Raw genomic sequence first — 59,922 nt, 5'->3', positions numbered from 1 at the left:
CACTTATCTATGATACTGTAAACACTACATGCATCTGATGGAAAAAATAACAGTGCGACATGATTACAGAAATGAAAAGATTGTTGTTCATTGTTCAATGTTCTGCCTGAAGTATTGCTCTACAAAAGTTGATACTTTTCTAGTCAGGCATTAGAAAAAACCTGATAATAATAATTACGATACATGATAATTATAAATTATTTTATCATCTCAAGTTTCCTGGTAATTTATTATACAAATTAACACAATCTCTACATCAGGGGTCGCTTTTACTAAAAAAGTTACAATATTACAGTGTTCTCATTTCCTTGTTAATGTTGTTTGATTAATAGCCTTAATATGACATAGTCTACAAGACAATTCAGTTACATGTACACTTCAAGTCCAACATTTTGATGTAAATACACTTTTTGTCCCACTGCTTACGTTCACTTTAGACCAAACCGACTGCGTTTACATTCATGCCTCACCAAGACGGGCATTGGCAGAATTATAGAATGTATTTGATTATTTAGGCGTGAACCCGCAATACCACTCAAACATTAGCCGCCTGCATGGACATAAAAAGTTAATCTTTTATATTTTATCTAATCAACCAACCAGTGGTTGTCTGGCTATCCCAATCGATCCAATGAACACCCCTGGTTTAGATGTAGAACATAGGCCAAGTATAGAAAATTACTCAAAAGTTTATCATCGATATTCAGGACATCTCTCGCTCTATCTCTGTTTTTTGTTTTATTAGATAAACTTCAAGATTGTTTTATCACACAGCCCTACTGATACCATTGGATTAATCTCTCACAGCAACCATATCATATCAGTGATAGAGTTAAATTACAGGCTACATTATAGACACACTCAAGTAATTAGAAATATGAAATTTACCTTGATATGTTTATTCAAATTAGAGATAGGATTAATGCTGATATCTGGCTTGAGCAAGTTAAACTCACATGACACAGTCATGCAATTGGCCTTTTTCACTGCGGAAAAACCCTGCGGCCGTGATGTTCAAGTGTTGAAATGTGCTTGAGGCTTCCTCCACATTTGGCGCTTCAAGTTTTTGTGTAATTTGATGGGATCATGTTGATAGATAAAAATAAAATCATGACAGGGAAGTAGTGAACACAGATGGTAAATAGCGCAGTAAAAGTAGTTACAGCACTTAAAATGAACTCAAGTAAAAGTAAACAATTTTTAAACGACTTAAAAGTACAATTCCTTTGAAAAACTACTTAATTACAGTAACGTGAGTATTTGTAATTCGTGTGGACATGCCTACAAGCCCTCAGTCCAGTCTCTCTCAGCCTATTGCGGACAGTCTGAGCACTGATGGAGGGATTGTGCGTTCCTGGTGTATTTTGGGCAGTCCTGTACCTGTCCTGCAGGTGTGATTTTCGAATGTACAGATCCTGTGCAGGTGTTGTTACATGTGGTCTGCCACTGCAAGGAAGATCAGCTGTCCTTCATGTCTCCCTGTAACGCTGTCTTAGGCGTCTCACAGTACAGACATTGCAATTTATTGTGGCCACATCTGCAGTCCTCATGCCTCCCTGCAGCATGCCTAAGGCACGTTCACACAGATGAGCAGGGACCCTGAGCCTATTTCTTTTGGTGTTTTTCAGAGTCAGTAGAAAGGTCTCTTTTTATAACTGTGACCTTAATTGCCTACTGTCTGTAAACTGTAAGTGTCTCAACGACTGTTCCACAGTTGCATGTTCATTCATTGTTTATAGTTCATTGAGCAAGCTTGGAAAACATTGTTAAAACCCTTTACAAAAGATCTGTAAATTTATTTGGATTTTTACAAAATCATCTTTAAATTACTGTGTCCTGAAAGAGAGATGTTTCTTTTTACTGAGTTATATATATATATATATATATATATATATATATTTTTTTCCTTTGTATCTTGGTCAGTTATTGTATTATTTTAAATATGCATAAAAAAAAAAGATGTTGACCTAATTCAGAAAAATAATAAAATGATTCTAAATAAAAGCCTGTATAGCCTGTATTTACAAAAATTGCATACATTTATATTATATACACACACACACACACACACACACACACACACACACACAACATTAAAACCACCTGCCAAATATTGTGTAGGTCACAGTTACAGAAATACCCAATTTTCCCCCATTCTGATGGATGATGTGAACATTAACTGAAGCTCCTGACCCGTATCTGCATCATTTTATGCACTTCACTGCTGCCACGATTGGCTGATTAGATAATTGCATTGATGGTTGTTGGTGCCAGACAGGCTGGTTTGAGTATTTCAGTAATTGTTGATCTCCTCAGATTTTCACGCACAACAGTCTCTAGGATTTACTCTGAATGGTGCCAAAACAAAAAACATCCAGTGAGTGGCAGTTCTGTGGACAGAAATGTTTTGTTGATGAGAGAGGTCAACAGAAAATGGCCAGACTGGTTCAAACTGACAAAGTCTAAGATAACTCCGATAACCGCTCTGTACAATTGTGGTGAGAAGAATATCATCTCAAAATGCTATTCTGAGTTGCGGGTTGGTGCCGTTTTGGCGGCACTACACAATATTTGGCAGGTAGTTTTAATGTTGTGGCTGATCGGTGTGTATATATATATATATATATATATATATACACACACACACACACACACACACACACACACACACACTCACCTAAAGGATTATTAGGAACACCATACTAATACTGTGTTTGACCCCCTTTCGCCTTCAGATCTGCCTTAATTCTACATGGCATTGATTCAACAAGGTGCCGAAAGCATTCTTTAGAAATGTTGGCCCATATTGATAGGATAGCATCTTGCAGTTGATGGAGATTTGTGGGATGCACATCCAGGGCACGAAGCTCCTGTTCCACCACATCCCAAAGATGCTCTATTGGGTTGAGATCTGGTGACTGTGGGGGCCATTTTAGTACAGTGAACTCATTGTCATGTTCAAGAAACCAATTTGAAATGATTCAAGCTTTGTGACATGGTGCATTATCCTGCTGGAAGTAGCCATCAGAGGATGGGTACATGGTGGCCATAAAGGGATGGACATGGTCAGAAACAATGCTCAGGTAGGCCGTGGCATTTAAACGATGCCCAATTGGCACTAAGGGGCCTAAAGTGTGCCAAGTAAACATCCCCACACCATTACACCACCACCACCAGCCTGCACAGTGGTAACAAGGCATGATGGATCCATGTTCTCATTCTGTTTACGTCAAATTCTGACTCTACCATCTGAATGTCTCAACAGAAATCGAGACTCATCAGACCAGGCAACATTTTTCCAGTCTTCAACTGTCCAATTTTGGTGAGCTCTTGCAAATTGTAGCCTCTTTTTCCTATTTGTAGTGGAGATGAGTGGTACCCGGTGGGGTCTTCTGCTGTTGTAGCCCATCCGCCTCAAGGTTGTGCATGTTGTGGCTTCACAAATGCTTTGCTGCATACCTCGGTTGTAACGAGTGGTTATTTCAGGCAAAGTTGCTCTTCTATCAGCTTGAATCAGTCGGCCCATTCTCCTCTGACCTCTAGCATCAACAAGGCATTTTCAGCCCACAGGACTGCCGCGATACTGGATGTTTTTCCCTTGTCACACCATTCTTTGTAAACCCTAGAAATGGTTGTGTGTGAAAATCCCAGTAACTGAGCAGATTGTGAAATACTCAGACCGCCCGCCTGGCACCAACAACCATGCCACGCTCAAAATTGCTTAAATCACCTTTCTTTCCCATTCTGACATTCAGTTTGGAGTTCAGGAGATTGTCTTGACCAGGACCACACCCCTAAATGCATTGAAGCAACTGCCATGTGATTGGTTGATTAGATAATTGCATTAATGAGAAATTGAACAGGTGTTCCTAATAATCCTTTAGGTGAGTGTGTATATATATATATATATATATATATATATATATATATATATATATATATATATATATATATATATATATATATATACTGATCCACAAATTATACATTCATACAACTAAAACAAAGATGATAGAATATCACTTATCCAAATTTATTTGCAAATTTAGAAAACATACAAATTATGTCACAGCTTCAGGTCTTCAGGCACGAGTCAGTCTGTCACAACCAATTTATGAACAAATACGCTTCCCCTCTGTAATGTCATGTTACAGTGTGCGATAAAATATGTCTTAACTCATGAACACCTTCTTTAAACCAAGATGAGTATAAACATAAAACATTATTGGAGTCAAGTACATTCTGCTCATTCACAAAGCCAAACGTGTAAATACGAACTGTGTAACCTGGTTCATGTTGTACGGAAGTATCCACCATGATCTGTTCACATCTGAAAAATCCTTTAATTTCCTCTAGCGCCATTTCCACATTTAAGACTGAGAAGCATGACAGGAGAGTTTACTCAAATTAACCTGGCCAATGTTTTGATCTTTTTCTACATAAATATTCATGTCTTTCAGTTCTTTGACACATACAAATGTACATCAAGAAATAATCAATGAGGAGTAATATACTTTTTTAAATCTAGGCAAAAACATAAAAGGTTAGCTTTTACATAAATGTTAGTATCCACATGCTAAAATCTGCCACAAGATGTTTTGTTCCCTAGTTTTACTTTCAACATCTCAGTCTGACCTATAAAGGGCAAGTAAAATGCCACTCCATTCTGCTTTGCTACCAAGTCTGTTTAATACTTCTGAGGCCAGACTCAAAAGATAAACATAGGTTCTGGAGTACAAGAAGAAGAAATGTTGAAAAGACAGGGAAGGAAAAAAAAAATCCAATTAGCAAACAGGATTGCTTTGACAAATCTCTTTCAAAATCTTGGTTTATGGTATTCAAAAAAGCTCCTCTAGACATTAGTCTAGAATGCTGACATCATGATGAGGAAAAAAATCAGTGTTCAGTTGCTTCTGAACAAAGCTGATATGCCCAATGGTTCCTAATCACCCTAACTCATCATTGGCTTGATATTTTAGTCCTCAGATGTCCCTTGTGTTCTCTGAGAAGCACGAATCAAAGAGAACAAGCAGCGATGCTACATTGATTGGCAGAGTCAAGCCGTTTTCTTCTCTCAATCTCTCACACACATCATGATGAAGTGGCAGGACTAGGCTGATGTCACAGTGACTGAGGTTTGGACAGTCCTCCTATGTGATCTTCAGAGTGCTACCATAGGTTTGCTGTACCACTACCTGCACATTGTCAAGGATGAAGTCAAAGGCCATGCTCCATACAGACTCCGTTGACTGCTGCATAAGTCTGAGATTAACAGTTAAAATAATGAATATGGGGGGATTAATTATACAACCCAAATGACAAGTAATACTTTATAATAATGGGAGCTGGGAGAAATGTTAATAAAGGAGCAAAGACAGAAAAATACCTCTTCATGTATTTGATGACAAAGTAGAGTTTCTCCAAGTCTTTATCTTCCACAAGTTCAGTGCAGTACTTCACCACCTGTAGAATGTCCTCTTCCATTGGATCTGAGAGGATGCATCACCACACAGTTAAACCAGGTACAAATACATACATTTGATAAAGAAAGCAGGCTACCTCTTTAGCCTCATATGGTATGCAAACTGTCGTTCTGGCCCACCTGAGATTGTGGTGACCCATTCACAAAGCAGAGTTCTGAGGTCACTGAACTCAAAAGCTCCAGCTAAGGTCGGGACTGGACGGGAATTAAATTTGGATGTCTCTGGGACATCTGTGCTCAGGGAGGATGGGCAACATATATTTTCTGTCTACACATGAGGGGAAAATAATTCAGATAAATATCAGACCACAATTATTAAATGATTAAATACCAAACCTTGAAAACAGAGTTGATTTGAAATGAAATGGCTTACTTTGAGTGGCAGAGGAAGAAATTTGGAGGGGCTAGACTTGGAAGGGTTGTTTCCAGAAAATCTTTTTTTTAGGGGACTGGGCCCCTTTTTGGATGGACTAGCATTTCTCCTCTTGTAGCGCTGTTTGATTTTCCCCACAGCAGGCTGCTTTAGTTGAGGAAATTGTTTTTTTTGTTCCCCTAAAGAAAGAAAGATAAAAAGCTTTTAGAGACAGTTTTTTTTCTGGCAACACACTATGGTTGATTACTAATTTTTACTGACCTAAACCACCTTGAGCTTCAGCATTTCTTTTGTGTCTGTAAGCTGAACATAGCTCTTCCTGTAGTTCTTTGGGAAGCGCTGCAAACACATCTGGATCAACCTGCACAATGTTCAAGCAAAAACGCATGGATGTCTGAACTCATGTCACATCATGCATCACCATTTCACCAAGTTTACCTGCTTATGTGGAGATTTTAACAGAATGTACCTGGGAGAAGTCTGGTAGTTCCAGCACAATGCCAGTTGTACATGCTTGTCCAGGTTGATTTGGGAGCTGTAGTACAAGGGTGCCAGGTGGTGGACCTGAAGGTGGAAAAGAGGAGGTTCTAGATGGGGCTGAGAGATAAAATGAGGTACTGGGACGCTCCTCTCTGTGGGTCCAGGATTGCTCCACCTGTTTCCTAAGCTCTGCAGGTAAAGCTTCAAACACAGAATGATCCACCTGAAATGAGGGGATACAAGGGCTAATATTTCACTTTGTAAGTGGGATAATTAATTAGGAATGGATAGTGATGGAAAGGCTGTCTTTCTGTAGTTTGAGACACATTTTTTTATTCTGTTTAGAAAAAAATGGACTAGTCAAGTACAATAAACGGATTCAGTCATATTTTGCATAGTTGGTGTTAAGTCACTGAATGTTGTCATCACCCCCCTTAATTATGATAAAAAAAATAAAAATAAATAAGGGCTTACACAAACCAATAGGGATGTCCCAATTAAATCTTTTGGAGACCGAGTACGCGTACCAGCACTCGCCGATACGTTACATTTTTGTAATGTTGTCATTTTGTCGTTGTTGTGGTGTTGATTCACATTGTTTCTAGATTATTGTGCTCAGATGCATTTTAAATAATTGCAAAAAGCTTCATTAGCCAAAAAACATTTATCACAAAAAAACAAATTTAACTGTTTTTTGGCCCTGGCACAAAATGACTGGCTAACATCATTTCACAGCACCTGGGAATGAGTGAGCGAGTATTAGTCAGGTCAAATCACTATCATTCTGATTGGATTATAACAGCAGGCTGATTTCTATAAAAGGAGGGAAGTTCTTCCAATCATTGTGTTCTTGTTAGCAATGGTTACCTCTAAAGAAATATGTGCAGCCATCATCGAAATGGCCTTACATGCAAGGAAATTGCTGCAAATAATATTGCACCTGAAAGAACCATTTACCAGATCATCAAGAACTTCAAGGAGAGACGTTTGACTGCAGTGAAGAAGGCTTCAGGATGTCCCAGAGTGTCCAGCAAGTGCCAGAACCGTCTCCTCCTGAGGATACAGCAACACCTGCTGCTCTCTCTAACAACTTCTTCTCACACACCCCTCGACATACTGGTAGGGGTGGGGGAACAGGTTTGCTCATTCATAATAACTGGACTTTTTCACCACATGCTTCACTATGTAACAATACATCTTTTGAATTCCATGCCATTACTACAATGCAACCCACAAAATTACATGTTGTTGTCATCTATCGCCCCCCAGGTCAGCTGACAAGCTTTCTTGAGGAATTGGATGTCCTGCTGTCCTCCTTGCCAGAGGATGGCAGGCCACTTGTGGTTCTTGGTGATTTCAACATACACCAGGACAAACCCCAGGCCATTGAACTGAATACTCTTCTGGCCTCATTTGACTTGGAAAGACTACACACCACAGCAACTCACAGGTCGGGCAACCAGCTGGACCTCATTTTTACACGTAACTGTACCACCTCTAATATTCTTGTTACACCTTTACATGTTTCTGATCACTACTTTGTTCAATTCAACATGATTCTCCCATCCATTGTAAAACCGACCCCACCTTTGGTTTCCTTTCGCCGTAACCTCCGTTCCCTCTCACCCTCTCGCCTTTCCACTGATGTCTCTGCCTCTCTTCCCACAATAAATGTATTTTCCATGCTTGATGTGAACACAGCCACAGACACACTTAGCTCTACTTTAACAACCTGTCTAGACAACATCTGTCCTCTCTCCTCTAGACCAGCACGGACTACACCACCCAGCCCCTGGCTGTCTGGCGTCCTTCGTGAACATCGGACTGATCTCAGGGCAGCTGAGAGGAGATGGCGGAAATCTAAAGATCCAGCTGATCTAGGTAAATATCAGCTTCTGCTCGCAACTTTTTCAAATAACGTTAAAACTGCAAAAACTTCATATTACCAGACCAAGATCAACAGCACCACAGACACTCGTAGCTTGTTTAGAACATTTAACACACTTCTCTGCCCTCCCCTCCACCACCTGACACATCACTGACAGCAGATATATTACGCCACATTTTTTACTGATAAGGTTACAGCCATCAGCAATACATTCACAGCACCACACCCTGTCAAACACCTGGCTCCTGTATGCAACCCTTCTTTCCCTATGTTCTCTCCTTTAACTGACACTGAGGTCTCTAAACTCCTCCTCTCCAACCACACCACAACCTGTTCCCTTGACCCCATTCCATCACACCTTCTCCAGGCCATCTCTCCGTCCATCCTACCGGCACTTACACACATAATTAACACATCCCTTCTTGCAGGCACTTTTCCCACTACATTTAAGCAGGCTCGAGTAACCCCACTGCTGAAAAAACCTGCACTTAACCCCACACAGATAGAACACTACAGACCAGTCTCTCTCATCCCATTCATGGCAAAAACACTTGAAAGGGCAGTTTTCAATCAGATCTCCGCCTATCTCTCACAGAACAAGCTGCTGGATGACAATCAGTCGGGCTTCAAAAGTGGACACTCCACTGAGACTGCCCTGCTGTCTGTCATCGAGTCGCTGAGACAGGCGAGAGCTGAATCGAGATCGTCCGTTCTGATTTTGCTGGACCTTTCTGCTGCCTTTGACACAGTCAACCATCAGATCCTACTCTCCACCCTCTCTAAACTGGGTATCACTGGAACTGTGCTTGACTGGTTCAACTCTTATCTCTCAGAAAGGTCCTTTGAGGTAGCATGGAGGGGAAGTATCCAAGCCACACAAGTTACTTACTGGGGTACCTCAGGGATCAGTGCTTGGGCCACTTCTCTTCTCCATATACACAACATCACTGGGACCCATCATCCAGTCACATGGTTTCTCTTACCACTGCTACGCTGATGACACGCTAACTATACTTGTCTTTCCAGCCCAGCGACACCACAGTGACCGTTCGAATCGCTGCCTGTCTGGCAGACATCTCGGCCTGGATGAAGGAACACCACCTTCAACTCAACCCTGCCAAGACCGAACTCCTTGTCTTTCCAGCCAACCCGGCTGTTGAACACAACATCACCGTGCAGCTGGGTCCAACTACAGTTTCAGCCTTCCAAAGCGGTCAGAAATCTAGGGGTAACCATTGATGATGAGCTAAATTTCACAGACCACATTTCAAAAACTGCAAGATCTTGTAGATTTACACTCTACAATATCAGGAAGATAAGACCCTTCCTCTCTGTACATGCCACACAACTGCTCGTTCAGTCCCTTGTCATAACTAGACTGGACTACTGTAACGCTCTCATTGCAGGCCTTCCTGCATGTGCTATTAGACCTCTCCAAATGATCCAGAATGCAGCAGCATGTCTGGTCTTTAATGAAACTAAGAGAGCACATGTTACACCACTCTTTGTCTCTCTCCACTGGCTGCCGGTTCATGCCCGTTTTAAATTCAAGGCCCTGATGCTGGCATATAAAACAGTCACTGGGTCTGCTCCAGCATACCTTAAAACATTTATGCAGAGCTACGTTCCCACCAGAAGCCTGCGATTCGGCTAAGGAACGTCGCCTTGTCGTACCAAAACAAAGAGGCACCAAAACACTTTCCCGGACTTTCAGTTTCATCATACCACGGTGGTGGAATGACCTTCCCAACTCAATCCGGGAAGCTAACTCACTCTCTATCTTCAAAAAGCGGCTAAAAACACATCTTTTCCAAAAGCACTTAACCGGTCAATAAAAAAATAAATAAAAAAAAAAAAAAAAATATATATATATATATATATTTACATTTCTTGTTGCACTTAAATCTGTTTTGTATACTATTATGATGATAGTGAAACTTTGTAATATGGCACTTTTTTTGTACCACTGTCTCCCTAAGATGATTCGCTGATGTTCTTCCTCTTTTGTAAGTCGCTTTGGATAAAAGCGTCTGCCAAATGAATAAATGTAAATAAATGTCCTGAGGAGTCAGCAACGGAATCGTGTCACCACCAGTACAGATCTTACTCAATATTGGCAGCAGGTTGGTGAGTGCATCTGGATGCTCAGTGTGGTGAAGACTTTTGGACAATGGCCTGGTGTCAAGAAGGGCAGCAAAGATGCCACTTCTCTCCAAGGAAAACATCAAGGACATACTGAAATTCTGCAGGAAGTACAAGGACTGGACAGCAGATGACTGGTGCACAGTTATTTTCTCTGATGAAGCCCCCTTCCGACTGTTTGGGACATCTGGAAAATCGATAGTCTGGAGAAGAAAAGGTGAACGCTACCATGAGTCCTGTGACGTGCAAACAGTGAAGCATCCTGAGACCATCCATGTGTGGGGTTGCTTTTCATCCAAGGGAGTGGGCTCTCTCACAAATCTGCCCAAAAACACTGCCATGAACAAAGAATGGTATCAAAAAGTCCTGCAAGAGCATCTTCTCGCAATGATCCAGGAGCAATTTGGTGATGATCTGTGTATTTTCCAGCATGATGGAGCACCATGTCACAAGGCAAGAGTGATAATGAAGTGGCTCAGAGATCATTACATTGACATTTTGTATCCGAGGCCAGGCAACTCCCAGGATCTTAATCCCATAGAGAACCTGTGGTCAATCCTCAAAAGAAGAGTGGACAAGCAGAAGCCCACAAATTGTGATCAACTCCGAGCACTAATAAGGCAAGAATGGATCGCCATCAGTCAGGATTTGGCCCAGAAGTTGATATCCAGCATGCCAGAGAAAATTGCAGAGGTGCTTATAATTTTTTTCCAGTATACCATAGAAACATGTCAAAAAAAATTATATACAAATACTGAAGCAGCAAACTTTACAAAACACAAAATTTATGTCACTGCCAATACTTTTGGCCATGGCTGTATACACACACGCACAAAGTCAGAAGTTTACATTCACTTAAGATGAGGTCATTAAAACAAAATTTAACCACTCCACAGATTTCATATTAGCAAACTATAGTTCCCCTTCTGTCACTCACTCAATTTTGTGTCGATGTAGTGACACTAGGGGTCTCTCTTGAGAGCCTCGGTTACCTCTTATCTTTGAGAAAAGGTCAATGAGAATAGAATTTTCAACAGAATTTGCATGCCCCTCCCCTGGACATAATGTTATAAAAGGAGGAAACTGTGTGTCTGTTTTTTCTTTGGAGCAGAGCGGTTGTATTTCAACGAGCGGAGTAAAACCCACTGCTGTTCTACCTCTAAAGAGCATACGCTGTTGGAGATACGGCGCATTTCAGCTGCTTTTCTCTTCTTCTGCACACCAGTGCAGACTACGCCGCTGGGCGCGTCGACAGCCCTCTAAAAAAAGGGAGTATATTTTTCTAAAAGTGTAAGCACATTGACGTTGAACCTCTTTTTAAAGATGCATCTTTTTCAAGATGCCCTTCAGTCTATGTGTCATTCCTGGATGCGTTTGTTACCTCTCTGCATCTGACGGCCACGGGCACTGCCTCACGTGTCTGGGCAGAGATCACACCGAGGCAGCGTTTGTGGACGGTTCATGTTCTCACTGCGAGAACATGACCATGGCAACGTTGCGTTCACGGATTTCCTTCTTCTGGGGGAAAGACGCCCAGTTCCCCCGCGTCGCACCTTCTACCCACGATCTGCTCCCTTTCTCAATGCCCCCATCTCCCAGATAGGCCTATTCGGCGACACCTGCAGAGCAACACCCAATATCTTCGCGAGATTGTACAATCTCCGGGTTGAGCCGATCCTCGTCCTGTGTTTTGACAGGTCTGAACATGTAGAATTCTGTAATATGACATATAACAGCTGGCCAGGCGTTTCGCTTGCGCATAGTGCCTTTCTCCTTCACAAGTCAAGGACCCAGGATGTCCTCCTCCCTAGCCCTCTGACTGCGAATAAAGCGGAGGAGTTCGCAGCCAGACCCACCACAGGCACCTAATTGCCTGTACTGGAACAGGTGCTCCACAGGTTCTGATTATTCCGATAATCTCCTGGACCCAGGATGTCCTCCTCCCTAGCCTTCTGACTGCGAATAAAGCGGAGGAGTTCGCAGCCAGACCCATCACAGGCACCTAATTGCCTGTACTGGAACAGGTGCGCCACAGGTTCTGATTATTCCGATAATCTCCTGTGATGTATTTTCCGTGGTACGGTCCCCCTGTCGGCGCACCCGCATCTCCCTTGGGCAGAGTTCCCTCCGTCCCCCGGTCGCTGTGTTTGTAGAGCTCCTCCCCATCGAGGCAGGACCTACCACCGTGCCACCTGCTTATATGTCTGGTAAGCCCATGTGCCGTATTTTGCCAATGGTTAACCTCCTCTGCTGGGCGGGGTCTTTCCCCCCTGAAAGAATAGGATAGGAAAAGAACGCCTTCCCCGATGCATGTTATAGCGTTAGCCCCAGCCACATCTAACACTCTAGGCCACGGCTGGCATTTATGACAATATCACAATTCTAACGAGTCGGAAGTTTAAATACACCAAGTTAACTGTGCCTTAAGCAGCTTGGAAAATTCCAGAAAATAATGTCAAGCCTAATTAAGTGTCTGACAGGCTAATTGGAGTTAATTGGAGGTGTACCTGTGGATGTATGTTAAGGCCTACCTTCAAATTCAGTGCCTCTTTGCTTGACATCATGGGACAATCAAAGAAATCAGCCAAGATCTCAGAAAAAAAATTGTGGACCTCCACAAATCTGGTTCATCCTTGGGAGCAATTGTGGACCTCCACAAATCAGGTTCATCCTTGGGAGCAATTTCCAAATGTCTGAAGGTACCAAGTTCATCTGTACAAACAATAGAATACAAGTATGAACACCACTGGACCACGCAGCCATCATACCGCCCAGGAAGGAGATGCATTCTGTCCAAGATATGAACGTAGTTTAGTGCAAAACGTGCAAAACAATCCCAGAAACACAGCAAAGGACCTTGTGAAGATGCTGGAGAAAACAGGTAGACAAGTATCTATATCCACAGTAAAATTAGTCCTATATCGACATAACCTGAAAGGCTGCTCAGTAAGGAAGATGTCACTGCTCCAAAACTGCCATAAAAAAGCCAGACTACAGTTTGCAAGTGCCCATGGGGACATTTTGAGAAATGTCCTCTGGTCTTATGAAACAAAAACATAATGACCATCGTTATGTTTGGAGGAAAAAGGGTGAGGCTTTCATGCCGAAGAACACCATCCCAACCGTAAAGCATGGGGGTGGCACCATCATGTTGTGGGGGTGCTTTGCTGCAGGAGGGACTTTTGTACTTCGCAAAATAGATGGCATCATGAGGAAGGAAAATTATGTGGCTATATTGAAGCAGCATCTCAAGACATCAGCCAGGAAGTTAAAGCTTGGTTGCAAATGGGTCTTCCAAATGGACAATGACCTCAAGCATACCTCCAAAATTGTGGCAAGGTGGCTTAAGGACAAAAGGTATTGGAGTGGCCATCACAAAGCCCTGACCTCAATCAAAATTTGAGGGCAGAACAGAAAAAGCATGTGTGAACAAGGAGGCCTGCAAACCTGACTCAGTTACACCAGGTCTGTCAGGAGGAATGGGCCAAAATTCCAGCAACTGTGTCTCTCACACACACACACACACACACACACGTTGTGTTTCCATGTTTTATGGGGACTTTCCATAGACATAATGGTTTTTATACTGTACAAACTTTATATTCTATCCCCTAAACCTCACAGAAAACTTTCTGCATTTTTACATTTTCAAAAAACATAATTTAGTATGATTTATAAGCTGTTTTCCTCATGGGGACCGACAAAATGTCCCCACAAGGTCAAAAATTTCGGGTTTTACTATCCTTATGGGGACATTTGGTCCCCACAAAGAAAGAAAGACAGACAGACAGACAGGCAGACACAGACAGACAGACAGACAGACAGACGGACACAGACAGACAGACAGACAGACAGACACAGACAGACAGACACACACACACACTTTAGGCACTTGTGAAAAATGTTGCATAGTGAAGATATCTTCAAAAATAATGCCATAAATAGTTTTCATTCATAGTCCAGTAATCACAAAAATGCTTAAATCGCAGCCTTTCCGGATTCATAATCACACTGGGATATATCACGATTTTAATCTGTTCGCTGTATGTTTACAAAATGACATTTGTACATCAATTGATATTGTTTTAGGTAACAGAGCAATTTTACCAGTACAAGTACATGACTACAGTATTGGGACATCCCTACAAAGCACAATCTTTAAATAGAATTCTTCATTCAAGCAAGGAGATCTCAAACCTGAGAGGGAGATGGCACCTCAATGCTGAGGTTAAGGCATGTCCTGACATGGTTGGGGGTGTGTGGATCGGGAAGTACTCCTTTACTTGTCCCAGGTATTGGATCCGACAAGGTGGAGGTTGATGATGTGAGAGGGACAACTTTCTCCTGATTGGAGGAGAAAGCTCTAGATGATGAAATGCTGGTTAAGTCATCTACAAAACAAAGCAACAAGGAAACTCTGTTAAGAGTTGGATACCAACATATATTCTGCAAGGACTTGCATAGATTAAGATTATACAGCTGAAGTCAGAAGTTTATATACACCTTTGCCAAATACATTTAAACTCAGTTTTTCACAAGTCCTGACATTTAATCGTATAAAACATTCCCTGTCTTGGGACAGTTATGGATCGCTACTTTATTTTAAGAATGTGAAATGTCAGAATACTAGAAGAGAGAATTATTTATTTCAGCTTTTATTACTTTCATCACATTCCCAGTGGGATTGCCCACTGGACCGTGGACACCATTGTGTCCATCTATTGATGCCATCTATTTTGTGAAGTGCACCAGTCCCTCCTGCAGCAAATCACCCCCACAACATGATGCTGCTACCCCCATGATTCATGGTTGGGATGGTGTTCTTCAGCTTGCAATCCTCACCCTTTTTCCTCCAAACATAACGATGGTCATTATGGTGAAACAATTCAATTTGTGTTTCAACAGACCAGAGGACATTTTTTCTAAATGTAAGATCTTTGTCCCCATGTGCACTTGCAAACTGTAGTCTGGCTTTTTTATGGTGGTTTTGGAGCGGTGGATACTTCCTTGCTGAGCAGCCTTTCAGGTTATGTCGATATAGGACTCATTTTCCTGTGGATATAGATAATTGTCTACCCGTTCCCTCCAGCAACTTCACAAGGTCCTTTGCTGTTGTTCTGGGATTGATTTGCACTTTTCATAACTAAATAGCGTTCATCTCTAGGAGACAGAATACGTCTCCTTCCTGAGCGGTATGATGGCTGCGTGGTCCCATGGTGTTTATACTTGCATACTATTGTTTGTACAAATGAACATGGTATGTTCAGGCATTTGGAAATTGCTCCCAAGGATGAACCAGACTTGAGGAGGTCCACAATTCTTTTCTGAGGTCTTGGCTGATTTCTTTTGAATGTCCCATGAAGTCAAGGAAAGCAGCACTGAGTTTGAAGGTAGGCCTTAACATACATCTACAGGTACATCTCCAATTCAGTAAAACTCCAAACAGAAGCTAATTGGCTAATTGACTAAAGGCTTGAAATCATTTTCTGGAATTTTCCAAGCTGCTTGAAGGCACATTTAACTTGTGTATAACTTAAATGTAAACTCCTGACCCACTGGAATTTTGATATAGTCTAATAAAAGTAAAACAATCTTTCTGTAAACAATTGTTGGAAAAATTACTGATGTCACGCACAAAGTAGATGTCCTAAATGACTTGCCAAAACTATAGTTTGCTTATATTAAATCTGTGGAGTGGTTAAAAACTCAACTTCATCCTAAGTGTATGTAAACTTCTGACTCCTCTGACCTTGTACAATAGGGTCTTTCCTTTGACTATGGGGTGGCTTTCTGGCCAACAGCAGGTCTTTGATGGAGCGGCCACGAGAGAGCCCTTGATCTGATGGATCTGTGTGTGTTCCGTCCAACTGCTGCATCTGAAGCCCCACTCCTCTCATGTCCTTTACATCCAACTTCATGGCATGGAAAAGCTTAATGGCTTCTCCTGCAATCACCTGACCGCTGTCTGTGGCCTGAGCTAGCAAAGCAGACCTGTAGAGTGACATTAATAATAAATTCACAAACATACAGTGTCCCCAAAAAGTATTGGACACTTAAGCCACACTTAAACATGTATTGTAAAAATGTCATTGTCTAGCAAATATCAACCGCCAATTCTTTTAAAGAAATAGCTCAACATAGTTAAAGCAAATATTTCACAAAACATCTTTTTAGGTTTCAAATAAAAGCACAATTGGTTTATTGTTCAAAATTAAGACTTTTTTTTTTTTTTTTTTTACACATACTGGTTGTCAAATATCAGTGAACATGTCAATACTGACTAGCGAACTTGAGGGAAATTGACATCATACAACTTCACTAAAAAGTGAAGTTAGCTCAAAGAAAAGCTTTAGTATTATCTGTTTGCAGATTCCAGTTTGGTTTAATATTTGTATATAGGACAATAACTCATAATTCTGACTAGAGCTGCACAGATTGGGAATTTCTGGGTCGATACGATGTTTAAAATAACAATTTGACCGATAGCCGATACAGTTATTTTTGTTTGTTTATTTTGTTTTTGTTGTTATTTAATCCCCCTTTTGTGCCAGTGAAACAAAAAAAATCTCTAAAAATCTATTTGTATGTCTTTAAACCCTGCATCACACTGCATCTTTGAATGAGCACAAATTCAAATCATACAAATTTATGAAACAACCTCCTTTCTTTTTGTGAAAAATAACATTTTCAAGAGCATTTTTAGCCTGCTATACATCTGCCTACTCAATGCGACACATTTTTCAGTACATAGACCAACAAACATTAATTACATTTATGTTTCACAAAAATAAATTAAAAATGTAAAAGTGATTATAAAAGCAATACAATATAGAATAAAAGATATATAATTAACAAATACAAACATAAACAGGGCTATCTTTCAGCTCTTGTGCTTTTAATACAGAATACAAAGTTCTTGTGTTTCCAATAAGCACAAACTTGCAGTAGGTTGAAACATGGGGCTGAATATGGGCCTCTTTAAAAAACAAAAATTAGCCTCTTAGGAAATACCTTCCCATACTTTTGCAAGTGAGCGCCAAGTGCTGCCTGCAGCTGTAAGCACTGTGAGAACCATGAGCTTCTAAAAAAATTTTACAATCAGAATATTTCACCAATAAATAAATGCACCCCCTATTTCTGTTAGTTCTTTCAAAAGAACTAGCAATGCCCAATTTGTGAATGAATAATTCTTTTGAGTTCGTTCTTTTCATTGAATTGGCCAAACGGACTTGCAAAATGGTCTGATTTGATTCGTGATTCAGCACAATTCGTTCAGAGCGCTCCATCACTGAATCATTTGGAGTGGTTTTTCACACAGTAAAACAGCATCTGGATATTTCTGAATACAGTGCTGGATAAGTTTAACTACTGTCAAGTGAAACAAAAGTCTTTTTGAGAGGTAACTTTGAGAAACTTCAGCTAGCGCTGTCATGTGAACAAGGGGCTGTTCAAACTGAACGTGCTTTAGCATCCGCTCCTGCTGTTTTTCAATCATCTTCTATGTAAAACATTTGCTAGATGGATGTCTTTTGACAACTGCATCACGTTTCACTGTGTTTTTAGTATCTCTCACAGGCGCGCAGCATTTTTAGATGCTGTGTCAAGTTAAAAAAAACTCCTTCAACTGATATAAATGTGTCTCGAGACTCATGCGTTCTGCACTATTCGTTGTGGTGAGTTTAGCTTTTTTAGTGCAAAAACATGTCTGTCTGAATGGTTACTGGATGAAATGAATTAGCTATTAGTTACAAGACTGCTACTCATACTCGAGAAAATAAATAAATGCTTATCACAAAATCACCAGAATTGAACGCTTTGGTGTTGGTAGTATAGTACAACCTGTTGGATCTTCTCCGAATCTGCATCTGGGTGGTCAATTGTTGTCCAAGTCGATCGCAAATAACCAATACATATAAACAGATAAACATCGGCCACTGTCATTGGTGAATGACATCGTATTTGCAGATAGGCTGATGGCAGTCAACAAGGCGAAAATCAGCCGATACGGATGTTTGGCCAATAAATTGGTAACACCTAATTCTGACATTTTTAGAGTGAGTTTATGTGTGTCCAAAAGGGTTAAAATACTTATTTGGGGCCAATAAATAACACAGAAAAATTCTGTGGTTATTCAATAGGACTAACAGATGTAATATATCCTGATATCTGTCACCTGGCCAGGTTGTCACAGATACCATGACCACCATATTTGGCTGGCTCTACAGGGGCCCCTGCTTTCCGCATCATGACCTTCAGTGTAAGCCGGCGGCCCTTTAGCCCTGCACTTTCCAACCTCTTCTGCACCTCCATGGATAGGTTAGTGAGGAAAGACTCTGCATCTTCAACCTAGAAAAGCATTAGAAGAAATAAGTAGCTAAAGACATGGGTCAACAGACTGAGGACAATAACAAGTAATGGGTGATTTGAACCACTTTTGTAGCTTTTACTTGTAAAACATCTCCGGTTACGTATGTAACCTCGCTTCACTGATGCTTACGGGAACAATTTTTTTTTCTGATTACTGAACCCCTATTGGATCACGCCAATTCAGATGCAACTGAATTGAGCCAATGGCATTCGCATCTGCTCAGCCAAATGACATTGAGCACGTGGCACTCAGCTTTCTATACAAGCGGGCGGCATAACGGCATCAGTCAGAATTTATCGACTGAAAACGGCAGCTGAGCCACCTGATAGTGACATCCAGTAACGCGACTAGCTACGTGATGTCTCATTCCAAACATCTCAGGGAACCAACGTTCCCTTTTGATTTTGCTCACTTATAATCGCATCGCTCACACTATCATGGGAACGTGTATGATAACGCCGCAATATTGAACAAAGGACACATAACACTCAAGAGTGATTCTCGTTGTAAATACCTTGAGTGTACAGAAGGGGCTGGACATGAGATTGTGTCATAGATACAATGCTTAGCTTATAGGAAGCGTATAACAAATCAACCTCGCCCTGACAGTTCAGAGGCAGAGCCCTACCCAATTTGAAACTAGAAAATAAGGCTGTAAAGGCCGCTTTGACACTTGCTGAGCTCGACAGGTTCTACTGCCTGTACTGGTAGCAGGCTGTCAATTTCTGTATGCAGAATGGGAGCATTTTGAGATGACATTGTGGATGGCATTACGCCATTGAAGAGTGGCGGCTGTCTCGTAAATTGGAGTGTGTAACAACGCTTTATAGAGTTGTTAACACCCAATTTGATATGCAGAGAAGGGATTCCCACGCATTTAAATCGCTGGGACAGCAGGGATAACGAAATCACCGAAGAGCTTAACACGGCTGATGGTTTGTGGGTTGTGTGTGGGTGCGTAAAAAGGAACATTGCTCTTTTTGTGAGTGTTTGTGTATTTTTCTTTTTTCGCACTGCCAGCAAGGTGGGCAGTGCGCACATTTTTCATACACTTTATTGGCACAGATAAACAATTGTGAACAATCTTCCGAGCAGGAACGGCGGGAGGAGAGAACAGGGATTCTGTGCGAGTCCGCTTGGGGGCAGGGCTGCCCTGCCGTGAACAATGCGGAATCCTCTTCACGCTGCTCAAACTGTCAGGAATGCTGAGGCTGATCAGAGGAAGGTTCTCCCAATGGGCGGGACCCTTGGCGTAGTGGCTGTAGATAGCGGCTCAGATGGACCCTGAGGGGCCTGGGGAGTAGAGTGCTGCCGTTTCGGAGGGTGCTGCATTGAAGCGGAGCGTGAACAGCTGGGTTGAGCAGCGGTACTGCCTCATTTCGGCCAGCTGCTGTTTTTGGGCTGTCTGGAAGCGCTCCAATAGGGCTTCCATTGCGTTGCCGAAGAGACCAGGGGGGCATGTTGAGGAGGGCCGACCAGGGGGGCGTGTCGAGGAGGGCCGACTCGACACGCATCCCCATTGCGCATGTCAGTCAGCCAAAGGGGACGGTCTAGGACATCCAGATTTCCCATGAAGCACCCAATCGCTCCGGGTCAAGGGACATAAGTGGGCTGATACCGCCTGTTCAATGGAGGGGAAGCTAGCCATATCCCATTTAGTCTCCGCAGTAGACGAATGTGAAAGCTGCTGTATTGGAGAGGTACAGCCTCGCCGAGTATGGTGAAGTCCACTATTTGGAGAGTTCAGCGTGGACCTCTGGAAAAAATGGGCAAGGTCTATGCGGGGTGGTTTTAGTTTGGCGGCCCAGCAAAAACCACTCGTACAGCCGAGAATGAGTTGGCTCTAACAGAGGTGACCATTCGAGCTCCAGCTTGTCTATAGCCTTAGTGAAAATGCGGACAAGCTCCGCATCCGCTGTCGAAGAACGGTCTCCGCCTTTTAGGGGACACAGACGAGCTGACAGTGTCTGAAGCCGTGAGAGATACAGCATCATCATTGTCCTCTTCTCCATGTTCACTACTACTGAACTGCACGAGGGTGAAAGCGCCATAGGGCGGGTGAACACTTTTAGAGAACAGGACAGGGGAAGAAGAGTGTGGGGGTGTGGGTGCATACGGGACCTGAGCTAAAATTACAGCCTCACAATCTGTTTGCTCCATATCTTCGTTCCCCAGGTCCCCGAGGGAGGCAACGGAGTGAGAGCGGTCGGGTCACTGCGCTTAAATAGCAGTGTGGGCATTCAGCCTTAACAAGCACTGCTTCTGCGTGGGTGCGGCCCAGACAGAACACACAGCTCCTGTGGCCGAGAGACGTGGGAACAGGTTTCCCACATCTGCACTTGCACGATGGCATCTTGAAAAAGACAGTCCAGTCAGAGCAAGCATGGAAATATTCAACTCTTTTAGCTCACCGGAGCACGACAGGGAAGCGGTTGTCTTCAGGAAGGGAAGCGCCGTCCACTGTAGATAAGTGTGTTTCAACTGTGAAATCCAGGACTGAAGGAGATTATGTCGTTATGTCGCCCGCTTAAATAAAAGCCGAGTAGACGCGAACGCCATTAGCTCAATTCAGTTGAATCTGAATTGGCGTGATCCAATAGGAGTTAAGAAATCAGAGAAAAACAGTTTTCCCGTAAGCGCAAGCGACGTGATGTAAGTGACCGAAATCAAAAGCGAACTAGGTTTAAACTTGTACACGAAACCTGTGCGAATCGAATGTTGTAGTTCATCTCGGCAGACACAGACTTCCTCTCCTTCTCACTGCGCACAGGCCTGTCATCCAGCCCCCTGCAAAAGCGGAAGAGTGTCTGCCCTGTCCGTGGCCCAAACTCCTTCTGCAGCAGAGACATGGACAGATGCTGTAGGTCTCCACAAGTGCTCACTCCGAGGGAGGCCAGTTTGGAGCTCATTGAGCGGCCCACACCTGCACAGAGGCACAAAGAAGCACAGGCCCACATGCACACAAACACAACATTACAATCGACTGTAAAACTCTGAATACAGAGGATTTAAACATGCAACATGCACTATTCTCACCAGGCAAACTGGAGACAGGTTGATCCCTGATGAAATCATCCACCTCCTCTGATCTGAGGAGGCACTGTCCATTTGGCTTGGCCTTCCGGGTTGCCATTCGAGCTAGAAGGATGTTGGAACCTGAAGACAAGCAAAAGGCAAGTTAGAAAAAAGAATGCATTATAACAAAGGGTTCCTATACTTTTTGACCAATGAAGTTTCATAACTTTTCTGGATTGTTCACCCCAAAATGAAAATTCTCTCATCATTTACTCATCCTCATGCCATCAAAGATGTATGACTTTCTGTCTTCTGCATGAAAATTAAGATTTTTAGATTAATTTCTCGGCTCTGAAGGTATTATGGTCAGTTATTGCCAGTATTATAATAATAATAAAACAAGTCTAAATAACTGACCAATAAATTATTGGTCAGTTATTTAGACCTATTTTATTATCATTATTATTATTATTATTATTATTATTATTATTATTATTATTAATATGTTAAATTCAACAGAGGAGACAGGAGAGAGAAGTCAGGCAGTTGAGGAGGAGAAAGAGTTAGAAGGAGAAAAGAGGGAAATAATAGGTGAAGGGCCCTCCCAAGACAGTCAAGATGTGACACTCACTGTGTCAGAAGGCTCAAGCTTTGCAGCCAATGACCCTGCAATATATAAATGCAGAAGCCACTACTCTGATGAGGAGAGGCAGAACATCCTTCAAAACACATGGAGCAGGGACCAGTATATATATATATATATATATATGTATCCCCAAAGGCAATTTGGGGAAAAGGCTGTTGAGGTATAGTGTGGAGTGGGTTAATTTTCATAAAAACTGCAAGCACCTAGTCTCTGTATCACTATAAAAAGTCCACTGTTTGTTTTGATTGACCCGTAAAGCCACACAAACAACATTGAATCAACCAATGACATGAGTTGGGAGCGAGACTATTTGTTTGAACAACAGCAGGCGGGGTCCTTCTTTATTCGCACGACTGTTCGAAAACAATACATATTTTTTTAATTCCGTTCAGTAGCCCTAGTGATGCAGAAAATCACACACTTCAGCTTTAAAGCTTATTCAAAAAGAAAGATGTCACTCACCCATTCCAACTGAGGCAGAGCAACCAGTTTTCTCCTTCACATCTGCCCGGATGGCCCCTGCCAGGTCATCAGGAGTGACCCGCAGCTCAGTCAAAAGAGCAGTGGCATCCACTAATGCCTCGTCACAACTCAGTGCCTCAATGCTGTGAGTGTAACTTCAGACAAGAAAAGAAAGGCAGAGAATGCTAAAATCAGTCGGTTCATGAATGCAGTTAGTCAAAGGAATGGTCATCCAAAAATGAAAATTCTCTCATCATACATTCATCAGTCTTTCTTCTGCAGAACACAAATTATGATTTTTAGAAGACTATTTCAGATCTGTAGGTCCATACAATGCAAGTTAATGGGTGCCAACTTTTTGAAGCTCCAAAACGTTCATATAGCCATCATAAAAGTAATCCATTCGACTCCAGTGGGTCAATTAATGTCTTCTGAAGCGAAACGCTGGGTGTGTGTAAGAAATAGTTACAAAAAATATTCACTTCCGGCCAGCTTGAGGTTTGTACGTTGATGACGGTGGAGTTCAAACTGCCTCTCTTTTGCAAGTGCATAAACACATATAGACATACATAGCGCTTTGTTTTAGAAGACATTAATTAGACCACTGGAATCATATGGATTATTTTTAAGATGGCTATATGTACTTTTGGAGCTTCAAAAAGTTGGCACCCATTCACTTGCATTGTATGGATCTACAGAGCTAAAATATTCTTCTAAAAATCGTAATTTGTGTTCTGCTGAGGAAAGACCATCATAAACTTCTGGGATGGCATGAGAGTGAGTAAATTATGAGAGAATTTTCATTTTTGGGTGAACTAATCCTTTAACAATCAAGAAAGAGTATAACAAAATAGGGCCCTAAATAAAAAATTTTGGGGGATTCCTTAGATGTTTCATGTGGGAGAGATTCATGCACTTTGTGGGGGAGTAAAACTTGAAATAAAAAACATCCTACAATTTCCACTAACTTTCACCTTAAACTCCAGTTTTGTTCAGATGGAACGATTTCTAAAGTATACAACCCACATTATGGCCCTTCTCTTCAGTAACTTGTTTCCCAGGAAGACATGTTGCAATAAAGTGCTGAATTACATTGATGTCCTTGGCAGATCCTTACAAAAACAGACTATTAACAATAACTTAAACAGGTAGTTAACCGTATAAGTTAATACTCACTAGTGATATTATTGAATTAATGGGCAGTGTAAAGTTGACAAAATGTATTGAAAATGGCAGCAGATGAAATCCTGAGACCTTGCTGCTACATTAACTATGACGTTTTATACTTGAAGATAGATAATAATATGAACATGAAAAGATAGATCATAAGATGAATTTTGAATACACAATGCATATTATTTGTGTATATGATTACTTATATTATTAAATTGACTGATTCATGTGGCAGAGAAAACACCTGTACAGGTATGTCAGATTGAACGGTTATTATCAAGCGGGCCATATGAGCAAGTTGCACGATGTGACGTGGCAAAACTAGATCACTCCAATATCACACACTTGCACTTAAGATTGCTTTGTTGATAATAAACAGCAACATAAGTTTAAGCACGTTGCCATATGCATGTTGAACTAACAAGTTCATATTGGTTTCACCCAGCAGCGTCCGTCTTTAACAGAAGTCCCACAAATATGCAAGTAAGCGTTTTCATTACAGTGTAAAAAGTGAGACTCAAGAGTCCCCACACTACACTCAAAATGCGTTTAAAGAGCAGCTAACTCTGATGCACGTGATAGAGAGAGAAGCATGTGGTAGCATCGATTTACTTGCACAGATTCTGGAATTAAATTCTGAAATCAATAGAAGTATTGATTTGGTTTGTTCATCTGTGTGTATTCATTTAATAATTCTCATGCACATGTTATAATGAATAAACGTGTGCATTATGAATGCAGAACTTGCTGGAATTATCAAAATGGTGTGCTATCCCTGCCATCCTGTGCCAAATTTCAGGCTCTGCAAAAGTTTTAACATTTGAACTCTGTATAACTGTACCTGGCCAGTGTCTCATACATTGTCAGTGCCACCTCTTTATATGCCTGAAAGTCATATGGTACTGACTGTAGATCAGGACAAAGCTGCTTAGCCCGGCCAAAAAACATGCCATTTCGCACACCAGCCTGCCTGTAGAAGAAAGAAACATCAGTTTAGCCATTGTTGCAAGAGACCAAACAATGCTTAAGGGCAGTAAATGTTGGATGTGCACATGTTAATGAACAGGATGAAACAGGCTGGGCAGGGTTATAACAATTACCTAGCCTCATAACTGCAGGAGGCAATCTCTGCCATAGACATGGAGGTCTGGTCCTGACACACTCCATTGCTGGGAGCCTCCTCACACTGTGGAGATAGGGTCATCTCAAGATCACAGTCTGTCTTTCCTAAGTAAGAAGAAATCATAATAGTCACTAAATTCACACTGTACGTTTTATGATCTTGTAAGGAGTCTGTTGCAAAATACAGGGCTCACCTATTCTGTACTGTTTCTGTTTCCGCTGATAGTACTGAAACTCAAGTTGAGGATTAGCACCAGGTCGCTGTGCAACACGGCTTGAACCACGGTTACTTGTTACCGCAACTGGTTTCCCTGGAGTACAAATTGACCATCAATAATGCTCAGGTATCCAACAAGTGTCTAAGTGTGCTCTCAAAGTCAACAAGCTGCAGTTGTGTGATTGAAAGACCCCATGATTTCAAAATTTGTGTCTTTCAGCTTTAAGGCCATCCATATGCTAGTGTACTCTTAAAAGCATATAAAATTAACATTTGGCAGATACTGTACTGTATATACAGATACAATTACAGTCTTTCTCTTCCAGGAAAATAGACCAAAGGTATTGAAGACTCATCGTGCACTACACAAATTGTTATCCAATCAAATGCTTCCTATAACTGTGAATGTTCCTCTCCCAAATAACTCCTGCTACTGAATTAGCAAATCACGAGTCACTGCTGTGAAATATCTAAAGCCTAAAGGACATTTAAAAACAAAGGATCGAGCCCTTTAATACATCCCACCCAAAACTTCCAGTTTGAAAAATAAACATTCAACACAGGGAAGAAAACATTGCTCGTCAAGACATTTCATTGGGTCTTGAAAGGTACCTATGAGATCTGGTCGGTGTCTGATTCCCACTGACACAAAGAAGCAGTCCATATCCACATGCAGAATACAGGACTGATGCACCTGAGGAGCAGGCATTGAGGAACCTGGACCAAAGAAAGGGATTTTATGCAAAAAGCTGGCCAAAATTACCACATCAAACACAAACACTTATTATATAAAGATTATCATATTATTAATACAGATATCAACATGCTACCTGCACTGCAATTAGCTCTGAGCTTCTTTAGTTTATCTTTTCCAGAGAAAATGGCTCCCTTTGCTGCTTGTCGCCTGCTCTGCAGGGCATTCACATACTCTGAGAACTCATTCCGCCACGTGGAGATATGATGCAGCCTCGAATGAGAATAGAACTCTGATATTATTCCAGCCTCAGTTCCCTGGACAGCCGACCTTCCTGATTGGTTACTAGAGTCTACAAGGGTGGAGTAAGGTCTCATATGGTAACTCCCGTTTAGTCGACCTCTGCCAGTCTGATCCTGCAGATGATTAGCCTTCTCAGGGGCCGCTAAAGTTCCCGGATAGGATGTTGGTTTTGGTTGAAGGTCCTTTTGCATATTGGGAGTAATAGGCTTCTTTATAGGACTGGACATTGAGATAATGGGTCTCTGATCTGCTTTTGAACCAGAAGAGGAGCAGTTCAGCTGATCTGTGTCACTGTGTCCTGCCAGTGGGAGGTGAGACTGATGGGACCCTGTGTCAACAACTTGAAGGGGATGTTCTACCAAAGGAGCCAAGTCCTGAGGCTTTAAGGCACCATTAAAAGGATGTACATAACCATTGGTTAACAAAGGGTCTTTCGAGATTCTTGGAAAAAGGGCACCCGCATTGTCATCATGATCTCCACCATGAATCCCATTAACTCCAGAGCTACGTGCATCTTCCTCAGAGATAATGCTACACAAGCCATTTCTGCCAGACAAAAAGAGAGAGGACAGGAAGAAACAACATTAATATGAATATGCACAATGTTTTGAATATGCACAATGTTTTGCAGCTATCCATCTTGATTAAACAAATAGGAACTGATACCACACATGTATAAAATATGACAACCTATAAAAGCAGTGGTTCTCAACTAGTCATGCTTCAGATTTTACATGGAACATCAAGTAAAGACCCAACACAGTACTTTTGTATGATAAAAAATATAATTGAAACCAGACATTTTTCCCATGAAGCAAAAATATACAAAATGATTAGCCTAACAAGAAAATTAAAAATGTTGTGAATGCATAAACAATAGTAGAAGCCTAACACATGGAACAAATACTGTATTTGTATTAGCTATGTGACAGGTGAAAATGTGCAAAAATACAATAGTTTGATTGGATGCCTAGCTTTCAACATCCTTTGGGATGATTCAATGCACTCCTTTATGTGGCTGCCCTATGCATTACATATTTTGCATATGCACCCAACAACAAAAAGATATGGAAAGCCTTTTCATCTGTAGTTGAAAGGCCCCTGCACACTTCATACAAACTCAAAGAACAAACAGGTGTTACCTTGTTTAGAAGAAAATCTGTCCAAAACAATGTGTTTTAGTTTGTTTCGGTGATTCTTAAAGCTCGCCAAAGCAAAGTTTCAGAAACACGTCTTATCGGCTGCTAAACACCTTACTGCCACTGGTCCGCATCATCTATAGGTGTGATCTGGAGCTCTACCTACATTGAGGCCGACAACTAATTCCCATTTAGTCAGTTAAGCTCAATCAACAGGATCACACCAGTGTGTAGAGATAAAAGTGAGCTGGTGAAACGTACCTACTCTACATCTGTACGATCACTTGCGTAGAGAGCTTTTCCAAGAACATTTCATTTGTTTTTTTTTTGTTTTATTAATCTTCAAAAGGAATCAAATCTACTCAGATACTCTCTTTTAAGTGCCCATTCAATCTATTGTTAGATATGCTGTTTCACTCATGTGTTGATTGAAGCAAAAAAGCCATTTCACACATCTGCCCAAAGATCAGTGAGATCATAAATTACTATAGAAGAGTGTAATCGGTGCATATTATGGCCGCGTATAGCATGTTATCGCTTTAGCATCATACATGCCAAATGGTAAACATGACAAATTACACATTATCTACAGCATATATATTTCTTTAAATCACCACAGAGTAGTTAAAACAGCATCTTTTACTGACCTTGTGTGAATTCAACTAGAAAGAAGCATGACTTCACTGATAACACGTTTTAATGTCAAATTAGTTGATGATTTACATTTAGTCTCAAGTGTCCTAATATTTAAATGACCTCTAAACACCTCTACCAGCAGCATGGCAGCTGTCTAAACTTTCACAAACAGTATGGCGTTGTTCAGCCTTTTTTACTCTGATCAAAGAATGAAGAAGCACTTTGCAGAGAGTGTGCAGGGGCCTTAAAAGTTGATAAGCTTATTTATCTTGCCATCCTAACATTGGACGATTATATAGTTAGTTGCATGTTAGGAATAACATTGCATTTTAGTATTTGCATTTAGCATTGTTTTTCACCCTAACAGAACAGACCTGAAAATCCAGTAGAGATCCCCTTTTATAAAGCATACTCACATTCTGACATCCAGCAGTTGATTGGTTTGCTCAGTGAAGTTATTAGGGTGGTTACTGAGGACTTCTTTAGAGTGGGTTTGAGTGTGGCTGGGCTGAGTCTGGATGCTGTCTGATTGGGGGTTACTTGGACTGGGTTTGGGTGGGACACAGCTGGATGATAGATCCTGCACTCCTCTTGCACACACAGTGGTAAAGCTCAGGCCTTTCTGCTTTGCATACAGCTGATACTGCACGTAAGAAAGCTGGCGTCCTGCCTTTATACTGCAATAAACACAAAAGGCAAAAATATTAGCATGTTGGAGCCATGATCTCATATGTAGTGCATGTGCTTCAAACATGTGGTTCTGTGGTGCTCGTGTGGTAGATGCAGGTTGGAACCGGCCTGCATCATGTCGTGACTGCATTCCCCCTCTGTCTCTCCCATAATTTCCTGTATCCTCTCTAAAATCTCTAGAATAAAATGGCAAAATGCCCAAAAACACAACAAAATAAAACACCACACATACAAGTGATATTTTGTTTTTATAACACGCCCTCACCTGTCTAAAATCCACTCTGGCCGCACTACTTTCTCTCCTCTGAGATCCTGTATTTTGCGGTTGGGCAGGTTAGTGGCAATGACATGTGTGGTTTTGGAGCGCGAGTAATAGACATGGAACTGCCCACCATGCAGCATCATCAGCCTGCGCAGCTCATCTGCACTGGGATCTGTACATACAAACACACACATACAAGATTAAAAAAACACGTCAGAGGCACAGCGGTTAGCACTCATCACTTTTTGATAATTTCCAGCCACTCTCTAATATAGCATTCTAATTAAGAAAGAAAGCATTTTTTAAAGTGCATACATCTGTTCTATAATATGACTACAAATAATACATTAACATTAAAGGGATAGTTCACTCGATTACTAATGTTGTTTCAACCCTGTATGACTTACTTTCTTGTAAAGAGATGTTAGGAAGACCGACAGCCTCAGTTAACATTCACTTTCATTGCATGGAAAAACAAAAGTATAAGGTGATTGAGGCTATCAGTCCCTAACATCTCCTTTTGTGTTTCTCAGAAGAAAGTTGAATAATTACAGATCTGTTTTTTGGGGGAACTATCCCTTTAAAGTGATGTTCTGGGTTCAATACAAGTTAAGCTCAATCGACAGTATTTGTGGCATAATGTTGAATACCACAAAAATTCATTTCGACTCGTTCCTTTTTTTCTTTAAAAAATAAAGCAAAAATCGAGGTTACAGTAAGGCACTTACAATGGAGCAGTTAGAATGGAAGGGAATGGGGAAACTGAAAGTGAATATGGCCAATTTTTGGAGGGTTAAACAGAAATGTGAAGCTTCTAATTTTATAAAAGCATATATTAATTCTTCTATTAAAACTTGTTTATTTGAGCTGTAAAGTTGTTTAAATTGTAATTTTTACAGTCATTTTAGGGTTTGTTGACATTATATTGTCATGGTAACGAAGATGTTAAATTGTCTATAACGTTAAAGAGAAAAGGTAAGTGATTTCATCACACTAAAATCATGTTAACACACATATTGTTTATGTCGTGACTATACTTTTGAAACAGTGAGTATTTCAACATTAAAAAATTGCCTCACTGTAACCATTTTTGCTCTTTTTTTTTTCAAGGAGGGACGAGTCAAAATACATTTTTTGTGGTAAATCAACATTATGCCACAAACACTTTCGATTGAGCTTAACTTGTACTGAGCCCAGAACATTATTTTAACACTAATGTTCATTTTGTGAAGAATGCTTGTCTGCATCTTCACATTTGTAACTGGAGCATATGTAGGTGATGGTAGGGATATGGGGAGAGAAGTCTGACCTGTGTATCCGTTGACGTAGATGGCCACACCACTGAAGATACAGGACGATGTTCCATCTTTCTGCTTCTCTCTCGGGGCATCCTTCTGAAACTGCTCCTCAAGCTTGGACATTTTTGCAGCCATGTAACCACCCTAAACACACATATAACAAAAACACAAGCAATGTTCATAAAAGGAAATGCTCCATTCGCATTTAGACAGTCAAAGAAAGATCAAATTAGAGAGCACAGATGGGACACTCACACTTATACAGTAGATTATAATTCTAATAGAAAATCCCTCAGAAACAAAATGAGCAGACAAGAAAATAGACCCCCACACACAAAGAAAAATGTGCAGTGTCTGGCTGACAAGCATTTGATTACGCCTCAGACATTCAATGAGTCTGGAGGTGCAAGTCTGCCCTGCTGGTGCGGCGACTCTGTCTCCATGGCAACGGATGGAACGCTAGAATTCAGGAGTTGAGCCTGAACCAATAAACAGTCACACACACACACACACACACACACACACACACACACACACACACACACACACACACACACACACACACACACACACACACACACACAAAAAATACTCTACAATGCTAACTCGCGCTACCTGTACTGAGAGGAAATTCCCCTGAACCTAATTAATACAGACTGAAATTTGAGGAAACAAAGACCTGAAGGCAAAGACTGCTCCGTTTTAGTAAACTTTAAATTCGGCACAAAATAATCGTTATATCGAACATGCACTGCCAACAATCACAAGCATACATGGGATCTGGGGTCTTTAATTATGATTAACAATCACAAATCATTAAACAATAAAAACCAATAAATTACACAAACTCTACCCTTTCCTGATATTTGGCGTCAAAACACTCATAAGACAAACTAATAAGAAAAAAAATAGTGACTGCAATTTAAACGGTAAATGCAGAGTAATATATGTGGTTCAGCTAATGCTGAGGAACATGAGGATATTGGAGCCAATCAAATCTCTCAAAAGGCTTGCTGCTTTCAGACTGTGGTGGCAGACCAGAGATGCTGGCCACCAGTGTGGAAAATTGGAATTACTCACTGGTGTATTACAAATAAAAACCTGTCTAGATTTCAGTAGTCACACACACACACACACACACACACACACACACACACACACACACACACACACACACACACACACACACACACGTTGTGTTTCCATGTTTTATGGGGACTTTCCATAGACATAATGGTTTTTATACAGTACAAACTTTATATTCTATCCCCTAAACACAACCCTACCCCTAAACCTAACCCTCACAGAAAACTTTCTGCATTTTTTTACATTTTCAAAAAACATAATTTAGTATGATTTATAAGCTGTTTTCCTCATGGGGACCGACAAAATGTCCCCACAAGGTCAAACATTTCGGGTTTTACTATCCTTATGGGGACATTTGGTCCCCACAAAGTGATAAATACACGCTCACACACACACACACACACACACACGGGTAACCACTTGCCTTGGGTTCCATGGTTATGAGGAAAAGTGGGTTACAATACCAGTGAATCAACATTTAGTTTTTGCAGTTGTAGTTTATGCCAAAATGAAAAGTCTCTCAAAATGTATGCCATCCCTCAGGTGTACACATAATATCTTCAACACATATGAAGATTTTTAGAAGAATATCTCAGCTCTGTTGGTCCATACAACGCAGTTGAATGGGTACCCACATTTTGAAGCTCCAAAATGCACATGAATTCAGCATAACAGTAATCCATATTACTGCAAAGGTTAAATCTGTGTGTTCAGAGATGATATGATAGGTGTGGGTGAGAAACAATTTCATATTTTAGTCCTTTTTACTATAAATTCACTTCTGCCAAGTAAGTGGTGATATGCACGAAGAATTAAAATAGAGATTTATAGTGCAAAAGGACTTAAATATTGATCTGTTTCTCATCCATAATTAACATATAGCTTCTGAAAATATGGATTAAACCACTGGAGTCATATGGGCAGTTTATTTAGCAAGAAAGTAAGTCATACACATCTGGGATGGCATGAGGGTGAGTAAATGATGAGATCATTTTCATTTTTGGGTGAACTATTCCTTTAAAAGACAACATGGTAAATCAGATGAAGCCTCACCATTACCTGCTATGGAGCCTCACTCCAAATCTTTGATACAATTTCAAGAATACCTTATGGAAATGTTCCATACTTTTGGGTGCATGGCATGACAAATGTCCCAGTCTTTGATATTAAGTTTAACTAACGCTTTCTTTAGAATAAAAAAAAAAATTTAAGTAGGCTATTGGGCATTCATTGTTCTTCTTCATTTCAAGCTTTACTTAATATATTTGGGTTTGGACAACATCATTATTTTTGTTGGGATAACATTTTCTTTTTTAAAACTGGGCAGGAGATTTCAAATTTCCAGTATGCTTTGTATGGCACTAAACAGGGAGAGTAAATGGTAAAATGTACTGTTATATAATGTGACTTTGTGCAAGATAAATGTGAAGGAGGAAGACTTGCATTTGATTTGTTACGGTTTAATGTTTTGCTGTGTTATTTATAAGAGTTTCTGTTATTTTGGAGGTTAACATTACGGTGAATCGTGGAGCTTGAGCTCAGGTCAAAGATAGGATTGTTCTATAATGCTTTACTCATTGAGCAATTGCTATGCTAAATGCTTGAAGTATTTAAATTGAGATTGCATGGTAATTTTAAGTTCAGACACAGTTAAATTTAAAGTGCCATCAAAATAAGTTTATAAACTAATATATTAATATCGGCACAATAGCACTCCTGCTGTGGTATTTCGTACGTATTGTAGCACACCTGAGCAGAGGGCACCTGTACATCTGTTAGTCATTTAATTTAATGCTGTCTAGAAAATGTATATACAAGAACTCTCACTCACTGCCTCCACGATGCCCGTTTAGTACAAAATATGAGATTTCAATTAATTTAAACTTGGAGTTTAGAAACATTAAAAATTGAAGGTAATTGTCTGCCTAAAATGTTTTGATATCTGCAACCTTATTAGGGTTTACAGTGAAATAAATGACCCCTTCAAATCCTGATCACACAGTTGCAGTTTATTTAGCAATTAAGACAAGATGACTCTACATTATCCTGCTTATTGTACAGCTACTTACCAAATAAATAACTAAATGGACAAAATATTTGTATTTGAAATAAAGACAATGCAGAGGCCTTTGTACATTAATTAGGTCATAGTAATGTTGTTCCATAACCTTTCAATGGTTATGGCTTGGCTCATGAATATTAAAAGCCAAGCCTTCATTGTAGTACATTTTGTTAATTTGCTTCCAAAACACTAATGCAAATCAGTAGGAAATCGATTGTACAATGATAAATTATACAGTTAAATTGCCTATATACAAAAATATTTGACCACAGAGTGCTCCTGAGAATTCCTGAGAATTGTGTAACAATAAAGAAAGATAGCTTCTTACCCTTCCTCCCCATCCATCATCATCACTGGCTTTCTTTCTCCATCCATCTCGACTCATACTGAGGGACCTGAAAGAAAATGATCAGTGAAACGGGTCAGAAATCCACACATGCAAGTGACTGAAAACAGGACACATGAAAACAGGAAGGTGGATACATCCGTTCTCATACAAACACTTTCACATGCTTACACACTCAAAGTAAGCAAGCAGACAAATACAAGTGCTACCACTTCAATTAGCAGTTGAGTGACAGCCATCTTTATTAAAATGAATCTCTATCTGAAAAGCTACAACGTAAAAATAAATCCTGTTAAATTTACGGTGAAAAACTGGCAGCTGTGTTTGACAGAATTTCGCTGTAAAAAATACGGTAACCACGTTTCAGGCTTTATGGGATGTAATTTTGATGCTTGTATAGTTTAAGGTGCATTACCAACGTTATATTATATACTTTTTTCACTTTGTAATGTATTCTTAATCACCGTAGTAATTAAAGAATGGCACATGATGACATGAAGTTCATCAATAGAGGCCGTTCCAGCAGTAATGACCAAATATAGCTGCAAGCAGTGATGACGGGCCCAAGCACCATGGGTTCATTTCCACCCGGTAACTTTCGGAAAACTATGCATGATGGACACATGCATTTGGTCAAGTAAACAAGTAAGACACCATGTCTTACCTTCTGCCCAGACATAATCATTAACAACTTTGATGTGTCTGGCAAATTAAATAAATGTGTAATTATGGCAAGTTTTGGAATACCCTTGAACATCAACAACATTGTTGCCAGCAAGAGGCCCTATGACCGTGACCCACCATTAGGGCTGAAATGATTAGTCGACGTTAAAATGTCATTGTCGAATAGTTGTTTTATCTCATTTAGCATAACATGAGATCACATTAAACTGTAATGATGACTCGAGAGAGCAGCACTGCAGTTCACGTCTGACTGAGGAGAGGAGGAATTACACAGATCACAGTCCAGATGCACTCTAAACCTTCCAAACAGCTTCATCTTATGTAGATTGCAAAGTATGAGGAAATTATACAAAAAACCAATAAGTAAATACAGAAGCACTCTCGTTGTGGAATAAGTGGAGTCGGAGCTCTTTAAAGGAAACACCCCGGTGTTACATCTTAAATGCAGTTTTAATGCTCTATAGCTTTATTAAAGTTCACATAAAACAGAAGCAGGTCTTGTAATTAACTACAAACTCAGACTCTGGCATTTCTCTGTGCAGTCAGTGCCTCTTCTATGTGTTGTGCGAATGTCCCATTCTAAGGGGGAGAGATTGAAACTGCATCTGGCTGATACACACTCCGCCACGGGGACGCTCGTCACTCGACCCCGCACTTGCTAAAGCTAGATTACAACACAAAGGCATGCGACTTATTGAATCATAAAATATGTAACTGTACATTTCTTATCATGTCGAAATACAAAGCAATACACAGCTTTATTAATAAGAGAGAGTTAATTTTTTTGGTGAGTTAAAGATGGATTGAAGTGAACAGAATGGTGAGAGCGGTAGTCTTCACCCAGTTATACACGGCAACAAAATATGTTTGATTTGTTTTGGCTTGTTTTCCAATAAAAACAAACTCATTTAAAACAATGTACATTTCTTTAGCAGCTATATTGCAGAATTAAAAATTTAAAAGATCTAAAAATCTTTAATAAAAGATGCATTCACCTGAGAAACAGCATATAAGATATTTAGACTTGATTTTAGAGAATAGATCTTAAATAGAAGAATATTTTGTCTTTACTGCACTCGCAGAAGTATAACCAAGTGAAAAAATATATGTATAAACAAAATGCACTTATATTTAAGATACATTCTCTAGATACCTTTATATGTTGCTTCTCAAGTCAATGTATCTTGTTTTAAAAATTTGTAGACTACTTTAAATGGAAAACAAGACAAAAAATACAATAGTTTTTTTTACAGTGAATTTCTTTACTGAATTAAACTTAATAAAGTAATTCAGTGAATGTCATTTAGAGGTATTTTTAAAAGAAATTTTTTTTCCTCTTTATTGTTAGGAAGCATGTTTAATACAACCTTTTAAGCCGGGACACAAGCTGAATAATCGGTTAAGAACTAATGATTAATCATTGCAATAATTGCCGAATAGTCGAATAATAATTCTAATAATCGTTAGATTAATCGATTATCAAAATAATCATTAGTTGCAGCCCTACCCACCATAGCCACATTCATGTCATAAGCATCATTATACATATGGCTGATTTGTCAAATACACTACATCATCATAGAATATCATCTGTCGCCTTGATAACACTTTTCAAGATATCAAGAATCCATTCATTATTTTACATCAGCTGTGTTTTGACCTTATTGTTAAAAATTGTGTAATGTAATGTAAGAGAACCATTTCAAAGCCTTTTGTAAGGGTCACGCTTCCTGTTTCCAGTTGGTGGCGCTATGACCATGACCCTCAGTAGCCATATCCATGTGATCAGCTCCCATTCCCAAAAATACAGCTCAATTTTGTTCTAAATTACACAATAAATGCAGAAAATAGGAGACATTCCCCGTATCCTTTTTTGCCATAAATGTATTGCCTTGCCATGGCAAAACCATTCAATATATTAAAAATCCATTAGCAATTTAGCATCTTTAATGTCTTGGCATAATGTTGCCTAAATTTGGTGACAGTCCCTAGAAGGAGTTTTTAAAAGTTCAAAGTCTGTAATTTTCGTTGGTCGAGCTAATGACAGCAATTAAGTGCTTCGACTTCATGAGAACAATATATGTACCAAGTTTGGCGACTCTAGGTGAAAATTGGGTGCTACAGATACCGTGTTACATGCCCATTTTTGGTTAATACAATTTAATTGATTCCAAACATAAAAAATACAAACACAACATAAAAAACAAAATCAATTATTCACATTAAACCCCATCCCCTGAACCAAGTGCAAATGCGAGATAACGGTATGCGATTTAACTTCTCCAGTTAGTTTGCAATGGCGAAATAGGGGCAAGAACTTCCTGTTCAATACAAAACCAGGGAGGGGATCACTCAGGTAGAAGCGACCAATGAGCCAAATGTCTGAGACCAAATGCATAATAATAAAAAAAATCTTGGGTAGGCCTAGCCCACCTTTATCAATCGGCCTATGTAACTTGTTGAAATGTAATCTGGGACGTTTACCATTCCAAATAAAGGACTTCACTATGCCATCAAATTGCTTGAAATAAGAGAGGGGGACATCTACAGGAAGAGACTTTAGCAGGTAGTTGAATTTTGTAATACAATTCATTTACATAACATTAACCTTCCCAATCATACATAAATATAATGAAGCCCACCTGCCCACATCACTTGAAAACCTTTTTATTAAAGGGTTTAAATTAACTTTAGGAATAAATTAATTTGGGAATAAAATGCCCAAATACTTTATGCACTGTTTGGACCACTGGAAGGCACCAGGTTGAAAAGCTGTTATTGGGCAGTACCCTGTCAGAGCCAAAGCATATTTAGACCACTTGACTCTGTAATCTGAGAATTTAGAAAAGGAATTAAGAATTCTGTGGGGTTAGAGACGAATAATAAAATATCATCTGCGTAAAGCAAAAGCTTATGCACCACACCTCCTGCCATCACCCCTGTAAAATCATCCGCCTTTCTTATCGCGGCTGCTAATGGTTCCAGGGCAAGAGAGGACAATAATGGGGAAAGAGGGCAAGCATGCCGGGTGCCCCTATCCAGAGTAAAATAATCTGAAATGAATCAATTTGTTTGTACCTCTGCTACCGGGTGTCTATAAAGTAATTTAATACATTCAATAAAAGTATTTCCAGACCCATATATTATCAAAACCTTAAAACAATAATCACATTCTACCATATCAAACACCTTTTCTGCGTTAAGTGAGATGGCAGTGACCGTAGTCTGATCATTTGCCACTGACCACATTATATTGATGTTATAAGAAGAGCTGTGGCCTGAATGAACCCCACCTGATCTCTATGTATAAGAGATGTCATAACTTTACATAATCGGTTAGCCAAAATTTGACAATTTTTGTCTGAATCTTTTTATGAATCAGACTGATCCAGGCATGTGTCATGGTTGGCGAAAGCTTTCCAGACTTTAATTATTCTGTATAAACTTCTAACTTGTAATTCTTTCTATAATACAAACACACACACAGAGCGTTACAGCAGGACAAAAAACACTGAAGTAGTTGTAAGCTCTACATGAAGCACTTGTCATCTCAGTCTGCTCACATACACTTTACAAGTTAATATATCTGTAGCAGCGCAGTCTCAATGCCAGAGACACAGGAAAACACAGAGAGGTAATCTTTTTACATGTCTTCATAGCCTTCATGAGTCTAAAAATGTGTTAGTAACAACAACAACTTACATTTATATAGCGCTTTTCTCAAACTCAAAGCGCTTTACATAGTATAGGGGGAATCTCCTCAACCACCACCAGTGTGCAGCATCCACCTGGATGATGCGACAGCAGCCATAGTGCGCCAGAACGCCCACCACACACCAGCCATTGGTGGAGAGGAAAGTGAGTTAAAGTTATTCCTTGCAATCCACCTTAATGCAGAGTCAAATAATGCAGAGTTTACACTACACGATTTTAGGCATGATTTTCACTCACTGACAGTTTTGTGGAGATCGCCAACAAAAGCCCGAAATCATAGGCAAATCGGAGCTCACTCCCGTGAGCGACGAACAAAATATATTAATTATCAAAGACGTGATCTGAGGTATCTAGAATGTTATATATCTAGACCTGTCTACGATTCCAAATCACACAATGTGAAGTGTGTTTTGACTGAATACAACTGCAGCGTTAACCTACAGCCAATGAGAGAGAAGGAAACGGGGCACAGGAAGTTTCAGTGGGAGGAGTCCTGATGTACCAGCAACAGAACAGCAACAGAACATCAACTAGCCTTGCTGCGGTTTCAAGAAAGTCTCATTGGACCGAAGAAATGGAGGTAAACTTAGTGGAACTTTGGCAGGTGCACCAGCACCTATTTGATGTTTGCTCTGAACTGTACCACAACCGGGTGGAGAAGGAGAAGAGTAGAAGAGAAATTGCCAATTCTCTTGGACAGTCAGGTAAGCAAATAGGTAAGATTTTTCAGTAGGAGCTACTTTTTCATATTGTAACCAATAAAATATATGCTGCCTTTAGCAGCACATCATATTTCTGAAATGCATAACATATGATCATACATGTTCGTATCTCGTATCACTTCTCGTGTGTACTCTGTTGTGAAATGTAATTTGGAGTACAGGCAGATTTGTCAGGGATTCTTCAATAGTGAAATGTTTTGTAATGTGTTCACCCCTGTTGCCGATTCATCATGTAATTTGAAAACTGTCTGTCTTGTCACGGAAGTTGTAAGGTTGTGTAATATGAAATGTACCACAATCCGACGTCTTTGAAAGTCGTGTAGTGTGTAGGAGGCATAAGTGTAATTTTAGGTTGATTTCACCTAAAAGTGTAACACTGGGGTGCTTTCAAAACAATAATCTTTTTTTTTAAATGGTTGTACAGCCAAAAACAGAAATATTGTGTGTGAGTTTGGGGCCTAGATCCATGGAAGTCAGGGCCAGTTTTCTGGAATCTGTTTGAAAACAGCAATTATTTAGTGGCACAGACATTACACATTTCTACAAAAAATTTAAAAGGGAAAAAATAACTTCAGTAAGTGCCATATTAGGGACATCAGAGGCCCCACAATAAGTCAAATTTGCTCAGCCAACACTAAAACATAAAAAGAAAAAGTATCAAATCTGTACAGCACGCTGACAGGTAACAAATTCAATTCAACCATCGTTTCATCAACAGAAACTGGTAAACAGTTAAACCAGTCTAATAATTTATGACAGAGCAACCAATGCCAAACGAAGCCCACTTACCACACACTGATGGTAACACTTGTTACCAAGTCAGATATAAGTTAAACATAAATATAGTAGTTGGAAGATTCCATGCAGACACCCAAGATCATATAATTCAGTGTGACAGAAGAAACTGTCAGCATGTCAGAGTAATACACTGGCATAAAGACAATGAAGACAAATGAAAGAGGTAAGCAATCCTTGAATCTTACTAGAGTGTCTCTTGTTCATAGCAATTTTAGTATTATCCATTCTATCACTAAAATGTAAATCTAATGTACAATAAACATGGCATACCTGTGCTTTTTATAGACAAATGCTGACTTGTGTCATTTTTAATAGTTCCCCAATGAAATGGTAACCCACTAACATGTGATGGATCAATGATGCAATGCTAACTTTCCCCCCAGATTTATTTATGTATTTAAAAAATGCATTACAAATGCAATTCACAAAAAAAAAGAAATTACTGGTCAAAATTTAAACCAATTACTTAAATGCATCCGTTCTATGATTAACATGATTTCAGTTACTAGGTTCTCAGTTCTGTGGGATTTTTCTGGTGCTTTAAGTCAAAAACATAATGTGGTGACAGTGACAGTATATTATTTATTAAAAAAAAAAATAAATAAATAAATAAAAAGAATAGTGGTGCACTGGTCAGGAAATTTGAGGCAATACTGATCTCCGATTATTTTAACACTAAGTTCGGCCGATACTGAATTTCTTAAAGTGCCCTTTGCAAGTTATATGCTGCAGTTATACGTTTATGCCCCACACAGTAAAATGATGGTAACGCTTTACAAAAAGGTTCCATTTGTTAACATAATTTAACAACATTACTGTAGTTAACATTAACTAATTAACTTAATGTAAGTTACAACATATACTAATACATTTTTTAAATCAAAAGTTGTATTAGTTAATATCCATTAATACATTATGAACTAACATGGACAATGAGCAATTGTATTTTTATTAACTAACATTATGATTAATAAATGCTGTAAAAAGATATTGTTCATTGTTTGTTCATGATACCTAATGTATTAACTAATGTTAAATTAAACCTTTTTATGAATTGTTACCTAAATTACATTACAATTACATTAATTGTGAATTGCTACCATTTCATTGTATTGGAAACAGTTATTCATTATTATGTTGCAAATATCAAAAGGACGGGACAATCCCTGGTTCTCATCCACATTGTCTAATTTGCTTTATAAGTGTGATGTTGCAAGGGCTAGGTGCTCTGATTTTCAATAAGATTGGCTCTATTTTAGACAATTACTAAATAAATGTACAGTAGTGATTAGAAGAGCTAAAGCTGAATATATCCCTACTGAAACAACACTGAATTTAAATAAAGCAATGAAATTTGGAAAAATATTGATTCCTTATCTGGCACTAAAAAGACTACAGTGCTTCCACCATGTATAATGAACAACCTCATAAAAGGCATAAGGCTCAAATGCTTGATTGTTTTAATAAGCGCTTTGTTGATACTGGATCTCTATTTCAGGCACTTAAAATCAGACATTGACTATGGAAAATGAATCTTAAATTTAGTTATCGACAGTTTACAACCCATGAGGTTCAAACAGCTCTCAAATTAGATACAAATAAGTCCACTGGTCCAGGTCAATTAGAGCCTTTATTTATAAAATTAGCAGCGGACTTTATTTCTCCTCCATTCATGTATATCTTTAATCTTACCTTATCCTCAAATTAAATCTGCCTTTGTTATTTCTTTGTTAAAAGGCGGTGATCCTACTAAATTGGATAACTATAGACCCATTTCTAACCTCTGCGTTCTTTCAAAGGTTTTAGAAACTCTTATCCGTGAACAACTGTCTTTGTATTTATATGAAAATAATATTTTATCGGTTAACTAGTCAGGCTTTAAGAAAAACACAGTACCATTACAGCTGCTATGAAGGTCGTTAATGATATCACCGAGGCCCTTGATAAAGGACATCATTTTTTATACATTTATCTTAAGCCTTCGATACTGTCAATCATAAAATATTGAAACTTAGACTTAAAAATTTAGGACTCTGATAACACTATATCTTGGTTTGCAAACTATTTAAATGACAGAACACAATGGGTGTGAACGGAAGGTCACTCATCTGCACTTTTACAGATCACCAATGGTGTTCCTCAGGGGTCTGTTCTGAGGCCACTACTTTTTAATATTTATATTAATTACCTTGATTTTGATATTATAAATTGTAGTTTTAATTTATTTGCAGACAACACTGTTATTTATTGTTGTGCTTCCACTATACATCAAGCTGTGTGTCAACTACTGTCTGCATTTGATGTTGTGCAATCAAGGATGTATAGCTTAAAACTTGTTTTAAATGCTGATAAAACTAAAGCCATGTTTTTCTCAAACTCAAAGAAATCAACAACATATCTTCACAAGCATATCTTCAGTTTGCAGAATACTATAATAGAGTCTGTATCTGAATATATATATCTTGGTTTTATACTTGAATCATTATCTTTTAAGTCTCATGTCACTCAAAACTCAAGGTAAACAAGGATTTTTCCTCAGAAATCAGTCATGTTTTACATTTGATGCAAAAAAAGAAACTAGTCTCAGCTAATTTTCTGCCTATGCTCGATTATGGTTTTGTATAACTCTGCACCATCCTATCTTTTACGTTCATTAGACACTATTTATCATGGTGCACTTAGATTAATAACAAATTGTTAATTTACTACTCATCGTTGTGAGCTGTATAATCACTTGGCACTCATTGTCCACACATAGACTAAAGCACTGGTATCTGTTCAACTACAAATCAATTTGGACTTATTTCCATCATATCTCTATTCTCTTACCAACAGAAAATACTGAGAAGTATTCCTTACACTCTCAGAATTTGTATACCCTTTCAGTTCCATTTGTTTCGAACAGAATTTGGGAAACATTTAAATATGCTGCCCCCTGTGATTGGAACATTCTACAAAATTATTTTAAGACTAAAAGGCTGGCGTCAATGTGTACTTTTAAATATCTTATTTGAGAATCTGAGAAAGAGGGATCAATTTGTAAATGTTTTTAAATATATTATAATTTTTTACTTCTTTGTGAATTTCTTTTTTATTTGTATTTGTATCATTATATGCTATTTAAGACTGAAAACATCTGCGGCTGACTGTCTTGGCCAGGACACTTCTATAAACGAAATTCTTAATCTTAGTGAGTTTTATATCCTGGTTAAATAAAAAGGCCATTGTGACATACTGACAACCACAACCCAAGAAAACACCACACACAGCAGGGATACTTTCAAAAATAAGAAAAATTAATCCATTAAAAACTCTAAAACTGCTCCAGTGAGAAATCATTAATATCTATATTTTATTTACTGTCTTTGGCGTCTGGTTGTAACACAAATCACTAATTATTAAGTAAATGCATGAAGCATGGTGCTGTTATTGAAGAATAAACAGTAACATCTATTATTAGTGGTATTGTGACCAACATTAATCTGATTTAATTTGGGATCCTCACAGAATAGCGCTGAGAAGACTGACTGATGAGATATTGAGAGCACCTGGAAAGCGTGCATGTCTGATTGACAACGAGAGTGCCCATGTTAAAGACAGTTTCTATCACTCCACACAACGTCTGATTGTCACGACTCGTGTTATGTCATGTGTACTCAGATTTGTATTTGCATGTTTATTTGTTGTTTAATTCATTTTTATACCAATTTGCAGCCACTTTATCCTCTTCCTGCTCACTGTCAGAATAACCACCATAATGTATCTAGAAAATGGGCAACATAACATTCATTCACATTTTTAAAAACAAAACAGCATATTCATGTGAAATGAAAAGTTTAAATTCGTGAATGCTTAGAATTGGCAACAACTCCAAAGGCCATTCTGTCATACTTCAATGGCTGAGCAAGCATGTGTGATTCCCTGTGTGCTGCAAAAAATATTGGCCCCGATTCTAGGCACGATTGGCTAATTGCCGATCATGGATTTAACACGAATATCAGCCGATTTCGATCGGTGGCCGATCGATTAGTGCACCCCTAATTTTTGACAAATATATAATATCAAAATAGTACAAATATATATATATATATATATATATATACAGTGAGGAAAATAAGTATTTGAACACCCTGCTATTTTGCAAGTTCTCCCACTTAGAAATCATGGAGGGGTCTGAAATTGTCATCGTAGGTGCATGTCCACTGTGAGAGACATAATCTAAAAAAAATCCAGAAATCAAAATGTATGATTTTTTAACTATTTATTTGTATGATACAGCTGCAAATAAGTATTTGAACACCTGAGAAAATCAATGTTAATATTTGGTACAGTAGCCTTTGTTTGCAATTACAGAGGTCAAACGTTTCCTGTAGTTTTTCACCAGGTTTGCACACACTGCAGGAGGGATTTTGGCCCACTCCTCCACACAGATCTTCTCTAGATCAGTCAGTTTTCTGGGCTGTCGCTGAGAAACACGGAGTTTGAGCTCCCTCCAAAGATTCTCTATTGGGTTTAGGTCTGGAGACTGGCTAGGCCACGCCAGAATCTTGGTATGCTTCTTACAGAGCCACTCCTTGGTTATCCTGGCTGTGTGCTTCGGGTCATTGTCATGTTGGAAGACCCAGCCTCGACCCATCTTCAATGCTCTAACTGAGGGAAGGAGGTTGTTCCCCAAAATCTCGCAATACATGGCCCCTGTCATCCTCTCCTTAATACAGTGCAGTCGCCCTGTCCCATGTGCAGAAAAACACCCCCAAAGCATGATGCTACCACCCCCATGCTTCACAGTAGGGATGGTGTTCTTGGGATGGTACTCATCATTCTTCTTCCTCCAAACACGGTTAGTGGAATTATGACCAAAAAGTTCTATTTTGGTCTCATCTGACCACATGACTTTCTCCCATGACTCCTCTGGATCATCCAAATGGTCATTGGCAAACTTAAGACGGGCCTTGACATGTGCTGGTTTAAGCAGGGGAACCTTCCGTGCCATGCATGATTTCAAACCGTGGCGTCTTAGTGTATTACCAACAGTAACCTTGGAAACGGTGGTCCCAGCTCTTTTCAGGTCATTGACCAGCTCCTCCCGTGTAGTTCTGGGCTGATTTCTCACCTTTCTTAGGATCATTGAGACCCCACGAGGTGAGATCTTGCATGGAGCCACAGTCCGAGGGAGATTGACAGTCATGTTTAGCTTCTTCCATTTTCTAATGATTGCTCCAACAGTGGACCTTTTTTCACCAAGCTGCTTGGCAATTTCCCGTAGCCCTTTCCAGCCTTGTGGAGGTGTACAATTTTGTCTCTAGTGTCTTTGGACAGCTCTTTGGTCTTGGCCATGTTAGTAGTTGGATTCTTACTGATTGTATGGGGTGGACAGGTGTCTTTATGCAGCTAACGACCTCAAACAGGTGCATCTAATTTAGGATAATAAATGGAGTGGAGGTGGACATTTTAAAGGCAGACTAACAGGTCTTTGAGGTTCAGAATTCTAGCTGATAGACAGGTGTTCAAATACTTATTTGCAGCTGTATCATACAAATAAATAGTTAAAAAATCATACATTGTGATTTCTGGATTTTTTTTTTTTTAGATTATGTCTCTCACAGTGGACATGCACCTACGATGACAATTTCAGACCCCTCCATGATTTCCAAGTGGGAGAACATGCAAAATAGCAGGGTGTTCAAATACTTATTTTCCTCACTGTATATATATATATACTTATATATTACTCGCTGCTCAAAAACAACCATTACAACAAAAAAAAAACAATTGCAGTAAGTCATGGCAATTGCTTCCTGCATTACATGCCACATGTTTACTATAGCTTTTTTCATCAACAATGAGGGATTTACACATGATAAATGTAAGGAATTAGTCAGGCAGATGGAGAAGGTTAATGAGTTAGGGACACGCATCCGAACGCTAGTGGAGGTCAGTGAGAAAGAGAAGCTGGTAGATACTGTTTCGGATGCGGGTAGAACAGCAATCAATACACACACTTTGGCTCCTGAAGAGCCCCTGCAGCATGTCGTTTGGGTGACGTCTCGGCGGCATACTCGCTCAGCAAAGCACCACCACTCTCCCATTTCTGTTAGGGTTTCCAACCGATTCTCCCCACTCAGAATCATGTTGAAAGAGCCATAATAACTGGTGATTATATTGTAAGGAATGTGGAAATAGAGACTCCAGCCAAGTGCTGGCTAATGCTAAACGTAGACTTTCTAAAATTGTTATTCATGTTGGCACTAATGTCTGGCTTCGCCAATCGGAGATCATGATCACGATAACGTTAGAGGTGTGTGAACTTGCAAAAACGATGCCAGACACTGTAATATGATCCTGTTCTTCATAGTGAAGAGGTTTATAGTAGATTAGTGTCACTGAATGGCTGAATGTCCGGAGAATAGCATAGGATTTATAGACAATTGGAAGAGATTTTGGAATAGACTTGACCTGATAAAGAGAGACAGACTCCATCTCTCCAGGGAAGGTGCCACTCTACTCTCTCGTAATTTGGCTCATTGTCTTAATAATGATAGTATTTGACTAACTGGGGCCCAGGTCAGGAAGCAGACAAACTTGTTAATCCGAACGTCTGCTAACTGCCTTGAGACGTCACATAGGTCACATAAACTACAACACAATGAGACTGCATCACTAAGATATCACATAGAGACGGTGTCTGTTCTCCAAACTACCAAACACAAAACTCTCACTAAATAATTTAGAAACAATTTGATTAAGGTCAAACTTGAAAAAATTAAATAAAAAATTAAGATAAACATCATATAAAAGGTAAGGCTACTAATTATTAGATCTATTTCTACCAAAGCACTAATTGTAAAATACAATTATTACAGATCATAGTTTGGATGATCGGTCTGTTTGACTGAAACCTGGCTTAAACCAGATGAATATATTAGTTGAAATGAATCTACTCCCCCAAGTTATTGTTATAAACATGAGCTTCGTCTGAAGGGACAGTGAAGTTTTTGGTGTTACTCAAAGGACAGGGTATAAGTTTAAGTCTTTTGAACTAATAATGCTAAATATGACACCATCAGATATAAATAGTCTTTTGCCCTTGCTACAGTATATAGATCACCCAGGACTTATGGTGAATTTGCAAATGTTCAATCTGATCTAGTAGTTAATGTAGATAGAGCTTTAATTGATGGTGACTTCAACATTCACATAGATAATGAAAATGACACATTGGATTAGCATTTATCGATATTCTCAACTCTCTTGGAGTCAGACAAAATGTGACAGGTCCCAGTCATCACCACAATCATACGCATAATCATATTTAATTCTGTCACATGTTGATGAGTTGATGTAGATACTATAGAAATTCCACCGCAGAGTGATGAAATCTCAGATCATTACCTCGTCTCTTGTTTGTTATGATAAAACAATTGCTAATGTCACTCAATCTACACCACACTAAGGTTCAGGTAGAACTATCCTTTTGACCACTAAAGATAGCTTCACTAATAATCTTCCAGAATTGCCTCTTACTCAGTAAGCCAAAAATTCTAGAACTTGATGAAATAACAGAAAATATAAATACAGTCTTCTCTAGCACTCTTGATGGTGTACAAAATCAGATGTATTTCGTGGTGCATGGAAGGATAGTGTCTGTAGCAACAGACAGGCACTTAAAGCTGCCAGGTCAGCATATTTTAACCAACTCATATAAAATAACCACAACAACAGTTGACGGTCTCAGACTCTACGCCACCTAGAGGACTTGGGTATTGGGTACACTGGGAATTAGGTATTCCAAATTGGGGAGAAAAAGGGGAGAAAATAAATAAAAATTTAAATAAAAAAAGAGCCTCTTCTTAATATTAACTCCTCGCTATCCTTAGGACATATCGCAAGAAACTTTAAAATGGCAGTTATTAAACCACTCATTACGAAGCCACAGCTTGATCCTAGAGAAAAAAAGCATCCATTTATGTCGAAAACACTAGAAAAGGTAGTGTCCTCCCAACTATGTTCATTTCTACAGAAATGGAATATATGAATAATTTCAGTCAGGGTTTAGGCCTCATCACAGTACAGAGACTGCACTTATCAGAGTTACAAATGACTTGCTTTTATCATCTGATCACAGCTGCATTTCTTTTCTAGTGCTTTTAGATCTTAGTCCTGCCTTTAACACTATAGATCACGACATTCTCTTCAATAGGGTAGAGAATTATGTTGGCATTAGTGGACTTGCATTAGCATGATTTAGGTCCTAATTATCAGAACGCTATCACTTTGTATGTGTAAATGAGGAATTGTCAAATCAAACAAAAGTATGGAGGGATCTGATTTAGGACCTCTGCTTTTCTCCTTATACATGTTGTCTCTGGGAGATATTATCAGGAATCATGGAATATGTTTCCACTATTATGCAGATGATACCCAACTTTATATTTCTTCTAAACCCAATGAAAATTCACAATTCTCCAAATTAACAGTGTATCAATGAAATCAAGACTGGATGGCCAGAAATTTTCTTCAACTCAATTCCAACAAAACAGAGATACTAATGACTGGACCAAAAAACTCTAAAAATAAGCCACTAAAATATTATTCGACTCTCGATGGATGTAGTTACGTCAACTTCATCAGCAAAGAACTTAGGTGTTATATTTGATATGAATCTGTCCTTTGAAAATCTAATTTCCACTGTTTGTAGAACAGCATTCTTCTACCTGAGAAATATTGCTAAGCTATGACACATGCTCTCTGTGGCTGATGCTGAAAAATGAATTAATGCGTTCATGACCTCAAGACTACATTATTGTAATGCATTACTGGAAGGATGTCCAGCAAGTTCAATAAATAAACTTCAATTGGTTCAAAATGCAGCTGCCAGAGTGCTGACCAGAACTAAGAAACATAATCATATTAGCCCAATTTTTTCATGTTACACTGGCTAATTTTTATTCTGTAAATGTTGTATTCATTTTAAGATTCTGTTACCTACATACAAAGATTTAAATGGTCTAGCTCCACAGTACTTAAGTGACCTTCTGACAAGCTATTTTTCATCACATTCATTATGATCCTTTTCATACTAGCTCCTAAACTATGGAATAGCCTCCCTAACACTGTTCGGGATGCAGACACACTCACTCAGTTTAAGTCTAGACTAAAGACTCATCTATTTAGCCAAGCATACACCTAATTTATCCTTCAACTCACAATTAGGCTGCTTTAGTTAGTAGGGTTGAAACAATTAGTCGTCATAATCGGCAACATCGACAATAATAGGTTGTCGACAAAAATTGTCATTGTCGAATAGTCGTTTGATCTCATTTAACGTAACATGAGATCACATTAAACTGTAACGATGATGCGCGAGCACTGCAGCTCGCACATGACTGAGGAGAGGAGGAATTACACAGATCACAGTCCAGATGCACTCTAAACTTTCCAAACAGCTTCAGGTGATGTAGATTGCAAATTATGAGGGAATTATTATACAAAAATTCTAAATAAGTAAATTCAGAAGCACTCTCGTTGTGGAATAAGCAGAGCCAGAGCTCTCTAAGGAAACACCCGGCGTTACATCTTAAATGCAGTTATATTTAATGTGTTACAGTTTTATTAAAGTTCACATAATACAGAAGCAGATCATGCAAATAACTACAAACTCTGAAACTGGCATTTGTCTGTGCGGTCAGTGCCTCTACTATGAGTTGCGCAAATGTCCCAATCTAAGCGGGAGAGCTGAACAGAACTGAACTGAACCCGGCTGATGCACACGCTATCGCAGGGAGTCTCGTCCCTCGAGCTCACACACTTGCTGCAGACAGATTAGAATGCGATGGCTCGCGACTTATTGAATCTTATACTACAGGGCTGTTGAATGCTTGATTCTGATTGGTTGAGAACGTTCTAAGGTGTGCAATTATTTTCAGGGAAACGCACGGCTAAAGTAGTTCCAGGCAGGTCTTGACCGCATTACAGTTCCATATCACTTCGCGTAGTCAACTGTAATAACGGAAAATAGGATACAATTCATAACAAGAAGTGACAGCGACAAATCCACTTCAACTTCAAGAGGATTTGTCAACAGACACAGCAGCCCAATACGTCGTTGGATGATTTGAATTCTGTCAGCCCAATGCGCTTGATCTGCCATTTTCGATGTCTGACTTCACCATCAATGGAAACGTGCAGTTTAATTTTAATAAATAAATTAGTTCGAATTAACGAATGAATTATAACGTATGAATTAATAAATAAATTAAATAATATGACGCACATGATTTTCTGTCTCATTATTGCAACCTCTGTCTCTCTAATAACTACACTAATAACTGCATTAGTCTGCTGTCAGTGGCTCAAACCTCCGTTACTAACTCTAAAATGACGTTTTGGAATTAGCAACGGAGGCATGGGATTAGATGCGTAAGAAATTAGTCCTACATACAAGAGCGTTTTAATGACAAAAACTTGACAAACGTCTAGAATCACATCATCTGAACAATGTTTCGAGGTGTGGTAACTGTAGTATAAGCGGAATAATTGACTCCGGGCCGTTGAATTATTATACTCCGCTTCGCGTCGTGACCGCATTACCACCCCGGGTGTGCATTATTTTTCTAATAATTCAATGGCCCGTCGTCAATTATTCCTTACATAATACATGACACTGTGCTTTTTTTTTTTCATGAAGAAAATTGGCAATACACAGCTTTATTAATGAGAGAGAGTTTGTTTTTTAGTGAGTTAAAGATGGATTGAAGTGAACAGAATGGTGAGAGCGGTAGTCTTCACCCAATTATACACGGCAACAAAATATGTTTCTGATTTGTTTTGGCTTGTTTTCCAATATACATTTCTAAAACTCCTTTAAAACAATGTACATTTCTTTAGCAGCTATATTACAGAAGAAAAAATTGTTATCTGAGAATGATGAATATAATATAAAAAATACAAATATTTAAAAAGATTTAAAAAGTCTTTAATAAAAGATGCATTCACCTGAGAAACAGCATATAAGATATTTAGACTTGCTTTTAGAGAATACATCTTGAATAGAAGTATATTTTGTCTTTACTGCACTCGCAGAAGTATAACCAAGTGAAAAAATATATTAACAAAATACACTTATATTTAAGATACATTCTCTTAAAGTAAGTCTAAATATCTTATATGCTGCTGCTTCTCATGTAAATGTAATTTGTTTTTTTAAACAATTTTAAATGGAAAACAAGGCAAAAACACTTGATAACAATAGGATTTTTTTGCAATGAATTTCTTTACTGAATTAAACTTAATAAAAAGTATTTTTTCCCTTTATTTCAGTGAATATCTTTTAGAGGTATATTTAAAAGATGATTTTGTCCTCTTTATTGTTAGGAAGCACGTTTAATCCAACCTTTTAACTCGGGCCAAAAGCTGAATTATCGGTTAAGAACTAATGATTAATCATTGCAATAATCGGCAAATAGTTGAATAATCGTTATAATAATCATTAGATGAATCAATTATGAAAATAATTGTTAGATGCACCCCTATTAGTTAGGTCTGCCGGAACCAGAAACATCCATCATAATCTATAACTGCATAAAATAGAACGGCATCTACGCTAATATTATTCTATTTGTTTTCATATCCCGAGGTTACCAGAGCCTGCCAGATCCAGCTCTGTTCCTGCTTGGTGTCGGACTCCACTGCTTCGTGTCACTGAGAGATGATGACAAGCTACAGCCAGTGCTAGCCAGACATCACTTCAGTCTTTTGACTTCTGAGGATGAACTGATGCCAACAACCACTGTAAGACATCGGATACTACATATGCCACTGCCTGAACCTTGGTAATAGCATGGACCCCACCGAATCTCAGCAAAGTGACTTGCAGGTTGAACTGTGATGCACCTCATCATTTATCTCTCCTGCATCACCTTTGTCTATTGATGGACTATACTCTTGAAATGGAATACATAGACTATAATTTAATTGCCAACAAAAGCCTTCATCAGCCAACTTCCACAACATTAGTCATTAATCTTAAAGTTCATTAAAAATATTTTATTTTTATTTTTAAAACACTGGATCTTAATGCTTACTTAATTTTCAAATTTAAAACCATGACTTAAAATGCACACAAATAACTAATATTAGTATTATATTCATGTTGTTTAGCCAAAGGGAACTGGCGCCCACAGTGAGTCTGGTTTCTCCCAAGGTAATTTTTCTCCATTAACCAACATCATATGGAGTTTTGTGTTCCTTGCCACAGTCGCTTCAGCTTGCTCACAGGGGTTCTAAATACAATTATTATTTAATTTGTATTCACATTTTACAATTATATTTAATCAAACTACACAAATGATCACTGTAAAACATTATATATATTACAGTTTCATTTTTTGTTAATGCATAATTTCCTGTAAAGCAGCTTTGAAAAAGTGTGTGTTGTGAAAAGCGCTATACAAATAAAAATGACTTGACTAGTTGCAGGCATTTACTTTTGTTATAAAAATCATGAAATCACAAACGCCAACAGGTGACGCGAACAACAATGAATCGCCTAATTATTTTATTTATTTATTGTACATTAAATATGCACAGGAGGCTTTACTGTACTTTCAACATTAAAAGTCGCGTGCAAAATGTTTTAGTGTTTAGTAACCAAACCGCACGGGAAAGCCTTTAAACACGAACTATACTCAACCTCAGTGTTATACACGTTTATTTAACCATTTATTTGAACAAATCTGCCGCTAGGAGTGTGTAAGTTGGGACATGTATGACCATGTCCCATGTGAAGCTGTACTCTCGCGCTGGACTGTCTTAGCTACACACACGCGAGATACTTCAGTTGGAAAACGTTGAAAAAATTGAAAGCCATGGAAGTCTAGAACAGACAATGAATAAAGGGGCAGCTGATAGAAGAATTGTTCAGACACGGTGGAGGATAACGAGTCAAGTGACATTTCGGACAAAATAAACTGCATTCTAATCAACATTTGCAACAGTGTTGCAGAAGTGCAATACCAGTCAGACCGATCAGTTCAATACAGAACAAAATAGCTGTGTAAATCTGCGCGTGATTTGTGGTTTCTTTTGGAAATGAAACAATAAAAAACTGACATTGTTTCTTACCAATTATCCCCCTTCTTTACAGATGTGTTTTGTTCAAACCAAAGCGCCTTTGTTTCCGCTCTTGGGTTGCGTCCTCCCCTTTTGCGTCAATTTTGAAAGATTATTAACAGAGACTTCGTGCATACTGGGCCCTTTCCACATCAACATGCTCCCATAACTGCACGACTTACTCTATTTACCCTTCATTCGCACACCTCCATAGCTAACCACTTCCTCACTGCCGCCTCTCTACCAAATGTACTGCTTGTTTTCCGCGGAAGATCCTCCTCTCGGCCGGGTTCACACAGTGACAGCGCTTCCTCTGTCTGTTATTCACAGCGCCATCTAGCAGTAGAGTAACATGCAGTTTCAGGACCGCAGTTTTAGGACAGCCTTTCTAGGATCCTTTTATGTTTATTTTTTTTGACAGCGCCACCTATCGAATTGGATGACCGATAAAGCGCAAGGCAGTATGCCCGACAAAGTTTTAAAGGTATATTCCACCCAAATACCATTTTCTGCCTGATGGCATTTTAAAAGTTTATTCCACCCAAATACAACTTTCTGTCTTGCAACTCTTGCCAACTTGGTTGCTAAGAGCAGCAAGTTTAGCAATTTGTTTAACCAATTAGCATAATTAACTCATTATCAGGTAAACAATTATGGAATCAAATGCTATGGCCTTTGCAGTCACTAGATCTCAACCAGACATGTCAAAGTTTGGAGAGAGGAAAGACACAAGTATGACTCTGGGGGCAGATTCAAGATTGTGTATATATTTTATAAAATAATACAAAATTGCAATACAACACCCTAAAAAAAAATAAGACCCTTCTTTTGCCCATCAGCTGCCACATGGACAGAACTGCTGTAAGCTTCACAGACTATTGAGGGAGTGAGACAAAGACAGAGAGAGAGAGAGAGAGAGAGAGAGAGAGAGAGAGAGAGAGAGAGAGAGAGAGAGAGAGATACTACATATATAATTAATACATATCAATCTTAATGTTCATATTGCTGTTATTGTGTACTTTCCAAAGTTTTGGACAAATTGTATTTTGATGCATTGACAACAATGTTTCTTGAACCTTTTATGTCACTAAAGCCCATTTGAAAAGAAAACAAAAACAATTGAATAAAGAGAGACGTTTATACCTCTTTATTTATACAAATTGTTTTTCTTTCAAAAAATTATTTGCAAATAACAGACACCATCAAATACAACACATCTTGTACAAATACAAAACTATACCAATATACAAGACTAAAAATAATAACTGAAAACTTACACAAGTTTTTTTTTAAAAAAACAACCACAAGTAATTTAAAAAATATATTAAAATTAATTTAAAAATGTAAAATTAGGTTATCCTCATAATCTATAGTACACAAAACTTCACTAAAACCCCATGTTTCCATAAAACAAACCAGATTTTTAGTCAGTTTAAAATAGACAAACTCCGCTCTGATCCTTGAAGCCACAAAAGCTCTTAAAATTATCTCTGGATCTACAAAAACATTTTCCTTTAACATTTTTTTCCTTGTTACCCAAATTGCCAATTTTGTTTCACCTATTAGATAGTTAATTAAACCAACTCTTCGCCTGTCTGAAGCCTTATAGTTTGGTCCAAAAATAAAAATGTTTTCTTTAAAATCTTCACCGAGTTTTTCAAACCAGCTTTCTAACATCAAAAAACACCTCTCAATCTTGAACAATATAAAAAAGATGATCAATTGATTCCTCTCGATCACAAAAAGGACATTTCTTCTCTACAGTGGGGTCGATGTGTGCCACGTGTCTGTTTGTAGCTATTGCCCAATGTATAATTCTCCACTGTAGATCTGCAGTTCGTTTTTCAATGGGAGATTTATACAATGACCTCCAGCATCTTTTAGGAGAAGAGTTTGGCCCTAGCAAATCTGACCACTTTGTTTCTTTACAGTCCTTCAAAACCGATTGATGAGCAACTTTTACACATGTCAGATATAATGCTTTCTTTGAAGTCTCTCTGAAGCCATGAAGCTCTGGATTCCAGAAAGAAAGGATTGATTCCTCTTGTGGCTCCTCTTCAACCAAAGCTGAAACAATGAGTTCTGGAAAGTTGTCCTCTTGTATCTCATTCTCTTCTTTATTCGAGTCCTCCTCTTGTGACTTTTGTCGATAGACAGAAGGAAAAAAAGAGAAGATCTCATCCATTACATGTTTCATGAATCTGACAGACTTTATTCCTGTCAGATTGCACATTTACTCAGGGCTTTTCCACTCATCATCGTTTTTCCAAGTCCATTATCCATGTGCATCCAGATCTTGCCAAGATTTTCTGAAGGCTTTCAGTGTTGAGCACCTTTGCTTGCAGTACAGGATTATTAAAAAGTGGTTCATTGTTTTTCCAGTGTTCAGAGTTAGACAGGTTTCTATTCACGTGAAAATTTGAAGTCCATGTTCTTAAAATTGTTCTATAAAAAGCAGACGTGTCTTTTAAGTCCATTTCTGTAAGATTCATTAAAAACAAATGCAAATCATATTTAAAAACATCAACTTTGTGTAAAAGGGCTTTGCGGTGTCAGTCCAACATCTTCCATTCGAATACAGTAACTTTTGTGCTGCCTGCAGCCTGAAAGTCTTTATTCTGCTTTTAATATCTATTAGTCCTTGTCCACCTTCATTTACTGGTAAAAAAAGAATGGCAGCTTTAGTCCAGTGTTGTCCAGTCCAAAAGAAATCCACTAATCGTTTCTGTAGTTCGTGAACAAGATCATTTGGAGGATCCAGGACGTTCATTTTGTGCCACAGTGCCGAAGCAGCTAGATTATTTGCAACCAAAACTCTTCCCCTATAGGAAAGCTGTGGTAGCACCCAAGACCATTTAGACAATTTAGACCATTTTCTCTACACATCTTCTCCACCATTCCTTCCCAATTTTTAACTAAAAAAACTCCTAAAACTTTCAGACCCTCTTGACTCCACTTAACACCACCTGGAAGTACTGGTGGGTGTTTTTTAATATTTTCTCCACAAAAAAGCCTTCACACTTTTCCCAGTTCACTTTAGCTGATGAGGCATTTTCATAAACATTCAATGTTTCTTTTAAAACAGACACATCTCTCTCATCCTTAATAAAAATTGTGACATCATCAGCATAGGCAACAAACTTAATAGGCCTTTCCACATTTTGCTCAACTAAAAACCCTTGTAGTGTTTTTCCTAATTTACAAAGTAAGGGTTCTATAGCCAAAGAATACAACATCCCAGATAATGGGCACCCTTGTCTGATTCCTCTTAACATTGGAATGGGCCGACTAAGTCCTCCACCAACTTTCAGCATTGCAGATGCATCATTGTATAGTATTTTAATCCATGAAATAAAACTTTTTCCAAACCCAAAAGCTTCAAGCGTTTTAAACAAATAAAAATGACCAACTCTGTCAAAGGCTTTTTCTTGATCAATGGCAAAAATTCCCACACTTTCTCCATTCATTCTTGCAATGTCTATAATGTCTCTTACAAGAAACAAATTGTCCATTATGGTTCTGTTAGGAATACAATAGGTTTGATTTTCATTAACAATATATTCTAAAAAAGGTTTCAATCTATTTGAAAGACACTTTGCCAAAATTTTATAGTCTGTGCATAAAACAGCCACAGGTCTCCAGTTTTTCAACATTCCAAGATCACCTTTTTTGGGTAATAATGATAAAACCGCTCTTTTACAACTAGTTGGCAATTCGTGTTGTCGATAGCAGTAATTAAAAACTTCATAAAAATCATCTTTCAGTAAGTTCCAGAATTTTTTATAAAATTCTGCTGGAAGTCCATCTAATCCAGGTGCTTTTCCAGTTGAAAGTTTACTAACTGCTTCAGACAGTTCTTTTAGTTGGAGGGCAGAGTCAAGCTTTTTACTCTGTTCCTCAGAAAGCTTTGACAAGTCTGTATGTAAATCTTCCATACATCTGACATCACATTGTCCTTTTCCAAATAAGTCCATATAAAAATCAAAAGCCATTTTTCTCATTTCATTAGGATCCGACTTCAAAATTCCATTTACATCTTTCAAATGTAACATCATTTTTTTCCCCCTTTCTTTCTGTTCCAGATTAAAGAAAAAGGAGCTTGGTGCATTCATTTCTCTTAAAGTAGTAAACCGAGCTCTAATTAAAGCTCCTTTTGCTTTCTCGTGGAACAAAGAGGCTAAAGCCTTTTTTTTTCCTTCCAACTTCCCTACTGTCACAGTATCTCCCACAATTAACTCACTTTCAATCTGTTTTATCTCTTTTTCAAGTTCAAATACTTTTTTTTTTATCATACCATTTGAATTATATGTATAATTTTGACAAAATATCCTAATTTGTGTCTTACCTACATCCCACCACTGAACAATGTCATCATAATTATTTTTTTTGTTTTTTCCACTCAACCCAAAATACCTCAAATTTTTCACAAAAAAGGACATCCTGTAACAGTTTCACATTAAAATGCCAATAATAGCTATGACCTTGTGACTTCTTTATATTTATTTCAATAATACATAAATGATGATCAGAGAACCCATTTGGACAAATTGTAGATTTTAAAATTCGATTACTATTATTCTTATTGATATAAAAACGGTCTAACCTAGCAGTACAAATACGATCATGAGCAATCATTAACCATGTATACTGCTTAACCGTTGGGTGTTGCAGTCTCCATACATCAACCAAATTAAAATTACTAATAACATTGTGTAAAACCTTTGCAGAGGAGGGGTGAGGTTCTTCTCCATTGCGATCTAAAGTAAAATTTAATGTACAGTTCCAATCACCCCCTAAAACCAAACAAACATTTTCATCACAGCTTTTTTTTAAAAACTCATGTAACTTTTTAAAAGAAATTATCCTCTCTGCTCCAATATTTGGAGCATAAATATTAATAAAAACAAAAACAAACCCATTTATTTTTACTTGAACAGCCAAAATTCGACCTCTTTCTATTTCATTGACAGAGACAGTGGTTATATTAATCTTCTTTGAAAATAAAATAGCAACTCCTCCACTAATATTTGAACCATGACTCATAAATAAATCACTTCTAAACCCCATTTTCCAATCCACTTCATTTTTCACATCACTATGAGTCTCTTGTAAAAAAGTTACATCAATAATCTTATTCTGTATGTACTCATACAAACATGCTCTTTTCCTACCATCTCTTCCCCCATTGATGTTAATGGATCATATGCTAAGGCTCTCCATGAAAGAATAGGATAGAAAAAGGAAAAATATATAGGACAAGACAAAAAGAGACAGAAAGCTCACCCTTTGTGATTTCTTCATAAGTAAGTTATAAAGAGATCTCAAAAACCTTCTTTTCTCAGTTTTGTTACAATTTTTTTCAATCTAAATCTTTTTCTTCTACTTAACTCTTCATAACTTACAGTCTTTTGTATCTTAACCACAGAAACCAAGAACCTCTTTACTTCAGGGAAAAAATCCTTCACATCTACTTTTCTTCCAAATGTTTCATCAAGGAAATCATTAATCTCCTTTACCGTGTATAGCTAGCTGATCATCATCATAACTTGAGGGAATATCTGACATTTCAGAAATGCAATCATCATCAGACATCTCTTCAGTCACATCAGTGTTTTCAGAGAGCTGAGACAGAGATGTGTTTACAGGTAGATCCTCAACATCTACATCAGTACCAGCAGAAACCTCAAGATGAGACTTTTTTGCGTCACTTGTCTCAGCCTCTTCACAATTACTCCTTTTATTTTCCTCATCACAATTATTTTTTTTCTCCTTTTTTTTCCCTGACATTTTTTCACTCGGTACCTTCTGTCCTCGATTATCAGTAGAATCACTTTGTTCACGAGTGCTCTGATTGTTGCTTACATTTTCGTCTTTTTCAGTTACATTGTCTGTCTCCGTTTCTTTACTTTTATTTACATCCGCCGTTTCGCCGGCGTCCGCCTGTTCAACTTCATTCGTTTTGTTTGTGTTGTCTTCTGTTTGCATTTTATGTGGGCATGCCATTTTCTTATGACCAAAGCTACCACACTCAAAGCATTTCAGATTGTTTGTGCTTGCATAAATCATGTACGATTTATCTTCGTGTTTGACACGGAACGAGATATCGAGCGTCGGCGATTCTAGAAACATAAACACCTGCCGTCTGAAAGACATTACGTGTTTCAGCGCTTCGTTTTTACAACCCAGCGGAATTAATTTAATTTCGCTTGCCATTTTCCCGAACCTCTGTAGTTCATTTTCAATGTAAGCATTGGGAATAAATGGTGGAATGTTGGATATTGTTACCCTTGTCGACTGTGAAACCAGCGGTGAAACAGTAACAAAAGCTTCACTTACCCAAACGCCGCTTACGATGAGTTTGCTTACAAAGCTTTGTTCCTTTAGAAAGACCACCACGACCTTGTTCATTCTGGATGCAGATATAATATTATCAAACCCAATTTGTTCCCCAGTTGCCACGAGCACGTCCTCAACCGCCGCTCCGGCGTCAGGTACACACCTGACTCCATGGCGGAGAGACAGAGAGGAAAACTCCATCCCAGCCCTCCGCCACGAGACCGAAAAACTTTTACCTGACGCCTGTTACTCTTCAAATTATTTAGAAAAAAAAACAAATTAAATATTAGAACTAAACATAAATATTTAGAAAGAAGAAAGAAAAGGGAAAAAACAATATATATATTTAAATAACCGAGAATAGTAAAGAAAACTATCCCCTGAAACGCTCTTCTCACCCGTGAGACGCTCACATTCCCTAAACTCCCAGCATGCACGAGAGAGAGAGAGAGAGAGAGAGAGAGAGAGAGAGAGAGAGAGAGAGAGAGAGAGAGAGAGAGAGAGAGAGAGAGAGAGAGAGAGAGAGAGAGAGAGAGAGAGAGAGAGAGAGAGAGAGAGAGAGAGAGAGAGAGAGAGAGAGATGCAAGAAATCAGAATAGAAATAACATGTTGAAAGAAAATGGTTCATTTAAATATACCATTATACAAATACAGAACAGCAGGATATTATACAC

General features: G+C 38.8%; 1 protein-coding gene across 1 annotated transcript; it reads right to left on the bottom strand.

Annotated features, from left to right (window-relative positions):
- Positions 1-4,026: 4,026 nt before the first annotated feature.
- On the bottom strand, positions 4,027-53,197 carry LOC127658974 (DNA repair protein REV1-like). Its single transcript, XM_052148563.1, has 22 exons — positions 52,925-53,197; positions 33,867-33,933; positions 30,402-30,534; positions 29,096-29,264; positions 28,557-28,817; positions 26,199-26,911; positions 25,981-26,085; positions 25,346-25,462; positions 25,130-25,256; positions 24,871-24,999; positions 22,857-23,011; positions 21,770-21,889; positions 21,436-21,656; positions 18,539-18,711; positions 16,115-16,356; positions 14,563-14,756; positions 6,325-6,558; positions 6,117-6,216; positions 5,856-6,034; positions 5,603-5,750; positions 5,387-5,489; positions 4,027-5,262 (listed from the first exon to the last, which is right to left on the bottom strand). Exons 2-22 carry the CDS (start codon positions 33,921-33,923, stop codon positions 5,151-5,153), a joined length of 3,792 nt encoding a protein of 1,263 aa, XP_052004523.1. The 5' UTR covers positions 33,924-33,933; positions 52,925-53,197; the 3' UTR covers positions 4,027-5,150.
- Between the last annotated feature and the right edge of the window lie 6,725 nt (positions 53,198-59,922).

Source organism: Xyrauchen texanus, chromosome 18 (genome assembly GCF_025860055.1).
Source record: "Xyrauchen texanus isolate HMW12.3.18 chromosome 18, RBS_HiC_50CHRs, whole genome shotgun sequence".
Lineage (NCBI taxonomy): Eukaryota > Metazoa > Chordata > Actinopteri > Cypriniformes > Catostomidae > Xyrauchen > Xyrauchen texanus.
The sequence above is the reverse complement of the archived record's forward strand: the minus strand, read 5'-3'. Positions and strand labels throughout refer to the sequence as shown.

Bases quoted from the DNA above. Each gene is read 5' to 3' on its own strand.
- LOC127658974 (XM_052148563.1), bottom strand. From the start codon at position 33,923: ATGAGTCGAGATGGATGGAGAAAGAAAGCCAGTGATGATGATGGATGG. The intron at 29,265-30,401 runs GTCAGACTTCTC...TTGTATGTACAG, and splicing joins CTACGTCAACGGATACACAG to ATCCCAGTGCAGATGAGCTG. The intron at 6,217-6,324 runs GTACATTCTGTT...AACATTGTGCAG, and splicing joins AACTACCAGACTTCTCCCAG to GTTGATCCAGATGTGTTTGC.